At 36.5% G+C, this 72,089-nt stretch overlaps 2 protein-coding genes across 5 annotated transcripts; one reads left to right on the top strand and one right to left on the bottom strand.

Annotated features, from left to right (window-relative positions):
- The first annotated feature begins 4,489 nt into the window (after positions 1-4,489).
- Positions 4,490-25,154, top strand: LOC145774109 (neural cell adhesion molecule 1-like). Of its 2 annotated transcripts, XM_082585260.1 has the most exons (15): positions 4,490-4,593; positions 6,915-7,021; positions 9,560-9,651; positions 10,272-10,408; positions 13,550-13,676; positions 15,008-15,213; positions 16,495-16,530; positions 17,474-17,613; positions 18,180-18,309; positions 18,668-18,784; positions 19,010-19,201; positions 19,650-19,866; positions 20,921-21,027; positions 21,187-21,310; positions 21,778-25,154. In XM_082585260.1, exons 1-15 carry the CDS (start codon positions 4,539-4,541, stop codon positions 21,908-21,910), a joined length of 1,920 nt encoding a protein of 639 aa, XP_082441386.1. In that variant the 5' UTR covers positions 4,490-4,538; the 3' UTR covers positions 21,911-25,154. The 2 variants fall into 2 exon arrangements, with proteins under 2 accessions (XP_082441386.1, XP_082441387.1); XM_082585261.1 differs by lacking the exon at positions 16,495-16,530.
- Positions 25,155-26,609: 1,455 nt separating this feature from the next.
- On the bottom strand, positions 26,610-58,975 carry LOC145774746 (basal cell adhesion molecule-like). 3 transcript variants are annotated; one of them, XM_082586046.1, is made up of 21 exons: positions 58,805-58,975; positions 44,381-44,479; positions 43,592-43,731; positions 43,025-43,133; positions 42,400-42,528; positions 40,247-40,273; positions 39,447-39,473; positions 37,582-37,664; positions 37,061-37,129; positions 35,823-35,898; positions 34,842-34,947; positions 34,603-34,739; positions 34,202-34,342; positions 32,067-32,183; positions 31,664-31,795; positions 30,812-30,964; positions 29,738-29,776; positions 29,060-29,170; positions 28,426-28,524; positions 28,205-28,269; positions 26,610-27,936 (listed from the first exon to the last, which is right to left on the bottom strand). In XM_082586046.1, the coding sequence occupies exons 1-20, from the start codon at positions 58,842-58,844 to the stop codon at positions 28,205-28,207; spliced, it is 1,899 nt and encodes a 632-aa protein (XP_082442172.1). In that variant the 5' UTR covers positions 58,845-58,975; the 3' UTR covers positions 26,610-27,936. The 3 variants fall into 3 exon arrangements, with proteins under 3 accessions (XP_082442172.1, XP_082442173.1, XP_082442174.1); XM_082586047.1 differs by lacking the exon at positions 29,738-29,776; XM_082586048.1 differs by lacking the exons at positions 39,447-39,473; positions 40,247-40,273.
- Between the last annotated feature and the right edge of the window lie 13,114 nt (positions 58,976-72,089).

A 72,089-nucleotide genomic window follows, 5' to 3' on the forward strand; every position in this document is an offset into this window, starting at 1 on the left:
ACATAAAGAGTAAAGAAATGGAGTTAGATATTTTTGCCTCTCCTTTCAATGTGGTTGCAACTGATGTTCCTAGTAACTTCCAACATGAAACAGTAGAGCTCACAGAGTGACGGTACGTTGAAAGCGATGTACCAAAACATTCCACTGCTCAACTTTTATCAACGCTACATAAATGCTGATGATTTTCCAGTCATGCGGAAACATGCTTTGAAATATGTGTCTCTGTTTGGAAGCACCTACCGTTGCGAGCAGTTTTTTTCCAAATTGAATCTAACAAAAAGTCGGCTTCGCTCCAGAGTCTCCAGACTGACTGATAAAAACGTGGAGATGTAGTTAAGAGTTGCAACATCTTCCGTGTCAGCAGACATCACACGACTCACCAAAAATAAAAACTTTCAGCCATCCCACTAGCTGTGAAAGTGAAATAAATCATTGTCTACTTCGCTGCATTTTTTATCTGTAAATAAAATTTCGAAATTTTAGTGGCCCGCCTGTGTTATTTCTCATTTTATGTGGCCCGCATTACTAAAAAGGTTCCCCACCCCTGTTTTAATCTATTAAGCGCCCGATAAATCAAGAAGTTGCGCAATTTGGCCAGTGCAGTTCTCCAGTATATGTAAACAATCCAATTAAAGAGTTGCAATAGAATGCTGTAAAAGAAATCGTGGTGATTATTATTTTTTATCACTTTCAGGTAAGCTTTCAATTCTCATTCATCAATTCCAATTTCCAAGTAATAGATTGAGCTTCGCTTTTAGCAGCATGATGGTTGCTTCCTTCACTAATGTAGAAACAAAACGACCTGTTTTAGCCTGATGCTGCGAATTCGCTGCGGTGATAGCGGTTTGCACTAGCTCTCGGAACACCTGTGTTATGACGAATGGTGTTGGAGCCAGTGTGTCGTTGTTTAATGCATAAAACATAGTTCCCTCGTCATAGCACATGACGAATGGTGTTAGAATCAGTGTGTCGTTGTTTTATAACGACGCACTGACTCCAACACCATTTGTCATAGCACATGACCCTGGAACTGTGTTCTGAAAGCTAGTGCAAACCGCTGCTACCACAGCGAACTCGCAATATCAGGCTAAAACAGGTCGTTTTGTATTTCCATTTGTGAAATTCTAAGTAACTTTTAATGCAGCATTCGATTCAAAATAAAGTCTTTTATGAATGTCTAAATATTTAAAAAGAAAATTAGCATCCTCGACAAATTTTGATTATGCAAAACAAAGGTAGTCTGTCCCAAAAATATCTGTTGTAAAAAAAGTGTGATATACCATATTAGGAAACAGCAAATACTAAAAAATATGCAATGGGTTTTTAAAGTTAGCTTACTGAATTTTGCGTTGGGATGGCACAGCAGATAAGACGGTAGTTTTTCCAATAATGCCAACTTGGTTCGACTCTGGAGGTAAGCTGGTTGTTGATAAACACGGCTCATCTCTACCTACGGTGTACAGATTGGGTGGGCGCAGTTGCTAAAGGAAAGGCGGCCGAGACGTAGGAAAATTTGTGTAGCATTAAGAATAGACTTAAATTTTGCAACTGTTTCTAACACCGAATTAATGTTTTTAAGGTTTCGGCATTCTATCATTCAAAGTTTCAAAACAGACCCTTCACGTCAGCCTGTGCTACATTTTAGTTTATGTTTGGAAGATGTTTCAGCTTTCTCTCCGAGTAATAATACGGTAGATTGCATAAAATAGGCTTCAACTTAAGAGATGGGCAATCTATTCATATGCTTATCCCAACAGGCATGGAGGCTTAAACAGAAGAAGCATTTGTGCCTGTCGGTGTGACAAAAACAGGAACCAATAAAATTATTACTCAAAATATCAAAAATATGCCAAATTTTATATATTTCTCTATATCTCAAAATTACTTTTGTCCTTGAAACTAAGTTCCAGTGACAAGCAATAATCAATTTATTTTTTTAATTATTTAAAACTGCAGTATTTCATTACTCTTTCCTGACACATTGTATTGTAGGCTACAAGGGATTTGCTTTAAACGTTTTAAAAATAGGAAAGATCAATGCATTTGTAACAATAACATGTTTCAATATCCGCCAGGAGACGTGCATCTATAGACTGAATCAATGTAACAACGAAAGATATGCTATCTGAGTTTAGGTTTAGAATGATGAAAGCAAAGCATGAGAGGTGCACATAACAATAGCTAATGAAAGATGTCGCAAAGTACGTTTAAAGTATAAAAACTAATCGTTTTTTCAAGACGTCATCACTCTGTACTAGAAGAATATTTGGTCGCTGGCTGTTTTGAAAAGGTTGCAACATTGGTTTCTGTTGGGCGCAAATAGCTTTTGTGACTAATGTCTCTGCCAGTTTTGCTTTTGTTAAATCGACGTAAAGAGCAGTTCAATCGACGTAAAATGACGTGCTCTTTGAAACCACTGAAGGACCTGATGAGAGGCGGTGGTTCTGTCTCTAATTTGATCACGTGGCATAGAATGGCGGGCAAGAAATTTTGAAGTGGCTTGTCTCGAAAAAGGCAATAAACAACGACTACAGATGAGAAAAACAAGCCAAGCAACCACACTCGCGAATGCAGTTCGCATTATTTTGGGAAAGATGTCGACATCGCCTTGTTTTGAATCAGGAGATGCAGGTGATCCAAAAGTGGTAGTTAGGAAGTTTTGTAGGAGCACGCAGTGCCAGATGCTTGCGTGATAAAAGTTTTCACTGCAGCAAATTCAGTTTCTAAGGAAAGCTTCAGTTTTTCTAAAACTTACCTTGTGTCAGCACGAAGCCGAATGTATGTTATTTCTTACTAACTTGCCAATTGTGATGCACGTACCTTGTTGTATCATCGCCACCAATCTCTTGTTGAAAAGAGCGCATTGGATGTAGTGAGATGTTTTTTTTATCTGTCACAAGTTTACGATAAACTCTATGCTAGACTAAAAATGTTCGAAGCTATACTGTATTTAACAATACCTGACGTAGTTTAAATGTACTTTTCATCTTTCTTGATAGTTTAACGATAATAGTTGCAAGTTACTAAGTTTCTTAGCGACATTTATTTATGATAAAACCACTACGTCAAAACTATTTAAAATGATAATTAAGTTTAGTTATGATTCTAACGTGGCTGCAACCACGTGAGCATCTACGGCTGGTGAAAACACAAGCATCATCATTTTTTCAAGAAAATTTGTAAATGCAATGGTGAATTAATCTAACAGTAAAAACAAACTTTAAACGTACAGTAGTAAATTTTTCAACCTAAAGTTAGTTATTGACAGATCAACAATAGACGGCAGTTGAGTTACTTACAGAATAATCATTTTCTTGTATAAACAACACGATATTGAGTTCCAGAAAGTGAATTGAAATGCGAGAAAGCGTCAAAGTGGAATATTCTATTGGATCACGTTAATCGTAAACAAGACATCTCGTAGTTTCTTTACAATTTCAAGTGACTCCTGCTTAGATGTTAGTAAAGTTTTTTTTTAAAAAGTATCAAGTTTGGTTCCAGCAAATTTTATTACATTCTTCTGGTCAGCATACGATTAGAAACAAGCATTCGTAGAAGGTTTGTGCAAATAACGTATGTTTGACGTTACAAAAACGTGACATGTTAATTTCTTTCTCAGTTTTCTCAGTTTTCCTTGTTGGTGGTCTTCAATAAGAGTTTTGTTCCAGATGTCAATGTACAGTCCTAATTCAATTGTCTATTGATGACGCCTATTGTACAGTTTCAACAAATTGATCAAAGTAACATCAACCGACTTCATGATGGTTCACCAACTTATATAACAGTTTGGCAGTTTTTTTTTTGCTTTTTATTAATATCATGATATTTATTGATTTTATCAAAAGTTTTATTGAAGTAATGACTGATGACAACGACATAGGTAAGGAGGGTGGGTCAAATTTCAGTAAGATAATTGTGAAAATAAGCAATGTTAATAATTGGTTTCTGTTAGTGCAACAAATCTTCAACAGTAATTTTGACGACGAGTTCAGATTTGTTATCACTTTGATTAAAAGATGGACCTGCTGTGTACCAAATGAGATCAGTCTGTGCACAGTTCCTTGTGTCTGTGTAGAAAATTAGCTGCAATAAATCAAACTGAGCAGAAGTTTTATTTGTGCAAAAAACATGTGTGCCCCAGAGCCATTTTAGAACTATCCTTTAAAAAAGCATTCAGATTAAGATGACAAGAGTTTTATTGTCAATGCAAACGCACTGGCATTGCAAAAGGATGAGCACAGAGACACAGTGGGCAACGCAAGCTACAGTAGATGCTTTTGATATTTTGGACTCAAAGAAAAGCTTTTTTTTTTCAGATGGAGAGATTTCAATTCGATGAGGATATGACTAAAGATAACACGATGCTTAAAGTTTGAAATCCTTTCAATGCAGAAAAGTGTCGTACACTTAAGCCAGTCCATACGTAGATTTGCAAATAAACTTGCGTCACAATTGCAGCGACTGAGATGAAATACTTTTGATTTTTGACAGACTCTTGTTTTCTTGTCATAAAGTAATATATACAATAACTGATCAAGATGAATGCGATTTGCCTCTGCAAGTTTTTCATCCTATCACTTGTCATATTTGGAAGTAAGTGGATGTGTTGAATAGTTTATTCTAGATATATTCAATTAATATGAATATGAAAAACCTACACTAAATATGAAAAACATAGTGCAAAAAAGCAAACTTTCTTTACAAGCTACATGGCTATGATTGATACCGTACCAACGTAATTTCATCTGCACCTACCAGTCGTGCCTGGTAATGGGGTACTTAAGAACTTATCAGTTAGATTTTTGAATACTTTCAAGCTTTCTAATCAACCTCATTTACAACGGGAAACAGTCTCATGCGTTTTCAGAAGGCAGTAAAATTCTTACTGTGTTTATTTCCCAATATTTTGGTGTTCCGCCCTTGTTATTACCACAATAGAAGGGTTACTTTCCGATCTTGTTACATAATTTTTTCGTCCATGTTGGATGAATAAAATGCTTTTTAGGCGTTTTTATGTCTTGATGGATTTTCTTCTTTTATTTTTGTACAACGATACAACGATGGATTTATGTTCTTTAAAACTCGGTTATAGTAAAAGGCATTCACATTTTGTTGACACCACAAAGTGACAAAAAAATCGTCTCGTGCAATTTACTAAAATTGCCGATGCACTGCTGAAATTCAACTTTTTCCCATCCTATTGATTGATTGAAGACAATTGCACGAAAACTTCAGGCTTCTGAGTGATCTTTAACTTTTAAGAAATTGTTTCATATTGATTTAAAGCAAATGTTGCGTTAAGAGAGCTTTGCTATATTTTGTCCATTAGTATTTGCTTTGGGTTTGCTGCAAAGTGGGATAAAAACACGGACGATCCTGGATTCACCGCACGTGACTGATGTATCTTCATATAACAATTAGTAATGTTTTCTTTGTCTGTGTCAACTTAAGCGACAATAGAAATCAATCTTTCAAAATCTCTCAATACTCCGGTGAACTTAGTAAGTAAATTCAGAATATGGCGAAAACATCATTTTTGTTGGTTTGCAATGAGTTGATACTTGGCTCAGCAGCAAACAACCTCTGTTGAACTTTGTTGAAGCAAGTCCGCATTTGATTTTCGCCAGTCAAACTAAAAACATTTCGTTTTTGGAACGTCGTGGTCGTGGCGCTACTTTCTAGCAATTTGTTCCTTTAAAAAAAGAAAGAGTAAACAAGAAGACCTTTATGGTGTTTTAAAGTAATTGTGTATTTAAACAAACGTTTTCGTAGCTAACTCCCGCCCGACAGCTTCAGCAGCGGGTGGCGAGTGCTTAGAAAACTAATTTTCAAACTCCAGTTGATCCCCAGACGGCAAAATCCGTCATGGGTGTCGACTTGCTTGTCTGAAAACCTAAAACGCTGCTGGCATTCAAAATTTGGTACTCTTTGGAATCTAGTACATGTACGTTACATAATGCACATGGCACGTTTCAACGCAAAAAAGGATAAAATCGAAACATTAGATTTATTTACCGCGATTAAAACTGTTCTCACCAGACCATTCAACATTTTGATTTTCTGCTGCCTTTGACTAATATTGTTTAAAGAAGTTGGTTTTGTACTCAAATTGTAAAACAAAATAATCTTGCGCATTAGAATTGGTTCGGTAATTTCTGATTGTTGATGTAACAGTTGTAACACCCTGCAACTGCGTGTTGCACATTTACATTTGAAGAGTCCAGGTGCATAACGATCAAACTCCATTATTTGTGATTATTAGATTTTACCATTTCCCGTTGTGTTAACATTGAAAGTTTTATGTAGCAGCATTTTTTTCCGGCAAAACAATCAATATCTTTGAAAATAAGGCTTAAAAATAACAGGATTCAGCCACAGAACGATCAATCTCCATTTTTTTTTTTTTTTTTGTAAAATGTGGATACCCAACTTCATGTTATTGTTCAGAAATGCTTTGCAAATAAAATACTTTCCTCATAAACGCAACGATCCTACAATTGATGACCTAAAATTTAAACTTCTGAGGTTTCAAACTTTAATTTTCAGTTTACTCGAAAAGTTGGTTTTGGTAGTTTGATCGTTTTGCACCTGGACTCTTCATTTCTTAGATTTGGTCACAGTAGGCTACTTTGAAAACAGAAAAGTTTGGATACTCATCAGAACTGTTTCTTTTTTTATCAACGGCTGTAGTGTTTAATTGTTTATCACATGAATAAGAAAGTGAAAGCAAAACCATGTGTATCGTTTTATTGGTTTGCAAGCGTTTCACGGAATACGACAATACACTTCCTCTGAGAGAGTGAGATGCAAAATAACAAGTCGAAAATGCTACTGCAGTACTAGTGATGGAAAAATAGTTAATTTAAAGCACGGTTAGAGTTGTAAACAAAGAATGTATGTTGTTTGATTTTCAGCTGCTCGTGGACAGAATAATGAAACTTCTGAAGAACTTCCAAAGAAACCGATCAAGGCTGAACTAGGAAAGTCTGTAAAAATACCTTGCCTATACACACTGGCTGAGGTAAGTGTGATAGGTATTACATTTTAAAAAACTAGCCATAAGCCAAAATGGTTAACCCAAAGGTAATAACAATAACAGCATGGTATATTTCTAGTCACTAACTTGTCGGCTGTATAACCGAGAGGTGAGAGCATAGGCGCCGGGTTTTGAAAATTGCCGGGGGGGGCAAACTGTCTAGCGGACTGATTGCTTACATTCAAAATGCTGATGTTTGTATGTCAGCATTGATGTTTGTTTGCGTCTATCTGCCATTGTATATCGCCAAGCTTTATAATGTGGGCCCAGGCCTCGAAATTCACAGCGGACATGTCTGCCGTCACAGCATGTGATGTCCGCGGGAAGTACCACCTAGATCGGTCATATTTGTCCGCCGAGAAATAACACAGGAACTAGCGATACAAATCGTCATTGCATAGCACGAACAATTGTTGCGATAATATATTTTCCAGCGCATTCTAACGCGCATCTAGAAAATGTGAATACTGTATCCCTTAGATTCCATTCAAGGAGGAAAACTTTCGATTTTTACGTTGCTTCAACAATTGATGACATTAAATCAGCGTAACAAAGGTGAATTCTTCGCTAAGAATCGATAGGAGTACAGGTACTTCTACACTAATCACGCGCAATTTAGTTCAAGGTTTACGTCACAATGTCTGGCTTTGATCTCCGAGTAATAATGATACGGCAAGGTTGGTTACTAAATTAGATTATACGAGTAGGCTATTACAGCAAGATGCAACAAAATTTGTTAAGTTTTGGTATTACAGTAAGAAAGAAAAGACCCAAGGAAAATTCACTTTCGCTCGCATGACACGCAAAAATAAACCTCAAGAAAAAAGCCTGTGAAACTTTGCACAGCGGAAAATAGCAGCGTTGTGTAGAAATTTTCCGACTCCTGCCCAGTATTGTGACGCAATAAGCCACACGACCTCGTTCGGTGGAAATTAATCAGCTACACGGCGCTTTGACGCTTCAAGCGCAAGTCGTTGGTCTGATGAAAGCCTTTCAGAGTGACTTTACTGATTTTTTAAAAGGCCTTCTAAAACCGTAGTTAGAGTTCTGAAATTTATTACCAACATAAAGTGATTATAAGCATGACGATCGACGGCTAAAACTGGTGTGTCCGCCGTGAGACTTGATTTGTCCGCCGAGATAGCTGCTCAGACCGGACACGTTTGTCCGCCGTCAACAAAACCGAATTTCGAGGCCTGTAGGCTACTTCGAATTATGTGCTGGTCACTTTGAACTTTAGCTCTTAATACGCGTAGATACTAAACTGAGCAAACAGCACCTCGTTATTGACACTCCCAAGAAAAAACAAAGCGGAAGAAATCAAGAAAAACGTTTTTCAATCATTGTTACTATGCTTCAACGTCACCATGCTGGCGTTTATCAGCTACCGTACTTCTGTTTCTTTTGTTATCTTAGGAGCAGCGCTCTTGTTGCAACAAGCAGATCTTTTAAATGAGATCGATCCGCAATGAAGGTCAAACTAACGCAAATCTGAACTTAGAAACATTTGATTTAGGATTTTTTTTAAATAATCTGCGGGGGGGCAGCCACCCCGAGCTAAATACACGGGGGGGCGCCGCCCCTCCGCCCCCCCGGAGTCGGCGCCTATGGGTGAGAGCACTGGTACGGCACTCGAAAGGGCGCTGGTTCGATACCGCTCAAGAGCATGCGGTGTGTCCTTGGCTGGACACTTAAGAGAAAGCCTAAAGGTGGACACGAAGATTGGTTTCCTTACCTTCCCGTCCACTTAAACTAGACATGACAAACAAAACCTAGAACCTCCTAGGGTCAGTTCTCTTTTTCTGAGCGGCATTCATCTACCATCATGCACGTGTTTTTAAATCACGTATTTGAATGCCTTTGCTTTCAAATAAATAGAAATTTGAATCATGTGAAAGCGAGTTGTATCTCCACTTGCTGTAACATTTTTTAAATGGATACTTTGGATACAAATTTTGGATACATTTTTAAACGGATTATTTGGATACAAGTTTTGCAAGTTAATGTATCTCGCAGTAATTACACACTTTTTGAACCAACTTGTATGAACTGGAGCATGTTTATCAATTATATTTGTTCATTGTAATCTTCAACTGCTGTATGTATATATTTTATGAAATTGAATGAATAATACTACAAATTTGCTATGAAAAAAGGATGTTTAATTTTAATGTGTATTTTTTTAAAGTTAGAGAGCATTTTAGTGTCACAGAAGATTGTGGCTATTGAACAGGCCAAAGCCGCGTAGCAGCCCTTAAAATTTGTTCAGTGCTCATGAATATGCTCATTAATAAACGTTTTGCTCAGTATTACCCGAAGAACATTTCATAAGCACGGGATGGGCTGCGACAATAACTCGTTACAAAAGTTATACTTTTACACAACTTCACTTTGTTATAAATGTGCAAGTTGTTGGACCGATATTTCTGTTTATCATTAAGTTACTTTTACATTTCATTTTATTTGCATAGGCTGAGAGCCTTCCTGACGATACGATTCAGTCACTTCATTTTGTTGTTACAGAATGAGACATTGTATTTATTGGAATGGAAGTATGGAACCAAAGGCGTTGCCATTCTTGCAGGCGGCCAAGCGATGCCTAGAGATGATTACATGTAGGTAGTAATGCAAAAAATTAAACAAATGCAACAAAATATTTATTTCAGAGATATTTATGTTCTCAAGCTGACATCTCTGAATCAATAAAAAATGATGCATGAAAGAGTAAAAACATGCTTTTTAATAATTAAAAATAGTAAATGGACCAAATGCTAAGACATTTCTTACGATTGTTTCTACTGCACGCTGTCGTATGAGGTAGAAAAGATAAAAGTAATTAAGTGAGTTGAAAATTTAAACTACTAAGTGTTAATTCGTTTACTTTAATTTTTGTTTAAAGCATGATCTTGTAAGCAGCATAACTAGAATTTAATATGTAAAATGGAAATAAACAGTTGAATATATCTGGTTGTTTTTATTGAAATACAGCTCAAGGTTTGTCAGCTAAATGGTCGAGTGAAAAGATTCTTTGCGCGACGTTTAAAAGGACGTCAGCTCGACGCCCTTCATGAACACTCGTGTGTCTCGGCAAGACGGGAAGTAGCTGACTAGATGTCTTTTCGCTACTTTCAATCATCTGTTGTATTGCTTCTGTAATCGGAGTGCAGTCTATTGTACATTGTTGCATTTAGAGCAAGTTAAACATGATTGCTCATAAAACTGTGTATTTGTGTAGATCCAGAGCGGGGGTGAACAAAGATACGTACGACCTCACTCTGTCTGATGTCCAGCTTGATGACGCAGGAGATTATATTTGCAGTGTGATTACCTCCGAAACATCTAAACAATCCACTGAACGTGTGGAAGTCTTTGGTAATTTTGATCTTATTGTATTTTCATGTTGTTTTGTTGTGTTTTTTCTAAAGGCGAAAAACTGGGACCATTGTTGTTTGTCTTAACTAATTACTAAACACTTTCTCTTCCAGTCAATCATTTGTGTTTGTATATGTTTAGCTCATAATTTGCAAATATGCAAAACTAAGGAACGCCACAAAGTTTCACATTATCCAAACATAAAAAACCTTCGGGTATTCTCCATCCAACAAAATTGGACGTTTTCGGTACCCGCAAACCCCACATTAGGGTTAGTAAAAATCAATGAAAGTTATCTTTAAAGAACGTACGGTATGCTGCTTTACAAACTACCAACAATACTTTTGAAGTTAACCAGCGCACCTTAATATTGGACTACAGAAAAAAAACGTTACACTATTTGAAGAAAGGAATAAATGGGCATTGTGCAATTCAGTACCATCACTGATATTTTGAAAGAAAAAAATTGATCTTTTTTCATTTGAAATCAATTCTTTCCTTGATTTTCAGTGTTTATTTGAAGTTTTTCGTTCCAATATTGTGATTTACATGTGGTTTGCGCAAAATTAGTTCTATGTTTTGAGATATGCTGCTGTTGAGTGTTTAGGTAGATTCATTACGTGATTTAATTCTTTAAAAGTTCAAAGGCGTCGGATGTGTTTGCTGACAAAGCGTCACTGTTTATACTGGTACCTCAAAAGCATTTGATGCTTGAGCCTTTTGTTGAGATATTCTTTCACCACCTACTTTTGTTATGTCATTTATCAATAATATTCTCACCACCGGTGCTAAAGTGCTGTATACAGAATGCAGATCCTAAGTGCTAAAAAACTGTTGTTTTTTGCAAGACTTTTTAAGCGATGACACTGAACGGTTTAGCTGATACCTGAGATGTAGAAACTTGAAACCTTACAAAAAAGTTAACTAAAATCAATGCAAAGAGCACATAAACGGACCTTGATAGGTTTTACCAACTAAAACAAACAAAAAAAACTGCTGAATGGATTCGAAATCAAACAGAATTACGGATATTGCAATAACCATTACACAAACTGCTTCTTGCCCTTTAACGAGGAGGAAACATAAAACAAAGCTATAGAATAGACTCTATACAGTCTATAGGTCCATTTTCGTTCTCTCTTTGAGAGTTACATTAAATGGTCATGAGCAAGTCACATAGCAACATATCTGAACAACAGATGGACTGACAAATTAACAGGTTGAACACCCTAAAAAACAAGGAAAGACAAAAGTCAGATGGAGACAAAATTGACAAAGTAGTTGCAACAACCAAATAGCATAAAAAACACACGATTAACTACATTGCCAAGAAACGAGCAAGCCGTTTGCTCAGCAGTGAGCTACCCCAGTGCTTAAAATGATGATTATGATGATCTATTGACACTGTTCATTAATTCCCGCCGAGGACGCCACTCACCCCTATTGTTCACCTGTCGAGAACAATGATGAGTAACGAGGTCTTTTCTTTGAGAGCAATACACATGAAAGATAAATTATTACGTCAGGGTCCATTAAGTTGAACCTTATTATATTTCTGTAATTGTTATCGCGTTTTAGTGAATCCTCGGTATCTCAGAGTCATATATCGCCGAAAGCTTGAGAGAATGACGATTCCATAAACTGTGACAGTCCGACAGAGTAACATCTCAGTTTATTATGATTGTGTCTCGTAAAAGAAGCTTTTCTCGGCATGACAAAGTAAGTATGGTTCCGTTTCCCCAGCTAATCCGCGCATTTAGAAACACGTTGTATATAAAAGAAACACGCCAATATCCAGTTTTTGTTTTTTGTATTTTGTGGAAAGCAAATGGTATTTTGTCTCAATTACTATGTTCAGACACCAATATCCTGAACGGTGCCTCTTCACTTAACGTACTTCACGTACGTTGCATTAGGTGACCTGGTTTTAGGTTTTAGCTTCTGATTGTCAAAAAACGACAAATTAACATTTAAAATCAATCTTCTTCATGTCCGCGTAATGTTGTGTTACTGTCTCTGTTCACTATCTACACTGCACTTGTGAAAACGTGCAGTTTTCTTTATGTTTCGTACCAAACCTAAAATGATTCATAAACTCTACATGATTAAATGAAATAAAACACAATATTTCAAACTACGTGTACTGTTAAAAAGCAGAAGCGTGCGGGTATATTTAGCTCAGAAAGTAATTCTGACAATGCAGCGCGTTTGTTCAAATCTCAGCCCAATTTCCAATTGTTTTTAAGCTATGTTGAAACGATGTAAGAATAAACAACGTGTGCCGGCTTGGTTGCTCAACCACTATTCTTATTAGAATACCAGCTTGAGATTACACTTTTTTAATTTTAGAAGTATTTTTTTGCCAATACGCTTCTACGAATCGGTTTCCGAGCTAGGTTTTCTAGTGTTTTAAAACCGATTAAACTATAAGAAATCTTCTATGAAAACTTTTCTAAAATTGTCTGCTTTCGAAGTGTCGACATGGCACATATTCCGATTATTTTCCATTTTAGCTCACTTTTATTTTCTTTCATATCTTTTTGAGATGCAAGCAAATTAATTGGATGAAACAATAGTAGCCAAATATTCAGAAGCTCCATGTCACAACAAATCAGTGTATGTAATGACGTAGCAAATGCATTTAGTTTTTTACCATTTTCAAACCTATGTTGTTTATTTGGAACGTATTGCATGCACTGGGGATTGTAAGAAACAAAAGCAGACTGTATTGAAACGTTCTACAATTTTCAAACAACTTTTGAAATGGTTTTGGTCGATCAAGTTTTTTTTTTTTTTTTAATTCACCGAACTCTCTCAGATTGCAAATGTTTTTAAATTGTAGGCTAACTTTTGATTGGTTCAAATCAAACAGATTTGTTGATAATTGTTTTATTGCATTTTTAAGTTTTATCCAAAGCAACAGCTTTACATTAGATGCTGACCAGCTTAGTTATCCTATTGTGGAAAATATGTCGATTTTAATGATTTGTCAGTCAAAGGTTTTTCATATGCTTTTTTAATTTATTGTCAATTGATGCATTCATTATTTCCTGATTTTTTGTTGCATTATCATTTGTTTGTAAACAATGTTTCTGCAAAATTTGCAAACAACCGAGGAGATATTACTGTTGCAATTTTTAGTTGTTCCTGAAGTTTCCGTTCAATCCATTCCGCTAGTTCTTGAAGGCGACTACGAGGCTACCCGTGAAAAAAAGAACTTGGCTGAATGCAAAGCAGTTGGTGGTAGTTTGCCCTTGTCAATGAAATGGTAATGTCATATTTCATCATATTGTCATCTTTGATCTTATTGTCATCTTTCATCATATTTCTCATTTATTTTTTATTGTAAATTGAAGTTGACAGCATAACTTGTATAGTTATTTGACTGGAAGGGTGTTTGACTGCTGATCGAGGAAAATTTTTCTGAAATAACAGAATTAAATTGTACCGAAATAGGTCAGGCCACTAAGGCAGACGGTAGTCGGACAAATCAGCAAGTGCTTCAACTCAGCAATTAAATTTTAGCTATTGCCAAGTCAGCAAATGATATATACGTGCTCACGTCGGACTTGCTTGGTCATCGCTTGTCAAACTTATTTTGCTGACTTGTGACATTCCAAGTTCTGGCTTGCTCAGTTTCATCATTCCCAACTTCGGCCACTTGCTCAAATGTTTGCTAGTTCGGTTGTCACTGTCTTGCTCAGTGGTCACTTGCTAAGTTCAAAACTACTGGCTTGTAGAAAACTTGAGGCAGACAATATTATGTTCCTTTTTCGACTCACCTGAGGTAACTGATAAATGGTCCAGACTCTCAGTAACGTTACGCTTACACTTAGTGGTGTACGCAGGGGGAGGCTCACCCCTCCATGAGCTTAATATCCGAACTTTTGTATTGCTTACCATGGCATTGTTTAACGCGTTATCCTCTATTTTTCTTCACCAGCGCAATTTATTAATGTGTTTTTTGTGTAAATCGAGTTTATTAAAGACGTATTTTTGTTTTGACATTGCGATAGACAATAATAAATTGCTGTATTGTCGTTCTGAGCTGAACCGTTGAGTTGACACATTAACACAAAGCTATCTGAATTTTGACAGGGTGAAGTTTTCAATCGTTATTGAAGTTTTGTGGTTTGTCTTAACTGAAACTTCAGTTATTGTCAATTCCAGTTTACTTCGTGTGTTCAGTTCAATCAGTGGCTGATCCAAGGGGGAGGGCGTTTGGGGCGATCACCCCTCTATAACACAGAAAAACAACTTTATTCACGGTGTATTTGCAAGGCCGGATTAATGTTAACCTACACATCATTGTGTTTTGCTGAAACCGCCCCTCCCCCCTTCGACTGCTTTCTGGATTCTATCCGCTCAAAATTCAATTTTCAGGTTGCAGTACCTGTGTGCTGATGCAATCAAGCATAAGATCTTTCTTTAGGGACAGAGTTTTGTGGTCAGTAGCCTAAGTCATTCCTTGTACTATGAAAAAAGGTGCACTTTAAGAGCTATTTGAACTGTCAGTTATTCTGTTTATACAGTATGTTAAGCTTCAAATAGTTTAAGTTTTCATTTCATAAACTTGTTGTGTTTTTATCTGTTTTTAAGGGTTACGTTTCCTGAAAAAGATTTGGTGATTGGCGATAGCTTTCGCATGGACAATGTTAACCAAGACAACGAAAACCTCACCGACTCTTCTTTGTCTCTTCTCCTGCAGCCCGATCCTAGTCGAAACAACGGAAGAATGTTTGCTTGTGTAATAGAGGATGCCATCGGTAGAGAAACTTATCGTATTGTCACTACAGCGGTTACAAGTAAGTAGATAAGTTTACAGCTTTAATTAATAGTCCTAACACTCATTTAGATGTTACTCAATTAACCATTAAGTCAGCAAAGCTCTTGGCCAAGAAGTCAAGAACACAGTGGTGATACTGCACGCTACAAAAAGAGAACAAAAAAGCGAAAGGGTAAAAGGCCTGACTTACTTTTTTAGACATGTAGAATTCATGACGACAGAAACTCGACAGAATTCATGCTCTGAGCTACACAAAAGTGGAAGAATAAAATCTTAAGTACAAAGAGCATTACGTGACATAATCCTAGGTGTGCACGAAGGATGGTAGATTGTTTATTTATAAGCTATGACTAGTAACCATTAGCTTAGTAAAGTCATGATAGGTTAATAGATGTTCTTCACTGTTCAGTATTGTGAGCTTTTAAACCATTTTGATGTCATCTGAATAACTTTGCAAAAACATATATGCTTTTTGTTGCTATGGTAATGCTTGCGTGGTTGTTTAATGTTGTTTCGTGTGGGCTTTAGTGTGGTGCTACTGCTATTGCAACATCACTTCAGTTAACGTAGCTTTTCTTAACTAAAATAGCAATCTTCACGCATTATCAAACTTTTCAACAACAAAAAATATGGTTGAATAGTCCACCAGCATAGATTAGGTTTTGGGGATATTTAATCACTTTGTCATGAAGTATGCCACAGTCAACCACAAATGCGTTATACATCCCATGACTTCCTTGCCACGTGGACACTTATTAATTGTTTTGGCATATCTTTAGCCTTTATTTGTCCGCTGCATAGCCGAGTGGTGAGAGCACTGGAACGGCAATTGAAAGGGCGCCGGTTTGACACCGCTTAAGAGCATGCAGCTGTGCCTTTGGCAAGACACTTAAAGGCATGCCTGAAGGTGGTCACTAAGATTGGTTTCCTTGCCTTCCCGTCCACTTAATCTAAATCTTCAACCACCAGGTGTAAGCCTGGATTACAACCAAAAAAAACTTCAATACCAACCGTGACCCTAACCTCCAGCTTAAACCCCACGCTTACAATGTAACTATGTTTTATTTTGGAAGTAAGAAGATTAAGACTTATTCAAGTGATAAAGGGTCCGATGACGATGCGTGATTAAACATCTCTGCATCCAATAGTGTATTTGTCGGCATTTTGCTTGTTGGGTTTGTCTTAAGCTAAACGTAGAATTAGCAACACACTCAGACTTGAAGTATGCCTTGTAGTGCTCACACTAACCTTCATAGGGTTAAAATACTTGCATCATGTTTTCAAAATTCATCCATTTCAGTTTTCACGACCACCCCGCCTACAACAACAATGCAGGGTGAGGGCATGTTTGTTGCTATTGACAACGCATGGTGTCATCCACGAGTCGTCTTATTTATTTAATTTTTTTTTTGTATTATTTCAAACAGAAACTCTTGACATTTTGGCTTACAATAACTTATACCAGAAATATGCTTGTCCTGCTGATTAATTCAATATAAAAATCTCAACTCCTGCAAAAAAAATCTGCAAAGAAAGAGTTACTTTACCTTGCCGAATTCATACTGTAAATAACTTTAGAAAATGGTGATGATGTTGTAGTAGCTTTTACTCTTTGGAATGTTTGCATGCATAGAAACATCAATTTCTGAATTGCGTTAACTTTGCATTGCTGTTTAATTAAAAAATGATCATACCAGAACAATTAAGGGAATCTTTAAAGCTAGCATGAAATTATATAACTAATGTAAAGAGGGCTCTATTGCAGCACTCGAAAGGGTGCAGGTTCGACACCGCTCAAGAGCATGTGGCTATGTTTTTAACAGAACACTTAAAGGCAACCTGGAGTAGACACGAAGATTGACTTCCTTGCCTTCCCGTCCATTTAATCCAAACCTTCAACCACCGGGCGTAAGCCTGAGTACAAGGAAAAAAAACTTAGATTCGCAAACTCTTTATGTGCCAAGTTAACTTCACAATAACGCAATTGTGATGTTTGAAGCAGAAATGAACCCAAATCGAGAAATAAATCTTTGCCAGAATGAAAATTTGTATTTGTGCAAACTACCGGCTCTTGTTAAGCGAGAACTATTGCAGATTTAAGAAAAAGAAAGGGGCATTGTAATTAGCACAAGTCAGACGAATTAACCTTCTCTGATGCATGTAATTTAAATTGAGTGGGCTACCATCTTTACAATCAGTCAACACCTGCACTATCTTATACCTCTGTGTTTTTTCTGTTCATGGTACGCAACAGTCATTTTGATTTTTCTTTTGTTTAGCATTTCCCAAGGTCGTTTCGTTTTCACCGGGTGACGGTGGTTCTACCAAAATTTCGCTTGGAAAAACACGAAGTTTCGACTGTGAGATGACAGGTGTCCCTTCTCCCTACGTTGTGTGGTACAAGGATGACACGACCAAGGTATGTCTCGTTCATCTACACTACAGTTAAAATAACTTTTTTTACATGTGCTGTTTCCAGCTCAGTGTAGTGTTGCGTTTGTACAAAGTTTGAAGTATAATTTTATTCCTATTAATATGGTTTCTTAGTGGTTGCTCTCCTACTAAGAAGGGCTTTCAACGATTGTATTTTATTTTAATTTAGTATCATAGCCTACGTTTGATGTAAACTCACTTTCACCCAGACTCATCTTCAATCTTCATTTAAGCACGAAATAACACATTCGGCATCATTTCTCTTCGTAAAGTAGTTGCTAAAACACAAACTAGTCTGCCTTTGAGCCGATTTTTTAAGCTGCTAAAAGGAAGCTAAAAAGACGAAGAAAATCTTTTTACAAAAACCTTCTAAGACAACGGCACACTGACTCCAACACCATGTGTTATTGCACATGACTAGAGAACTGTGTTCTGAAAGCTAGTGCGCTACCGCTACTACCACAACGAACTCACAGCATTAGACTAAGAAGTCGTTTGTATCTACAGATGTGATGGAAGCTAAAAGTTTAAAGCCTTCCTATTGCATTTCAGCTCACTGAAGGCGTTGGAGGAGCAGTGCTGACATTAACCGTGGAATCGTATGATGATGCTGGAAAGTATACTTGCGAAGGAACCAACAAAGAGGGAGCAATGTCTAATAGTTTCAAATTGTTGGTACAAGGTAAGACCTCCCCTGGTTTATTCTTACAATTATCTATATATTCTAAAATTGAGAGGTGGTTTAGAAAATCTCTATTGTTTGGTAACGGAGTAGGCTGCACTTGCAGTATATAACGTAAGGTTTTAGTAAACAAATAGCCCATTGAGCTATTTCAACCATTTACACTGTAGTTTCAAAAATTATAGCCTAATAATGTATAATTTCATGCATTTAACAATATAGCAAACAACAAATCTTGCAGTATCAATTGTGAAGCTGAATGCCGTAGTCCGAGACTCCTAGAGTGTTTAAAATCACGTAGGTCTGTTCGCTAATTTAATGTGTTCCGCTTTTCAAAAAAACTACTAATTTTTTTTAGGCCCTCCGGTAGTTTTTATTGAAGACAAAGGGTCCAATGACACCGAAGAAATCGTGATAAAGCCAGATGAGCAAATCGTGAGCCTATCATGTGAAGCGAGTGCTTTTCCACTGCCTGGTAAGTGTTGAGGTCTACCGACTTTTTTTTCTTCGATTTAGTTATGAAATGAATACGTGTATTTTTTGATCCCTCAGCAACTGCACCATCTCTTATCTTTTCATCTCAACAGTGCTTTGTTGTTTTGTTTGCATATGTTCAGTTGTGAAAAGCCGGTCAGGCGACTATTGATAATTTCGAAGAAAATAAAAGCAAAGTAATTTTACTGATAACTTCCTTTTGTAGAAATCACATGGGAGGTAGAAACAGTGAACATGTCAGAGGCACTTGTCGAAGAGAATCATTCTGTTGATGAAAACGTAGTGATCAGCACTGTCAACCTTTCGCTCTTCCATGCAAACGGTGACACAAAGCGAGTGAAATGTGTCGCTATCAACACTCTGGGCACGTCAACAAAAGATTTCATAATTAATCGCGGTAAGTAGTTTTGATAGCAGTCGCTAGTAATCTTGCAGACACATGGATTCAGATTGTGGGAAGGTGTTTGTGCTAAAACTTGAGATTGCTTACCCAAGGCGGATTTACTCACGTTGAACTTTAGGTTTTTGTGGTTAGAAAATTCAGTTATTAATTTGAACTAATTTCAGTTGTTAAAGAATTTTGTCGCGTAAAACATTAAGTTCTATAAAAAAAAAAAGTAATATAATGTTATTTACTGCTATGTAACGGTTCCGACAAGTTTCATGCAAAGTCAGCTGCTTGTGCAAGATATATCTTGCTAAACTTTACATGTACCGTAGCACAAGCTACAGTAACAACATATGTTCTTGTGTATTCTATTTTTATTGTATTATATTTTTATTGTATGTTCTTGTGTATAAATAATGTAAAGTTCTGATTTAAAACTTACAGTTTTTCTTTTTAGAAGCTATCGAGGTATCGAACGCTGGTCTTGTTGTCGGAGTCGTCATCGCCGTCATAGTTGTTGTAGTTTTGATCTTCATCATTGTATTTTTCACCTTGCAATCACAAAGACAAGGGAAAGGAGAGGTGACTACTCCAGAAACTGCTGAGAAAGGCTGCTTGAGCTGCAGCCCATTATCTGGGCTTTGTGGTAAAAAAGAAACGACAAAAAAAGAAATGTAAGTAAACTTTCGAGTACTGACTTTGCATACCAATGAAGAGTTTCGTTACACGTTTCCTCAGTTCTGACCTAAACAGGCACTTTATCTGGCACAGATCTTCGATTTGGCCCTAGCTGATGAAAATCTGGACCAGATAAAATGGCTGTCTAGGGGAATCTTCATATTTTCACAAAGGTGAAAACAAAGTTAATCGACAACTTATTATTCAGATATTTGAAAACAACGTTATGATATCTCAGCGTAATTTTTAAAGATACAATTTATCCATAAAAAATAACCTACTATACGTTCAGTAAGATAGCTTGCCCTTAACTGTTTCAATCGATTTATTCTTTTCGTCCTTTCAAACCGTATGAATTGTTTAGCACAAAAACTGTCCATAAGCACCACTTGAGACAACAGAACGATTATTATCCGTTTTAATGATCCCACCGACAGTTGGTGAAGTCTTCTCTTATCGATCTTCTCAATGTGTGTTTGAGATGGAGTGTATTGTATTGCCTGTTTCATAACTTTCATTCACTAGGCGTAGAATGAGAGACTAACATCTAAGGGTTATCTCTGCAATCTGGTATATTTATTCTCTCCTGGTCTAGACAAAAAACATGCTTCAGACCTTTTCAAATTGAATAAATGGCAACAGATACATTTTATTAAGAAAGCTTTGCTTAGCGAAGTAAAGTAAAAAGCATGTCATCAGAGTTATTCGTTGAAATTGGGTGTGACCTGGTAGGTATCTTCGTATTGCCTTTTATCTTGGTACAACACCGTCATGAGGTACCTACGTTGTATGCATCATAGCCGATGACGTCTGCTAAACTCAATGCTGAGCTCAGGATTTTTACCAACGTTCTCGGTGTCATGCAATGTCCCGAAGTCTTCTTGGTTGGTTAATTGATTTATCTTATGGCAAATTTGATATCAATCACCTTCAGTATCACGCTTGCTCTACCATTAGCTATTTTTTATAAAAACTGCCAAGACAAAAACTCATCAAATCTAATTTTATTGAACCATTTTGAAAGTGAGTATATGTATGTTTATCCCCTAGTTCGGACAGTGATAACAAAGATGAGGTGAAGGAAGTTCGAGAAGAGGGAACGAAAGAGGAGAAACAGAAATTGACTGAAGCTGAAGAACAACCTGCCGAGAAAGAAAGTAAGGCTTATAAGCAACAAATATTTTAAACTTTACTAAGACACAGGCTATATCAAACGTTTGATAGATGATTGTGTGCATTCTTTTGCTTCACTGGCGACTGTTAGTAATTTCCTGCAGAATTATCTTGGTCTTACTTTGTTACATTGGGCATATCAGGTAACTCTGGAGATGACAATCCTAAAGATGATGCACCAGTGGAATCCAAGCAAAAGAAGAAAATGCAAGTTTCCTTTCCTTTGAAATGCTGCTCAGGAAATAAAAAGCAACTTAAAGAAGAAGAGTAAGTTTGCAGTCGAAATAAAAATTAAAGTGGCTGATGATTTAAATAGACATAGCTTCTAATGGCGTTGCAATTCTGTCGTACGTGTAAATCTTATAGTGTAGGTCATTTAGGTAAAGTTGATCTACTGTAAAACTCCAGAAAATTTGATTGACTGCAAATGGTTGCACTAGTAGATGCTGGTTGGCTATGCTTTGAGTTTAAAACTAGATAACCCCTTACGTGTAGCCTACTAGATTGATGTTGTTATTTGTAATAACATGCATAACTAGACATAAAGTTACTAAAGTTGATAATTCAATCTGTTTCCCAAAAACACTAAAAGATGTAGGCGATGATGTACATATTTAGAAATCACATGTGCATCCAGACATCGCAATGCATTTGTAAAAAATTACATGCCTAGAGTTTAAATAATTTACTTCAAATGCGTTTGGATAAAAACAAAAACTTTGACTCTTTTCCAGGAGCGTCAATGATGATGCGGATGCGACGGCTGTAAAGGAAGGAAAGGACAACCCAAGTGAAGAGAAAATAAAAGATAAAGCTACTGATTCTGACTCTGGCAAGGGAGATACTTTAGAAAAAGTTGTTGATTAAGTCCACTAAATTCACCTCCAGCGCAATCTACTGTTTGGACTTACAATTGCAAGACACTGATGTGCTAAGAAAAACGTTACTGAAACGAAGTGAGGACTTGCTACAAACTAGAGTAAACTTCAAACGCTGTGATTAGCAGCAAGCGCTGGCGAACATCATGTCCGCTGTTGGATTTACGGCATACTACAAGAGGATGCAATTGGTGCTAGTTTTCATTCTAAGATGCTTTTAAACATGATCACTATTTGACATCTTAAAGTTGTTTGGTAAAGTAAGCTGCTATTGCAAAATGTAATTTAGGTCATTGGAGCTGCATTTTCAGCAAATCCCCTTTATTGAAAGAGAAAGTTATTTTGACCCATTTTATGACATGTACGGGGTGATTATCCATTCTGTAATTCCTCAACTACACATAATTCACCACGCTGTTGCTTTCAGTAATCTGAGAGCAACAGTGTGGTGTATTATTACCGTGTAGAAATCATCACAAACAGTGGCGTACGCAGGATTTTCTCAAGGGGGGCATTCAATTATTTTTCGAACCGAAAAAACACTGAATTGAAAAACGCCCATTTGCTAATAACAACCAGTAAGTAATATTGCGTAAGATTAGCTTATACCATACTCAGCTTGCAGTGCAAGGGCTTTGGAGCAAGCCTTGCACTGAGGAAAATTTTTTAGATCGCAAGAACTAGTTTATTCGTTTAGATATTTTTAAAAAATGTGATATTACTCGACGTCACATATAATGTTTTTCGTAGGCGACGTAGTTAGCTTACTCAACTCAATGAACCACGCGTATTGAGGGTACGTTCAGTGGCGTAGGCAAGATTTTCTTATTGGGTGAGGGGAGCGTTCGATATAACTTGACATTTGCTTTTACCAAAAGTAGCCTAATAGTCTGACCAGACTCTGACCAAGGTTTAAGGTAGCCGAGGCTATCTGTTGGTGAAATATAAACTCTCACGGTCTTTGCGTATGTCACTGTACTTTTGGATTGAATTATTAGATATGTGAAAATGAAAAGCATGATAGTAGGCCTAAACAGATCAGCAAAAACTGTAATAGTTTGATTAACAGGCATTGTCTTCGGATCAAAGCATAAGTCGAACCTCTCTGTGAAAGTATAAATATCGCATGCAATTTATTGCGGTACTTTGAACAAAACTATCGTACAAGGCTTAGCCTAACCTACAGGGCCGTGTGAGTACCATCTTCCTCTCTCTCTGAAATTCACTAGTGGGTCTCTACTTTTTAGTAAAGGTGCCTAAAATATTTTTAAACTACAGGTTGTGAATTCAGATCTAAAACATGTGACTGACTCCACAACCTGTTGGGACTCTATTTTTGACTACATAACAATGCAAACGGCTATGCAGTTTAACTAAAATAACTAAAAGATTTTCATAAAGATTTTCAGCCAGTGGCAACGTAGTTTCCTTCCGCATGCAAGCCCCCTCCTCTCCTAAAAAGGCTTTTAATTAAAAAAAATCATCTCGAATGCAAAAGTATACGCTGGATAATCCTTGTCAACGCTTCCTGGTGCCATTATTGTACATCTTCGTCGTTTCACGAGCATTTAATTTTGGTCTTGTGCTATCAACCATTGAAACACACTTCCAACAAAGCGAGAGGCTAATATTGTTTCTTCTGTAAACTCCAATAAAATAGGATAGATTTACTGATTTAAAATACTGTAGTCATTCCAAATGATAATTACCAATACAAAACCAATGGATGAACACTAAGCTATAAAATGTCAAGTTTTTGTAGCAGTATTGTTTTTTATTTAAACTTGCCGAATAACGCTGCATCAACAAAATATGAATATGGGTGGGCCCCTAAACAGAGATCTGGGCCCACTAACCGGGGTTTTGGACGCTAAGGAATATTGAGCTACTGCAGCAATATTAAAACATTTTTTCATTTTAAATAGCCAAAAAATTAAACAACCTGAAGTGAGTGGGCCTTAAACAGCCGAGCCCCCCTATGGGGGAAACGAGGGGCGACTAATACTGCCCTGATACCCAAGGCCACTCTTGAACAATAACATGTTTGTACTACACAATCACAAAAACGCTAAAAAAAATTAACGTTTTTTGAAGGGAGGAGAGGGCCGATGCCCCCCCCTGCGTACGCTACTGATCACAAATAATGTAGTCGTTTGTAGATTTAAATAATTTGATAGGTTAATTTTTCACCAAGCTTATTTTTAAGCTAGCTTTTCGTGTGCTTACTATAAAAAAAAAATGTAAGTTTCTTCACTAAGTGCTTTGTGCTCTGCATGTAGACTGCCTTTCACTCACGAGAAGTTTGATCAGTGTTTTTCACAAATTACTATGGCTATTTTCACAAGGCTATGAAATTTAATGCGTAGGCTAATTTATGTTGGTAATGCAAGCTCAAAACAAAATAAAACGTATTGCTTTGACTTGTTTGAATGGAAGGGTATGTTTGCTTTCTTGTTTTCATTTACAAAAAGCTGTGGTTACTACTTAGAAAATATAGCATCTAGCTGGTAACAATTCAGTGGACGGCGTTTCATTTTAACAAACTGTTACAGTCGTCATGTTATTTTCATTAGTGCTGTAGCCTACAATTAAAGAAAATGAACAAAGTTAAGGTCTGTTTAAATGCCATATGACGCCATTTTCTTGTACATTTCCTACGTAGGCTATGGTTTTTTGCCCATCTACACAACGCAACATGACGGTTATTGTGACCGCTCTCTCTCTCCAAGAAGGCGTGAAATGATTTTTGAACAGCTTTTAACGTTTCAGTGTAGCCTCAATACAGTTGCTTGTTTTCTCGTCCTGCAACTTTGCAATGGTTAGTTTGTCATCGATACAATGCATTTTAGCCAAGTTTTTGTTTTGTTGGATTTGCAACGTTTTTCAGTCAAACATGTAAAATGATAACCGTCGTTGGCTGAAAACTTCTGAGCAATACCAACATTTTATATCTGCAACATCTAACAACTTGATTTCTTCGAAATTCGAAAACTAAACCTCTGAAGAGTTCCAGACTAGTTTTCAGCTAAAATAAAGTCATGCTCAACACACTTTTGTGCTTTTCTGTTTCAAAGTCGACTCCAAACATTTATACCGATGAATGATCATTTTGCTTGTGCATTGCAATGTAGCTTAGTTTTTAGACTTGCCGATATGCTGTCATTCAGTAAACGTAGTTGTAAATACTAATTTGTAAATCCTTTGCATCGTAAAATACACCGAAATTTTGTTTCCAGAGTCTCCGTTACGCCCCGGGTTTCGCCGCCAACAAACATCGTGAAACAAACCTTTCCAGTTTCTATTCATGCAGCTTGCAGTTTTGAAGATAGAAGATACACGTTGTTTAACACGTGGTCTTAGTTAGGGTAACTTTATATCCATAAACTAGCAGCCTAGGTAGAGGAGAGTAAGTTTGAACATGTGCTCAAGAGCGATTTAACCCCCTTACCCACTACCAATCCACTTGTAGGAAAGATGTGAACTGTTTTACTCAACAAAACAGTAATATTGCTTTTCATTTAGGTTGTAACTTACGATATTAGCTTTTCTGAACATCTCTGTACACATTTAAAGTTTTAGGAATAATCAAACATCATGTGGTGCCCTTCCTTCGGGTTATCACCATTCGAGGATGCTATATGACATTGAGGAGCTCTTAGCCAAAAGGAAACAAGGCCAGTTTTTTTTCAGACACAGGATTTTACAAAATGTGCGTGTTTTCTTTAAAATTGGTATGACTTCATCTTCAACAAAAAAATCTTGTCCTCTGTAGCGCCCTGCGTTTCACCTTAGGTCTTTTCAACTTTCCTTAACGTTTGTTACCGTCGTGAAATCTACACTTGTGCTTCGGGATTTTCACCTTAGGTCTTTTCAACTTTTCTTAAACGCCTGTTACCGCTTTGAAATTATCGTTCTGTTGCATATATGTAATATTACCCAGTAAGTCAAGCAATTCATGTAGTTTGGCAAGTGTGCTTTGGGCTTCCTGAAGTATGATTAGGAATTTGCTTGCCTCGAAATCGTATGCCAATCAGCTAAACGCATTCTTGCAACCGGCACCTTTCAATCACATATGCGTAATTTTTCGTCTTTTTAACGTTCTGGCTTACAGATGCTTCATTCCTCAGCGACTATGTATATCGCGTTTTGGCCGACCATTCGACCGACAGAGAATTTTACTTTTGGTGTGAGGAGTACGTCAGAGTACTGTATAATTTTTGGTGCAGCTCACTATAATATGATTTTGGTACAGTAGTGATATTAATTCTGGCTCCGTCAGTCAACGTTCAGTGTGCAGTTTCCTGGGTTGGACTTATGATTTGGATTACGTTCTGTTGTGGAAAGACGATGGCAATCTTTTAAGTTATGTGGTGACAATAAAATCATACTTGTAGTAATGAAGTACAGACTTCGTTCTCGGATTATTTCTGCCACATTGTTGTGCCCGAAATGTCGCTGTAGACTAGTATTACAGCTAGGTATGGGCGGATAAGTTAAGTTACCCGTTGTCCGCTACATCCTCCGTTCATTGCAAACCCTTTGTCTAAAACAGCACAGTATCGCCACCGTAAAATAAACATGCTTTTTTTTGGTTAGAATAATGATCACAAACCTCATAATTTCAAAGCGTTGTTCACGCTTGTTTTCATATGAAGAAAATAAGAAAATTTGTCATCATCACACAGTAGTTATGTCACTCACTTTTATTGAATTTTGCAAAACGGTCACTGGTTAACTTATCAAGCGTTCACCAAATAAAAAAATTAGACGTGACATGCGGTAATACAAAACGCATATCGCAAATAAGAAAACAAAATTGTTTACGGCGTTTCTATCGTAACACAACTCTTCACAATAAATCCAAAGTGTTTATAAAGTCTAATTTATTTAAATAAGCCTAACGAAGGCTAACTGTTTTTTTTTTTTCTGGTCAACAAATCGAATCATAACTCTAGGAAGTGAACAAGAATTGCTTATACAACAGAAGCATTCTCCTGTCTGTACAATACTTTAAGAATGTAAAATGGCAATATGAAAAGGTCACAATAAGCTTAATAACCTACACGTCAGTATATGAAAACTTTAAAATATCATCAAGTTATTGCAGGTCTTGTTAATTTGTTGGAACACAAAGCGTATCTGGTTAAATAACAAAAACTTTATTTTTTGTGACTGATTTAAACTTCAGGGGAAGCTGAAGCGCCGATTGGTAAGAAAAATCAAAGACATCTGGTTAGAAGAGGGATAAAATTGTTTACAGTCTTAAATGACCTACAGTACTTGATCCATTTGATTTTTGTACACATACAGTAGTCAGTTAGCGGCAGCATACGCAAGCACCCGCGAACAAAATCATTGTCTTATTTTTAAACAAAAAACTGTAACAGCTGAAAACCATAAATGTGTAAAAAAGTTGTTTTTTTTTTAAAAGATGTTTGTCACGCTTTTGCATTCACAACATCATAATCCCGCAAACGCTGACGTCATCACCAAAAAATGCAATTAAACACAATATACTCAATAACGTCAAAATAACAGCAATGTTCAGCGAGAAACCAATAAAATGTTCGGAAAGTGATTTTACCGAAAGAAAAACGCAAGTAACAAAAATCGAAGGGCTATTTTATTGTCAAATTCACTTTATTGAAAACAAGTCGCATCACAATACGCAAGTGTGATTATTTCAACAACAAAAAAAACAAGAAAAAGCAACAAAATGTGATATAAAACAAGCAAATTCGTAAATGTCTTATGACGTCACAATTGCTTTCGGTTAATAAAATGCAACAAATACACGATTTCCGTACAGAGTCTCTGCTTATAGGCGTAAGGCAAAGTCACATATGAACACTTAGTAGAGAATGATAAGTCGAAACCTGCGATACATTTGTGTATCAACTGAATTGTAGGAAAATCCAGAAAGTGTGTTGGCGTTCGTTGTGTGCAGGCTTGTGGTACCTTGTAAGCTGATTTGCTTGTATTCCTTCACACCACGAAGTAGCTGTAGCTAAGCCACTAAAAAATGACCTGATTTTAAATTTGTTTTTGCCACTAAAGGTTGATAATAATTAATAATCTTTTAAAAATATAAAGGAAATTCGATGTTTTTTTTTTCATTTGGGCTGTAACAACCATTTTACTGTTTTAAAATATAACAAAGCCGGTTGTCCAGTATTAAATTATTACCAATCTTCAATTTCAACTTCGAGGATTCACAATCACATGAAGGCATCTTTAAATAAATTAACTTTTAATTAATCCGAGACTAAATAAAATGCTATACCTAATCTTCGGCTCCGTTGATTAACTGCGTCCCTTCTTGTTGTTCAATAGTAGTCTTCTCATATCCTGCAACAAGCATCATTCGTAAAACAAAAAAGCTACTGTGGCGCATTGGCATCGTCTACTCTAACTTGCATCATTTCAAAGAACGTTTGTAAAAAACAGTTTTCACGAATTAACTTTTTCAAAGTTGAATATGGCGGGATGGTCACGTGATCACACCTGCTTCGATGTCATTGCGATTGGAAGTTCCGTTGTCAGTTTTCATCTTGACATGCTCAATGTCTACCGCATCTTCTTCGCCTTTTCCCTCACTCTTGCCTGTTACAAAAACACACTTTTATGTCATTTCATTGATTGATAACTCGATTGCAGAGATGGTTATGGCACTGTAGAACTGTTCTCTTCTTTCTCTCGGCCGCCTTTCCTTCAGCAACTATGCCAACCCAATTTATTACACTCAGAGCAGAGGTGAGCGGTGTTCTTCAACAACCAGCTTAAGCCGGGAGTCGGACCAGCATTACGTGATTGGAAAGTAAGCGCTTTATTTGCGGCACCATCCCACAGCAAACGAGTGGTAGGCCTACTGAATCTTATTCCAGCTTGGCACTCAGCAATGGAATGGAATCGGTTAATAACGTACTGAGTTGCACCATGAACCATGGCTGGTACTGCTACTGAGTTGGTACTGAGTTGCATCATGGTTGCACCTACTATTAAGAAGTCCATGGTTGCACCTCTACACGGCTGCACTGTCTGCTTTGTAAAGCGCTGAGGAGCAACGCATATCTGCGATGGATACAGCGCTATATAAAAACACACCTTATTATGATTCGTGAAAGTAATTCCAACTTACAGATCATTCCTTTTTTGTAGAGAACTGCAAGCAAAATTCCAATGATGAGCGCAACCACAAGAATTCCGATGACTATCCCCGCCGTTGGTGAAGCTGTTTCTGGGAGGACCTCTGTTTAAGGTGAAGCAATACCTTGTTAAATGACTATTACACTGTTACAATAAAGTGAGAAAAAAGTATTTTATTTTGGTTATTGAACTAGTTTTGCTAAACATTTCTTTAAAAAAAAAATGATGCAAATTAGCAACTACAGTGCGTTATGTAATCATGACTATGGATAAAAATCAAAGAATTTTAGTGAAGAGAACTTCTACGACTGAAGATGCTATCGAAGTCCATTGGCGTGCTGATTTGTCGCACATCGCAACAGGGAACTTTCGTCTGCGTAAGAATGAGAAAAAAATATCTACAGATAGGCTACTAAGTCAATGCAAAGAACTGTCGATTTGCTGGCTAGGCTGCAACCGCAATTGGGATTTGACATATAACTACGTTTGATAAAATAAATAAACATAAAATAATTTTAAGTTAGCTATTACTAAAAGAAGCATGCACTTGCATTAGCTGTATGATAGGCAAAGTCGTGTTAGCAGATGACAACTCTAAAGTAACGTCTAACAGACATTAAAAAAACTATATTATGTATTCTGTAGCCAAATATGATGACAAAATTAATACCTTCTTTTGGAGTCGGTTTTTCTGCTGGGTCGTTTAAGCCTTCAGGTTAAGAAAATAACAAACGTGTTAGTCCAGTGCAAAATCATAAACCCTTTTTCAAGTTAAACTCAAAGTTATTTTGTTATTTCACAAACAATTGCAAGTGCTGTGGTTAAAAAACAGGGGTTCCCATCGGGGTTAATTTCCACTTGTGGAAGTAGCGTAGCCAGACGGAGATTGGGGATTCCCCTTCCTTTAAATTCCAACATTCCTTCATGGCAATTGAATCAATAATAATATTAATTATTAAAAACATCATTATTGATCCATTTGCTGCAGCGTCACGTACGTTTTAAAAGGGAGTCATGAACGCCATTTCTGGCTACGCTACTGCTTTGGAGAATAAGTTACATTACTACACTGTCCAATGAAAAATAAATCTCGTGTCTCTGAGAGTTTTTCAACTGTTTTTAGGTAATTTTGGGGCGATAATTTCGAATCTGTACAATAATAAGGGGGCTGTTCGAAATGCAGGACAGACATATTGCGTGGTAAACACATAGATCTTAATTCAAAAATAGCGAGTCGGGGCAAACTGAACTTCATAAATCGAGAAAGGTAAACAAACACACTGAATTGAGAACCCCTGAGCCTGAGTAATCACAGCACGAACGGCGTTAAATGATGTAAAGAAATTTGTTAATATTTCCTTGAACTTGAAAAAGGTTAATTCAGAGCAGAAAATCAACGCACGTAAATCAAATTTGTTAAATATTGTAAGGAAACAATCAAAGCAAAAAGTAGAAAAAAACAAAAGTTTAAATAGTAAACTACTGAAATTCAATAACACAGAAAATGCATAAAGTGTCGTCTTCTGAAAAATGCAAACGGGGTAACAGAAGTATTGCTGTTTTTAAAATACCCTGTCTGCATTTACCATTAAAACCACTTGTTACTTCACGCTTGAGTACAGCAAACAGTGTTAAACGTTTTTAAATCTACTTTTGTTATTTAAATTTTGAAATTCGATTCTTATCAAAGTGTTTAGTCACTAGTCGATGCAAGCGCTTAGTTAGCTTGGTTAGACGTTGTCACCTGGTAAAGCATATGTTCTGGACAACTTGGGACTTTCTCCATTTTCGATTACGCACTCAAACTTTTCATTTGACATGGAAGATTCCAATGGACCGATTTCAATGCTGCTGGTGTAAGTGCTGCCCTCGTTGGTAACTTTGTCATCCTCAGTCACTGAAATCGACAAAATACTTTTGTGACTGATCGAAAATGAGTTCCCGTATTGCTTACAAATCTCCGTAGAAACTATTGCTTGAGGATATTTGAATCAAGATTACTTTGAAAATACTTATAATTAAACATTGTGTGGTGTCATCTCAAAAATAGTTCTTCTAGTTTCGCTTTTAAAATCCAGATAATTTTGTTTTAGTCATCTTGGAGCCCGTGAGGTCGAGGGTATCTTCTACCCTCTTACTCCCAAGTCCCTACACGAATAGCGATGTATCCCCAACTACCCAGTCAAACACCACTTGAGAGCAGTCACGCTTTCATATTATCCTCAACGATATGGAGAAGACCTTCTGCGCCATTTGGTGAAGAGGAAAATACAATCGTTGATGATATGATTTGCGGTCTCTTCTTCAGTACCACACAGGAAGTGTTCATGAATTCAGGAAAATAAATTGCAAGAGAAATTGTGGATATGAAAACCACTGTAAAACTCAAACTGATGGTCCAAGCAACACTCTTCGAATATTTATGTTGGCACTGCATACATTTTCGTTCAGGAATGTTTAAAACAAAATACCAGCCAAAAAATCGTTTTAGGACAAAAATTGACCGCCTTGGTTTAATTCTGCGTTAAGTTTATTTAGGCTACATTGTTTAGGCCTTAGTACACAACGTGACAAAACAATCCTTTTCAATACACACCCGTGGTTCCGTCTGATAGCTTCCTCCATGTAAAGGTGGGCTCTGGGAAGGATGTGACGGAGCACGACAGTTTGACTACATCGTTAATTTTTCCTTGAACTTGTTTTTCTTTCGGATTCTTAAGCATCAACCCTGTAGAAAGCCATGATTATACCACAAGCCGAAACAAATTTGACAAAAATCCAGGACATGCATGTGAAACAGAGTAAGCAAGAAAGGTCTTCAATCTTTTGTCGCCATAAACTGAAACAACCTCTACGAAAGTGCAGCCTATGGCACAACAGCAACAGTGAACTAGGTTTATTCAAACTTCATCTTAAAAAAAAATTGCCAACCTTTTAAATTTGACGCGTGAATTGCATGAGCAAAAAGTTTCTTAGTCTTTCTGAGTTGAAAAACTTACCATTGACGGTGAGTGGTTTTGAATTAACTGTCCTTTCGAGTCTTTCATAACCATTTTCAACTACGCAAGTGTATGTTCCAGCGTCATCAAACATTGCCTTCGCGATATTTAGCTGAGCTGAAATTGAAAACTTAAGTTCAATTTCCAGTTAACAAAAGTTGGAAATAACGTCTGTCAGTCAAAAACTTTAACCTAACAAGTGTATCTGTTATTTTTCACAATATAAAAAATGACTGATTTGCAGACTTGGAAGGCTTGACGGTATCGATATGAATGTTTCTGTTTGTAAATGAGCTTTGAGTAGCTGCAAAGTAGTTTTTTCTAAAAAAGAGTTTTGCTCAAAGACAGTTTAAAACAAGGGTCTCAAATACGCGCGCCGCGATGCATTTATAAACTTTAAAATAATTAACAATTACAGTAGCCTAGATATTTTTGCTATGGATTTTGAAAGGTAAAATTTTCCCTAAAATTCCTCGAAAAGTCTGAAAATGCTCATCAAACTTTACACGGCTTTTTAGCACAAACCGTCGCGCCATTTTATTGCTAACGAGAAACTCGTATTGTTACTTCACAATCACATTGCCTATTCACTTATCTTGTGGTTATCGCCATAATAACTGGATATTTGTTGAAGTCAGTTTTTCAAGGGTTTAGTTTTTCCGCTCTGTTTGAAAGTTAATTGCAATATTTTTACTCTCCAGGCCCGTCGTTTCATTTGCGTTCTTTATTGTTTTTCTGTTTTGCGTTTTTTGTGTTCGTACAGTGTTTTTTCATCTCTTTGTTCTAAGACTAGCACTTTTTCTTGTGATCTGACGTGCATGGTGCGTTCGTACCACCTTTTTACTGCGTGTTTACTGCCTTATTTTGTTTATTGACTTTATTGTGTATTACGGCCTTCCGGTTAATTTACAAGTGTTCATTTGGCCCTCAAAGCAATTTGAGTTGAGACTTTTGGTTCACTGTAGAACAACTTTTAGATAATTTAGCACAGGGGTTCTTAACCAGGGGTACGTGTACCCCTTGGGGGTACGAAGCACCAAAGCAGAGGGTACGACATGCAGTGTGGAATTATACGCTATTTAGGCATATGTGTCAAGAATGCGTAACAAGTCACTTTTGTATATGTCTATATACTGGAGAGGTTTCTACTTCTCAGGGATGGATGCAAGACCCATTTACTTTCAGCCTACATTCTATGGATGATAATGACCAAATGAAAGACTATCTTATTGAAATGAAAGCTAGTAGTAAAAGCAAAATGGAGTTTGATCCAATGCAGTTGGATGCCTTTTGGTGTGCACAACTCAACACATTTCCCCAGTTAGAAAAAAAGCTTTAGAAATCCTTGTGCTTTTTGCGACAACCTACCCATGTGAAACTGGGTTAACTCTTGTAAACATCAAAACTAAGTCGGGCAATCGTTTGGATCCAAGAGATAATATGCGTGTGTCTATCTCAAAGAAAGTACCTCGTTTCAACATATAATCATTGACGAAAAGCAGCAACAAAAAAGCCATTCGTAGATTGACTGATAAATCTTGTTGAACTTACAAGACTGTTTTTATATACATTCAACACGTAAGTTATAAATACACTGAGTTTAATTTATATTATTACAATTTTATTTGCTTCCGTCGGCCATTGTAGACAGGGGGTAATTTCATGACAGCTCAAAGGGTACGAGCGCTAAAAAGGTTAAGAAACACTGATCTAGCACGAACGACATTTTTTTTCAAACTTGTTGACTGACTGCAGGGTAGAATAAAACACTTAACAAAATACCCATTGCTTACAATTTGCATGTCAAACCTAACCAAACGAGAGCCTAAACCTAAACCATGTCAAACCAAACGAGAGCTACTACGACATTTTACAGACTAAATTGCGAATTTCTAACATTTAATACCTGAAACGAATTTGTTCTTAATGTATGTGTGACGTTTCACAACATAGCTTAGAATAAATTAACTGGTCTACAAGGTTACAGATAACAATTAAATGTTGATTAATCAAATTAAAGTTAAAGTGGTTAAATCTAGCCTAGTCTTGCTCTATGAAAAATATACCTGATTAATTAAGCTTGATTTGATTTCTAATATAACCGACGGTCATATAACGTCTAAGTTTAGTATTACCGGTTTCAGCAAGTATGACGTCGCCTTTTCTCCAGGATATTTTAGTCATCTTGGGGACAGACATCCCTGGGGAACAAGTCAGAGATGCAGTCTCTCCATATGTCACCGTGGTGTTTCCCGTGATAGAAGGTTCTTCAGCATCTAAATACCAATACTTTTAGATTTAGTGATTAATCAATTTGAAAAACGTATGCATAAAATACACGTAGTGACTTAGTATAACTGAATTGATCTCTAGCAGGTGCAAATTGAAAATGATATAGCAGGTGAGAGTTAAAGCTGCAGCAGGTAAAAGTTGAAAAGATACAGGAGGTGAAAGTTGGAGAGGTTACAGCAGGTGAAAGTAAAAGAAGGCATCTCTAGCAACCAGGAGGGTGCAAATCTTTTTTTCTTATACTTACATAAAGCTTCTATAGTGTAGGAGGCTTCCAACACATTAGCGTCAGCGTCGTAGCGAGCCTTACAGATAATTTGGCGGCCATGGTCATCTTTCTGAAGAACGTCAATTTTAAAATTCGAGCTAGTTTGTTCTTCGAATCTGAAAAAATATTTCCAAAAACGTTAGTTCTAATCGTGGAAATTTTTAGCAGTCATAATTTGGTGCCACTTGCGCGTTGGTGCACATATGTTGTTGACTTACTCGATCTTTGGTGTTGGGTAGCCATTTGTTTCACACGTAAATGTCACTTCATCTCCAACGAACAGCATGTCTTTATCGGCCATAACTTTAACTGAATCGGTAGGATCTGGGTCAAAAATAAAATAACATCAGCTTAGAAACGATTGAAAGCTCTGAACTGCAGTGGTAATGCAAACAATTTAGCTTTCAAATCAGTTGGAAGCAATACAAAAACTCATGGTTCAAAAAGTATAATCTTTTAAAAATATTTGGCTCTTGAGTACCAAATTAAACATGGAACTCTTCTGGGAATATAAAAAAGAAGAGATTCTTGTCGCATTGTCATGGTGCTCGACCAGGCCACGTGCTCGACGAGTCAGTGAAGTAAGTTATCAAAATAAGCTATATTGCTGTGCCATATGAAAACAAACGAACTAAAAAAAATTGAACGTTTTCGGCAGACGATAATCAGAAGATAAAAATCAACTACAGAATGGTGCATAAAAATTATGAGAGAGGTTGTATATTATATTTAAATCAAGTCCTCAAGCTGAAAAAAAGTGTTTGGTCTGCACAGGAAGTAGCAGCAGTAAGCTACGCAAGAATGGGAAAGAAACCAAGGCTATAACTGCTGTATGTTTTTTACAGAAGTAGTTGATCATTATTTTCTTGAGTTGGGTATAGCGATGCACCGAAAACATTCTTTGTTCAGTTTTGTTGATTTCATTGGTAAACTTGACGACGTTTCAAAATTTTCAGTACCATAAGCTTTCAAATCCGTATTAATCAGCAAACTGCTTTAAAAAGTTTGGTTTCCCTAACAGCGTTATATTAATCGACGTAGCAGTGAAAACAGACTTAAGAATTTTGTTCTGAAATACTAAAAATCGTTTGCAATGATTCAAAATCAAACTTTTTAACATAATTGCAACACATTCTTTGGAGTGATGACATTTTTTGAAGTAAATATGGTGTGTTTGATTCAAACTTGACTGAACTTACATCTCACTCGAAACTTAGGAAAAGTGGCATTCTGAATTCGCATTGTATCAGATGAATCTCCACCTCCACTGATGACCTGAAAAGAGGATCGAAATCATAAAGCTTTGCCTTATTTTAGGGACATTACATAACGGAATGCGTAGCTCCGCTTTTCCGGCCGCACTAGAATGGCCAATTTTCAATTTGTTATATTTTTAACACTTCGCTCCAAGCTTTACTTTCAACAATAAAAACCTCAAATTATTTTAAAAACCAACTTCAGCACTCTTATATAACCTACAAAAGTACAATATTTTGTAAATCAGATAAAAATAACATTTTCTAGTATGGCAGGTAAGTCAAAAGCGAATGTAAGCTCGCATCCCCTTGATCTAAAATCCGAATCTTATTTCAGTTAGTTAATTCTACGTCTTTAACTGTAAACACGCGTGCGTGGGCACTTGGGTACACAGTTATAATTGCAGAGTACATAATGTCTGAATTTTTCTGCATCAATGAAAAGGACAAACCGTATGCACAACGGCAATCGCCTATGAAAAGCCACAGTGGCAGCAAACAACAGCATCAGCCTTGTGGGGAATGGTAGGCTAATCCTGTTGTTGGTTTAATACTATCAACGAGTCGAGCCTTGTCAGTACATTTAACGAAAAGGTATCCTTGCCTGGAGGACAGTAAGCTAGAAAAATTTTAGTAAGCTCACATTCGATTTTTACAAGTTGAATTGGAAGTCGGAATCGGGTGTCTTCACACATGCCTTGCTACTTCGCATTCATTGAAAGCAATTAAAGGCCTACAGTTCAGCGTGAAATAGAAATGCTCAGATCTGAATTTCTCGTACAAAAACAAAACATTCGGTACAATTTAGCTTTGATAAATACAACCGATATTTTAAAAAGCGGCCATACCAATGGTTCTCAACTCTTTTCATGAACTAGCCGCACGATGTATTTTTAAATATACCGTATGCATATGCCTACCCAGCAGAAGTATACAATAGTATCTAGACTAGATTCTAGAAGCAATGAAATATCTGACCACAATCTTTTTTTTACTGTGTCAGAAACACTTAGCATTTTGTAGAGTAAGGCTTTTGCAGTCATTGTAGCCTATACCTTGAAACTTTAGTGTCATAATTAACTATTGCTCAGCATGTGGGGATTTTATGCCTCCATACTGAACTCCTATGATTGATTTACATTTGCACTATGAAACGAAATTATCAACAAAACATAACGAACCACGCAGAAAAAAGCAGCGTTATCATCTTCCTTTGATACCGGACGGACAAGCGATCTTGAAACTGATTCCTGAAACAAAAAACTGGTGTGAAATATTTCTTGTTACCACGGCTGTGACCTGGAAAGTTTTTTGCTCCTGTTTCATGCAAACCGGTCCAACGTTCGGCCTTTTGCTGAACTTGATTAAAACTTAAAATCCATCAAATCCATACAAGTCAAGCAAATAAGTCAACGATTATTGTTCTTATTTTGTTAAATTATAGAGTGCTATTGGTTAATGATACGCAATGTGATACTTTTGGAGGTAAGAAAATTTTTCAGGTGAATAATTTTGGAAAAAGATTTTGTTGCAAGTATACAAGAAAAACGATTGGATTTATAAAGAACGTAAACCACAAATGCATTGAATTGCGATTGCAAAAACATTAGTCAAGTATAAACACTAAACAGTCTAAAAATATCTAACAAACTAAAAATAGAAAAATATATCCGTAGAACCTGCTTCAGAAACACAAACATACTTTGTCGCCTTCTGATGAAATAATATTGTCATTCAAGAAGTCACTGAGAAAATCGTCGGTCTCCTCTTCGACAACTTCATCTCCTGTAAGAAAAAGAGGAAGGTGTAATGATTACATCACAAGAAGTATCGTAAAATGAAATAAATTTCATTCCTTAAATAACCGGTATCTACACCACAATTCTACCATTTCCTGATTATTATGTATTCATGTATTACATGTATTACAATGTAATACAAGTGCATTCGGTATCGATACCCAGACAGCAAAATCCGTCATATTTGCATTGATTCAACGTATGCAAACGTTGAATCAAAGTATGAAAGAACTGATTTGCTGTTTGGGTTTACCCTTCCAAAAGTTGCTACATAAAACCGGATTTACTCAGTTCTAGAAACAGAAGCTATAAATTCTATAAACACTTGAACAGTTAGACTGAGACATCACATTAAGAATCTTCTGATGATTCCAATAGAGAAAACAGGCTGCAAAGATTTTTAAGTTGAAGTTGTAGCAACTATACTTATTGATTTATTAAGTGTGAGAAATATGTATTGTGATACTAATCCCTAAATCAGTGGTTCTTAACCTTTTTGTCTTGGCGGACCCCTTTTGGACCCTCGAAGCGGTCGCGGACTCCTAAAAAATTTATAGCATATTGAACTCGCGACGCACTTATGACGATTGATGACATTGACGAAGTTATGTTCTGAGCTATATGTTGGCACACAGGATCAAAAATCTGTATTCTATATGCTGATTTAATGCTTTTCTGCAAATTTTATCGCAACTGAGTAGAGTTTTTGCGACCTTTACAAATAATTTCTCTCTTTTTTCATTTGTAACCAATATTTAGTTGTAATCACAGCCATGGGAAAACCGTGAGTGCTAATAGGCTACAGACTAACGTTTCCATTTCTAAATTAAGCATTGATCAACAACCTGCTGTCTCAAAAGAATTAAGTTGAACATACACAGCCTTATGAAATGATTTTAGTTTTTTGTATGAAATTTTTTAGTTAGGAAGCCGAACCTTTGTGCGACGCCTTTTGAAAGTTCAAACGACGCACCACGGCGTTGCGTGGTACAGTTTGAAAATCATTGTAAATACACAAAGCACAACTAATTTTTTAATGTCGTAATTTATCAATAATGCTGCAAATTCGGAAACTTTCGCGGGCCCCCTGAAAACGCCTCGCGAACCCCTAAGGGGCTCATGGACTCCAGGTTAAGAACCCCTGCTCTAAATGAAGCAATTTGATTTAAAGATGTTACATTCACGTTAATTCAGCATAGATAATTACATATAGATGCGCTGAGTTAACATAATTGCAACAACCTTTTTGTATTTACAGCAAATTGTTTCATTCAAGGAAGACCTGGTACAAACCCTTTTTTTCAATTGAAAATGCAACTAACATAGTCGTTTTGTTGAAGAAAAAAATCAATTTTCAAAAGTAAAAAAGAATAAAACTATAGCAAGCGTGTCTGTGTTTAGATTAAGCGCTAAGCCAAAAGCATTCAAGATCAAATTGTAAAAAACATCTTCCCAACTGATGTGGTTGTAAAACAATGTTCTAATTAATGCAAAGCAAGTGCAAACATTACGCAAAAAAAACCCTGTTATTCGTAAATTTTGGGTACAAAATATGAAAGCATTTTAGAAGGAAAAGATATTCTTACGTTAGTATAAAAATAAAAACAATCAGATGTTCAGCATTCATTAATTCGACAATTGGTGGTTTGAATTCGAATTCAGCCTCACTTTAATGAAGTTCATGTTTGAGTTAAAGTTGTCGTTTTTACGTTGTTTCAACGTTGCGAGACCCAAAACAAACGTGTGTTTAGGTGGTGACTTCACTTACCATTTTCGCTTTGGATTTCTTCGCTCCCTGGTTAGTGTTAGCATGACGATCATAAAAAAGAAGATAAAACAAATGCTTGTTAGTGGGGAATTGACTTTTGTTGTTACTATAAGTTTAAAACACATTGTCAACAAAGAGTAGTTAAGGGTTAAGTTTAGAAAAACATTAGTCTTTTCCAAAGGGTGCTTCAAAACGTTGCCTAGCTTTGTAACAGATTCCAAACCCTGCTTTTACCTGAGATTTACGCGTTTTTGTATTTAGGCATGAGCAACTGACGACAAACAGTTATAGGTGACTTGCAACTATCTTCGAGATATTTAAGTGTGATTGTACGGTATATTGAGATGCCTGAGCCATCTTCAAAAGAAGCAATTATTGAGTGTTACATTTAAGTCAATTCAGCATCTTTCAATTCAAAAGTATTCACGATCAAATTGGAAAAGCATCTTCCACCTGATGTGGTTGTAAGACAATGTTCTAATTAATGCAAAACAAATGCAAATATTACGCAAAAAAATTCGCAATTTTTGATTACAAAACATTAAACCATTTTAGAAGAATAAGATATTGTTACGTTAGCAAACAAATGAAAACAGGTGAAAGTAATCAGATAATCAATTTTCTTGTTATGCATTCATTGATTCAAATATTGTTGGTTTGAACTCGAATTTAGTCAACGCGATTTAGTTCGCTCAAGTGTAGTTCATGTTTGAAACAATACGGATAAAATTGTCTTTTTGTGTTGTTTCAACGTTGCAAGATCCAAAATAAAAGTGTGTCTAGCTGGGAGCTTCACTTACCACTGTCGCTTTCGATTTCTTCGCTCCCTGGTTAGTGATGGCAACACGATCATAAAAAAGAACAAATGCTTGTTAGTGGGGAATTGATTTTCGTTGTTAGAACCAGTCAAAAAGAGTAGTTGAGTTAAATTTGGAAAAACGTTATTCTCTTCCAATGGGCACTCCACAACATCGCAACAGATTTCAGACCATATTTTCAACTGAGATTTACGCATTTTTACATTGAGCCATGAGCAAGTTGTATTAAATTTTTTCTTAAACAAAATTCTTAAGAGTGAGTCCGTAACTAATGTGTTTCTCGGCAGTCGAGTGTAGCAAGATTCGACAGCGATAAACACGTGCTTCGCCCATGAGGCTGGGCATACCAGTATCGCACTACTAATTCATGCCACAGAGCTCTCGACTGGTGCTTCTGCCAGTCAAATGATTGTGAAAGATCGCTTCTTCTATGCAAACGCCATTGGGAGTGACTTACTTCTAAGACCAGCCCTGACAACTCATAGCCCAACTAAGCTTTTTCTGCTGCCCAATGCAAGTACATGACAAATGCTGTGAAGCTATAAAATGAGTATTCATAGGATATTTCGACAAAACCAATATAAATCAAGGTTTTCTTCAATTTATGAATGTTGTTAAATTCACAAAGTATTAAAATTCAAATATTTTCGAAACCTGATAAGAAACATCGAGCGAACGCAGAATCGGAACTAGTGCAAAAAAATCGGTTGTATCTTACATTCAAAAATTATTTAGCAAAAATTTGTTGACAGGTGTAGCTTATCATCAATGAGCATTAGACAACACGTAATTATACCGTTCTTGCATTTTTTATTGCCTGAAAGTCAACCCTATAAGCAGGTCCGTACTCTGCAGTTCAGAATTTTCACGCAGATTGGCATGTCTCTATTTTAACACATTTGTTTGATTGTTTTTTGAACTCGTCGTTATTGGAACTCATCACGATTGACATTTATCTCAATAGAAATCCTTGGACGTTTTTTAAAGACATCGATAACTTCTTATCGGTTTGTTTGAAAATTTTGACTGCGTTCGCCATTTGTCCTAATTAGTTTAAACAAAATTTCATTTTGAAAAATGCCTGGACATGCATTGACCGTACGGCAACTTCGCCAAATATCTGTGCAAAAAATGGCATTATTAACCAAGTTAAATGATATGAGATGTTCTACTGGTGCAAATTAAGCTAAACTATCACAAGATGTATACAGTGACAATCTGCTTTTATTCCGACGTTTCGTCAATTCAAACTTTGCGCGCGATAAGTTTTTGTCCAGAAGTTGAATTTTCATTTTGCATGTTTAGTTGTTTTCAGCAATATGTCCTGTGTTTTGCCATGCTAGACAGGTAGTCACTACCTGGTCTAGCCCCCTGAAGAAGTCAGTCGTGTCTGATTGACGAAACGTCGGAATAAAAGCAGATTGTCACTGTATACATCTTGTGATAGTTTAGCTTAATTTGCACCAGTAGAACATCTCATATCATTTAATTTAATGCCTGGTGAACAGCCTCATTCAATTTTCAGCATTAACCAAGTTAGTAATTTTTTCCAAATATGAGCAACAAATCAAGCCAAACCTAAGAATACAAGTTAATTTAAAAGTTGATTACTTTTGTTAATAAGTTAAAGAGTCTCCTACAAGTCAGCAGTGGTAAACTGAGCAAGCCACAACTGAGCAAGTGACAACTGAGCTAGCAACATTTCAGCAAGTGGCTGAAGTTGGTAAATGATAAAACTAAGCAAGTAACAACTGAGCAAGCCGAAACTTGGAATGTCACAAGTCAGCAAAATTGAGTTTGACAAGCGATGGCCAATCAAGTCCGACGTGAGCACGTAAATCTCATTTGCTGACTTGGCAGTAGCTGAAATGAACTTGCTGAGTTGAAGCACTTGCTGAGTTGTCACATGCCGAGTGGTCCGACGACTCAAGTTAAATGTAAAGAGATCAAACAAACAGTTAATTTTCTAAGCTCTATTGTTGTAAAACCTTCAACCAAAGTTACCCGTTAAATCAAGCACCCCTTCATAATAATACCACCGCTAAATTTAAAAATAACAGTTAATCTTTAAAACCACAAGTGTTATGTAAACGTTCTTACGTATTTACATGGATCACATCAAAACAAAAGCTCACCTTTGTAGAACATGACTTTGGGAGTAGGATAGGCATTTCCAGTTTCGCATTTTCCTATTGTTACAGGTGATGTGCCAGCGGTAAAAACATTTTCCTGAAGTGTCGCTTTTGGGTCTTTGTCAGCCAGGGCTGGAATGGGTTAATTTAAGACAGCAATCATAATAAACTGAGAAACTGTTAACCGTTTTATAGTTGCATAATTTTTCGTTCATATTAACTCAGTGGCAGATCCAGGGGGGATCGTCCCCTTAAAACACAAAAAAGTAACTTTATTTCTGGTACATTTGCAAGGTCGGATTAATGCAGACCTACACACCATTGCATTTTGTTGAAATCGTTCCCTCTAAAGCTACTTACAGGATCCACCCTTCATATATCAGGTTTATTGCTAATACTATAGACTCCAGGCACGGCACTGTTGTGTGTCACAGGAGCTGTGATACTTTTGTCGGATATCAGGCAAAACTCATGAATTCAATTTTATTACAGCTTTTGCTACACAAATGCAGCTTGGTCAGTAAATTTCTCATTTTAATAAAGTTAATCGGTGGTTGTTTAAAAATGACAACTTAAGCCAAAGTAAAAAGTTAGTTATAAAATGACTGGAAATGCTTTTACTTCTCACCCACTACTGCAAAGTTAAGCTGTCCTTCTTTCTTCATTTCTTGACTAAAAGAAACTTCACATACTAAAGTGGATAGAATTTTATTGTCACCAATAGTTGCATCCGGAATCTGAAATAAATAAAATGTGCAGGATTTGTTTGATATTACAATTACTGTATCGATGATTCTAGAGCTCCTAAAACTAAAAAAAAATCAGCAAGAGAACTTTTATTTTTCAAAAGCTTAACATGATGTTCATTGTTCAATCACATTCGCATTACAGAAAACGAAAAACGTGAATCATACACATATGGCACCATCACCATTTATACTTTAAATCTTATCATCAAACCGACCCACTTCTCCTTGAAGAAGTCAGTCGTGTCTGGTATAAGAAAAATCGAATAAATGCGAATATTACCTGAAACAAAGTATCCCCTTTTTGCAGCTAAATTTGATGTTGATGAAGTAATTACAAGTCAGTTTTTAATAACGATTCAACATCTAAACGTAACCTTAATGCAAAAAAAGCCTGAAAACTAGTGCATAGGCATAGCTGATTGAGCACTGCTAATAAACCAGTTTACCAATAATTCTCCGTCATCGCCAGGAGAGAATTCACGGTCCACTTCTTTTGACTTGTTAGAAAAGACTCCTTTTTGGAAAGATAACAGCTTTGTTCTGTCACCGTTTTTATCGACGGTATGCCATGTTATTGTAGGAGAACCTGCAGCAGCATATTGTTTAATTTTCAATTTGTTAGCGAGTGACATGTTTGAAGACAGAGTTTGATTTGAGCTTCAAACTCACAAAGTATCAAGAAATGCATTTACTAGTTTTCTCCTGGATTCCTATTTAATGAATGAACGTTGAAAATTCTGCAAGACGTTTCATTGCAAAGTCAATCTAGTTCAGACTTTTATCACTGGCACTACTATGAAAAGTGCGCACATCTTATTCTGAAAGAAGACAAGTTATTTCTCATGGCTAAATGGACTCACTTTTGTACATTGATTTAACGTCTGCAAACGTTGAATAAACAGCAAAGGGGGTCAATTGCAGCATGGTATGAAACAGGTGGCATATTTCTACTTCAAAATCGCGTGTTCACTCATCTCTTTCGGTAGAAGTGGAACACCCTAACTAGTGAACCACTCAGAACCAGTCAATCGCTGGCTAGGAAGTAGTAAGTAACATTTTAAAAAAGTTAAAATATGCTTCATATTGAAAAACGCGAATAAATTGCCCAACAATGACTTGCACCCACTATAGCGTTTGCGTGTCTTTGTTACGCAATGATTTTACTTGCAGAGGAGAACAGGATGCAAAATTACCGTGGTTACTAAGGCAAAACAGAAAACACTCATCAGACATACCTTCGGCATCAGTTGCAGTGTATGAACACGGGATGACGGCGTTAGCTCCTTCAAGCACCGTCACATTTTTCAACATCAACGAGATTTCTGCGTTGCATACTGGAAAAAAAAAATGTTAAGAGATTTTCAACAAACTAAAAATGATGATAGTTAAGTTTATGTTTTTTATAATTCAACACATCTTCAATGCCTGTAAAAAGAACCTGCCTGTAAACAGTGCTTGCGAAACAAACTTTGCAAAAGTTTAAAATCGAGGTAATAATCCACGAAACAAATGAACAACATAATGCTATTTGCCGCTCATAAGTACCACATACTCAACGATCCTAAATTTGTATTTATTATTTAGAATAAGCAATGAGGAATAAAGTTTGTAGACATTTGTTGGTAATAAATTATGCAAGCATCATTTGCGAGAACTAGTGTTTTATGCATGCATATGCGTTTTATGCATTTGCGTGATAGATTTCATGCAACTGAATCACATGTTAAGCACTTAACGCAAACGCACAGTACCTAACACAGCAGAGAGCAGTGTTTTTTTAAAGGTGTTTTGGGGGACCGAAACGATCCCCCAAATTTTTTCAGCGGTTTCCCAAAATTTGGACTTGCAACTACAGTAGAAAAGTAATGGTTGTTTCTCGCTATGTCTTGTCGATAATACGAATATAGCCTACGATCAATAGTTAACGTCCGGAAAAAAGAATAAGTGGAGATACAGCTAACAGCTGAATCAAAGAGTTATTCACAAAAGAAGTACACCTTCGATACTCGTCAATGTTTATTTCTGATTTATGGCGCATAATCATCAGTTTTCACGTGTGGAAACATAACAAGCAGAAGCCAACAAGCACACTTTGTTTGATTGTGCAGCAAACTTGTTTGGTGGCCGTGTTGGGCAGGCTGTTTGGTCGCTGTCACAATCATTTAAGCTGTGCCTTGTCGAATAATTCATTTTATGTTGCGTTGATTGTATGTAGTTATGGCTATTTTTTGGTATTTAAATGAAACACTTGCGGTCTCTTAAAACTACTTAGCGGTCACCCAAACCAAACGTTAAAAAAAAACTGGCAGAGAGGATGAGGAAATCTGTGTTTGTCAAAAGGTATTCCGCTTACATTTATTGTTGATAATGCTGTTGCTAATTTTGCCTGATATACTACAAGTGATAAAGTACACAGGCAGCAAATCAGTCGTTTTCAACATTGGTGCAAACGAAATTGGTAAAAATGACTGATTTGCTGCCTGAGTATAGGAAACTGCTTGGATAGTTCTGAAATATCTTCCTCTATAAGAAAAAACGCCCTCAATTTGACGTTAAAATGCTAAAACGTAAGAAGCAATAGTGAACTAAACAAGCAAATCGTAAAAAGTAGGAATGGTTGGATCGGTTTGGCAATTTCACTTCAAGAATTTTCTTTGCAAAATAAAGCATTGCTTATTGCCTGCCCACATACAAAGGAAAATGAAAAACCTTAAAAACACAACACCCTTGAACAAGCATAACAAAAACAATTCTTTGAAGGAACAGTATTTGCACGGTTGACTGCCTGGCTTCAAAAACAAGAAGATTCACATGAATACATAATTTCAGCGTAAAAAATACTGTAAAATTATATAACTGCGATACAAAAACTAAGAAACGAAAATGCACTTCGGTTTTCTCATGACGTCAAAGTCATAAGAACCGACTTTTTCCAGCCAAAATAATTTGTCATTTTTTCCAGCGTCTGTAGACGTTAAATCAATGTTAAAAAAGAATTTTGCTTCATTTACGCAACACCGTTAAAGAATGTGCGGTAGTCTGCTCGGATGCGGTTTTTTGGTTCATTGACCGTCGAACCATTCCATCAAATCCAATTCGCAAAGGTTTTGCAGGCAAAATGAGACAAAGGAATTACAAAGCGTTGATCAAAACAAATTCTATAATTTTACACGATGCGGTGAAAGTGGGACAACTTGCTTCAAAATTTTCAATACGGTCAAACATCTCAATACGCCCACTTGCAATATTTCGACAGTATTGCGTAGCCTTTTGGCATAAAAAAAGTTAATTTAAAAGTAAAAAAAATCTGATAAACAACTTTATATTACGATAGCTTGACCTGCGTGCGTACCAGTATTCGCGTGTAGTGCACAAGCTAAAACGTTGTACACGCAACCAAGCTGGCGTAAGCTGCGATCACTCCATCGTTTCTACGACTAGCATTGGAATGCTGTGAGAAACATAAGACTGGGGCAATGCGTCATAGTTACAGTACCTTGGCGGTTGTGAGTTGAAATGTTTACTTTACAAAGAAGGATGTAGTGCGTAAACAGTAAATCGTGTTTTCCACTGATAGGGGAGGCAAATTAGAAAGATACTTGATTTAGCATTGATTTCGTGAAAGTGCAAATTAAATAGCTCATAATTATACTATCTTTAAGTCAGTAATGATTCTTTCATCGTTTTCTGGTTTTTTAATAACTAAATCTCCGCAGTCCATGTACAGGTAGTGTCGCAATTGGGTGGTCTCCACAAGACAGCATTTATTAAATTGTCATCCCCCCAGGCAAAATTTATTGTCTGACTGCAGCTGAAACCAAATCTGTACATTTGCGTCAAAACAACGGTTTTAATTGGTCTGGAGATTCGCGTTCATTCACCAAAGCCTTGAATCGATATTCTTCAGAAAAACAAACCCACAAAAGAGAACTGGATTGAATCCCAGTTTTAACAATGTATTCATTCCCAGGTAGAGTCGAAGCGGTCGATATCTTGATTTCGGTTACGATATCAATGGACTTTAAATGCGGCGGTTCTCTTTTTTATGTTGCTCTTCTCCAAATTAAACAGCCACACTAGTAAAATTCGCTTTTTTGCCTTTCGGGCTATTGTTTGTTAAAGAAAACGTGGAAGTGGATTTTAGCGAGCAAAGCCGTTTTCTTTACATTGATTAAATGTCTGAAAACGTTAAATCATTATCTGATATATGCAGCACAAAATTTCTCACACTAACGACCAAACCTTGTATGAAATGCTTGCTCACAAAAAGGATATCTTTATTGTTTCAGTTGAAACATGAGTCTCAAAACTCAAAAACGTTATCCTTTTCATATCGCATCAACATCGCCAGATGTTGAAGAAATGCAAATGGAAAATTTTTGTTGATAGATGGGCAACGAAACCGCAGTGTGTTATTCGCACTTGCTGAGTGACTGGCTCAATCAGGTTATGGTTGGCTACAGACCATACATACGCTAATACGCTATGCGTGTATTTCAAGATAAGGCCTATGGCTAATCTCGCATGTGTTTTCACAACACGAATCATTTATGGATGTAGAAAAGCACACGTTGAAATAGGCTACATGGTACGCTGTGTAAGCTATTACACTTTTTAAACCAAAAGTTTTGACAACGCATGACTGATATCCTACATTTTGACAAACTTCTCGAGTAAACACTTTTTTCTCCGTTGCTTAAACTTTTCGAAGTGTGATTTTACCACTGTATCACCAAAGGCCGATTTTTACACATCTTTTCGACTCCCACGAAAAGGTTTCCAGAATTTTGTGAAATCATTACTCCACTACACAACTCAATGCAATACGTCATAAGCCATTTATACTTTGGTTGAATGGTTGTTTGGAATTTAAAAGAGATGATAATGAAGAGGAAGAAATACAAAATCAAATGAGCAGTTGGTAAGTCACAGCCAAATGCATCAATTACAATTGAATCATGAAGAGAAAAGAAATATAACTGGTCTACTGGTCTTGCATAGTATGAGTCTGCGCAAGGCAAAAGCTATCGTGAGTCGTGACCCATTGACCAAATTACAAACTTACATTATTTCGACATTCCGTAACAGTGAGTAGGCGTACAAACAAACCGATTGAGTTGTAAGACTGGCCCACTATCTTTTCTGTTGACTCACACGTACTTTGATGATAAATTAGTTTAACCATCATACGCAACCGAAACATGGCTAATATCGCAGCCTCGAAGGACGACTTCAAGGCCATACTTGACTACACAGCATGCAAACGACTCATTTTTTACACTAATGCAACGTTAAATTGATGCAAGAAAACTAATGATTGTTAACTTGGTAAGACAAATCATAGCTTGAACGTATTTTGTACAAGCAGCTGCACTATTTTAAGTTGGCTCATAAAAACAAAGTATGAAAATGCTTTAAAATCTGGTGTTGCCTCTAACAATCGTAAAAGATCGAATTTTAACATTTGGAAAAACGTCACCAATTTCTTTAATCAGTTTATCTTGTTCTGCGCACGCAAACGCAGTCAAATGTCTAAAATGTCGCAATCTGTTCAAGGCACAATATTGATCATTGTTGCCACATAGACGCGTAAACCTATTACCAGATCGTGGTCAGCCCTCAAGAGAATACCATTTAGTATGGCTCCCAGTCGTATTCTTTATATTCGATATCTACCGTAAGTTGATTATTGTTTGGTCAAGTCAATTACGATTACAATAATATCAATTCTGTACCTTTGTGTTATATTTTGTCACATTGCAAGCTGTGGTGAAATATGCCGTTGAGAACACAGTTTGCCATAATAAGAAATTATTAGAAAAAAAATAAGGAAAGATTGATCACTTATCATAAACAGACTGTCAATCGCTTTTGGTCAAGCAGGACGATGCTAATACTGTAGTAATTTAGCTGGTAAAATCCATTTTTACTGTGATTTGATATCCGCAGACGTTGATTCAACGTAAAAAGGAGAAATTTTGATAGCTCAATCTCACCGCGCTTTGCAATAACACAAACGCTGAATATCAAACCTAAATATCAGTTATGTCATTTCAATTATTTCAATGTGTTTTTTTTTTCGAAAAAAAGCACATTTTTCATTTTTAAATGATGAAACAACAAAGTAAAACGAGTGCTTTGAATGACGCCCCAATGGCTACAGACAAGTGGAAATCAAACCGAATTAATCGTCATCAGCTTTAAAAATAGCTTATTTCAGAATCAACTGTTTTGATTTTCTCATCAGTTGTTATCAAAGTATTAAAACACGGTGAATTCCCTTTTGAGTTGCTTGTTTTATTCATAAGTGATTGGATTCAGAAGATTGAAAACCGGTTTAAAGTGGAGTATTTTATTCCCAAGACAACAAAATATAAAAATAGTTTTTAAATTCATTTTATCATTCAGTTTTAGACGCTTTGCTGGGCTTATTGAATTGATAATACAGACAATTCATAGTAGTCCAGTGTTATAAAAGTCGCCACATTTTTTTCAACTTTCTAACTCCCACGAAAAACGGGCACCTGGCAAACAAAGACAAACTTATCTGAAACAATTTAATGACAAGGCAGAAACAATTATTCACAAATCATACAAAAGGAATATTTGGACTAAATGTTCATCCAAGGCCGTCAATGTCTGGTTCAGGCAAGGCAATTGAAAAAGAACCCCAGTTAGCTCTGTAATCCGGATGGCATCAGGAAAGCCGCTTTTACTCTCAAAAGTAAATTTCGCTATCAACGTAAAAGTAGCATTTTTTTAATTTTGTGGTACAACCATTTCCAAGCAAGTTTCGTCGCCTTAGGTATCATAGCCAATGCGACCTGTGATAAACTAGATGCTGAACTCAAAAATGATTTTAACGTTCCCGCTGTCTTCCAATGTTACAAAATGTTCTTGACAAGCTAAGTGATTCGCTTGAGGAAAATTTGATAACAAAGTAGTTCATTGTTTTCCACAGACAAGATATCCAAGAGAGCAATGAAATAACTCCCCTGCTTCTGATCTCAAAATCAGTGACTGTCCACTTTAATTGGTGCGAATACTACCTAGTAAAGAGAATGAGTCAAATTGAGATTGATTTATATTTTTCTGTCAAATTTGCTTCTCACGTTACACAGAGCATCCACCCAGCAAATTAGGCCTTTTAACATTGATTTAAAGTTCACAAACATTGAATCAATGTAAAAAAGGTGTTTTGCTCACAAGAGCGTCACCTACACTCGTGGGTTTATCGATCAGTTAGGGTTACATTGAAGAAACCCATTGCGAGGTTGTGTTGCAAAACATCCACAATTTTTTGAAAAACACGTATTTCGTTGCACGATTGTTTATTTTGCCAGCAATTCCAACAGGACAAATTTTAGGCAAACCATGCAAGACCATGCGCTACTTCTGACTTATCAAACCAATTATCGAAAGAAAAATAACTTTTCACAACATTATTACCCAAGCAAGACTGCCAGAATAAAATATTATGTGCTGACAATAGAAAATAGTTTGCATCAATTAAAAGCAAATAGTGATTCGATCATTCAAATTTGAAAGTCAAAACCAGAATGTTATTGCCCATGGGTAGCTGGTGACTAAAATAACAAAACAAATGTAAAGGAATAAAAAATGTGTAAAAATAAACTCAAAATAATAATTGTGACTTTCGTCCAAGGCTGTTTCATAACTGACGAAGTCTTCAAAGTCACATTCGATGTCGAAAAATTAAGAATTGCCGATAGTATTGTTTTCAGAAAAGATGTACCCAACGTTCCTCTACACCAGCTGCAGAAGTCGACGTGATAAATTAATCGACGACTTCCTACCAACGCTGCACTTGAAACGAATTTTTACATTTTTATTAAGCGCATTTGAGGGAACACATGTCACAAACCTTATAAAAGCAGTGCTGCTTCTCACTTCAAACAGCAGCTATTTTTCTTTGCATTCCTCTTTTTTGTTAGTTTTAAACTTTACTTGAATAATGTAATAACCAATTACGTTGCTGTCGATTGCATGTTCTTGCTTTATGGTATATAGAAAATGAATTCTCCAAAACCAAGTTTGATTGTATAAATTTTGGCCTTATCTTCCAGGCATACCGTAATCAATAAACAGAGTGAAATGATCAATATTTTACTTTAAGAAAGAAAAATAGATTTCACAAAGCTCTGAGTTTTAAAAGCAATATGCGTTTTGTGTTTTGTTGAGAAATTCCTTTTTTTATCAAGCAGGTTTACATTCGGAATTCCAAAACAATTTTTAAGCATGCTTATGCTTCAACATAATGCATTTAAGAAAATCGAAACAACGGTCAGTCATAAGAATTGATCATGTACGCTCTTGCAATCCATAGCGTTTGTGGAATCCACTCAAAACTGCAGTTGCATTTTCAACCCTTACATGCCAAACTAAATCAATAATTTATGAACGTCCTGCTTCCACGACCACCAAGGCAGAGCATTTTCTTTCCTTATCAACCTTAGTGTTTCCAAAGAAGACAAATATTTGACTGGTCATTCAAATAACTTTCACAAATTAAAAATTGCTATGCTTCATTCATTCATTCATAGCTTGTCACGCCAGTGTCGGAGCCAGGTAAGAGCATTGTTTGTGATGTTTTTGAGGTCGTTGTCATTACATGAAGGGCTAAGGGGGCAGTTGGTGAGGATGTGTGACTTTTGTGTGCTATGCTGTTTAATAACAATGATTTACTTACATAATTTATCGGGAAAGGGCTAGCTCTTCTTTGGTATACAATGCAAGGTCTCTTGTTTTAAAAATAAAAAAAAGCTTTGTACAAAACCGTTTTACAACAAAAAGCAATTTGCATATTAATACAATTCTTTTATATTTACAATTTTACCAAAGGTCTTAATTTAACCATGAATTCAAAAGTCCAGCTGCCAAAACATCAAGTCTTACACGATCGACCCCGTCGATTAGAATCAATATACTCCTTTATGTCAATTTAGTAGCTAAACTTCCACTCAATGGATTTACCAAATAAGAACAGCCTTTGCAAATAATTGGGCAAACTATAAGTAAAAAGCACAATGGAGACCAAATACAGCCAGGCTGCACAGCTTTGTTTCTGCCAACAAGACAGGCTGAGCGCGTTTCAACTGTCGCCGGGGCATTGGGTTTTACTATTCAACCACAACCGTACACCAATAGAAAGTATCACATTTTTTTCTTGCTATAATTGTGATGCTGAGAATGTGACCGCATATCAACGACGACAACATCATCTTTCGTTCATTCAGTTTCAAAAATCCTCTTTTACGATATATACGAGATATTAACTTGAATTGCAACCACATGGAAACCGCGCATACCACACGACACAGCAGATGTATGCTAATTTTAAGGTGAAACAATTTTCAAGGCACCTCATGTGATGTTTGCATGGATATGCAATTATGCATATGTTTATAAGGCAAGAAATAGAAGTTTTTAGCTTTTATTTGACATTGGCAACGAACTAAACTGGCTGTGTCACCGCAAAATTAGCAAACATGGCCAAACCACTTGCGAAATTATCAAATTCAATTTGAATAAGATACCGAAGTAGCCGCTTTCACGCCGACAAAAGCTTTATCAATAAATTAGTTACACAAATTTCACAGGCTGACAGATTTTGTTTATTCATCATCTAGCTTTTCCATTAAATCGTCAACTTGATACAATTTTGCTAAAGATTTTCCAGTCAATTTGTTATGAAAAATTTCCAGGCTCAGTGAAATTGAAAAGCCTTTGTGAAGACCAAAACATTTCAGTTCGAAGCAGCTTCTTTCTGCAGGAACAAAAGTGACAATCTTGTTCTGTATCTCCGGTTCACTGACTTCGATATTTGTGGCATTTTTATTTGACCCCGGGCAAGGCAAGTGTTTGAGATTCGTTATTGTTTCTTTGATACAACGTATTGAGACGTTGAAAACAACAAAATTGTCTGTTAAATCAATGGGTTCAGGTCACAGCAAGGTTATTCAGCAGCACTTTGATGTTCCTTTCCTTTGAAAACCATCGTTTGCTCAAGGAATTAAACAAGAATTGATTTGGCTTTCCATCTGCTTGTTCAGTGTTATCAGGAATCACCCCGTTTGGACGTCATGTTTTTAGCTTGCCCAAGCTCCAACGAGCGGAGACATTGAGTCGATGTGAAAACGACTACTTTGACTTTTTTTTCCAATTACAAAAAATGGTGTTTCTAGCCAATCAATCCTTGCTACAGTGATTCAAAGTCAGCAGGCGTTGAATCAATGTAAAATTAACAGGTTGTTGCCAAATTGATGTTAAAATGACTCTAGCTTTCGCACCATTACATAGATTTATAGAAAACACGCTGCTGTTGAGCATTGTTGTTGGCTGAAAAACACACTTTGAAAGCACGATGATGTTTGGTTTGTTTCTGATGAAAAACCAAATTTCTCATTACGATGTTTTTGCGTTTTCACATCTGAGAGAATTGTATGAAAGTCGCCTATTACGGTGAGTTTTTCCCGAGACTATTTACTAATACTAGAAATCGTTGTAAAAAAACAAATTTTCATCATAAATGCGCTTCACATTGAAAATTAGGCTTGAATTTTGACTTCTTTCCTCATTCAAACAAATATTTCCATTTCCTCAAGAAAAACGACTTTGTCAGTATGCATGACTAATTGCTGGTGTTTTGTTAGTGATGAGTGATTATTGTGTTGGTGTTGTGTCCCAGTCAGCAAACCATCCCTTTTTATGTTAATTCATTGTCTACAGTGGTTGAATCAATGTACTGTAAAATGGGATGGTTTGCTTGCTGGATTTCTGTGTTGTGGTGTCTCAACGAAGCAATGCCTGTAATGCTTCTTGTATCGCAACGATGCTTTTACGTCTCTGTGATGAATAATGTCCTGGAGATTATGCCGATGATAGAAAACGGTTCCGTGGTGTCGCGAAAGCAGCAACGCTCCACTTCATCGGAATGATGTGCATTGTGGTGCAATATGCATGTAAAATGTGACCATGGCCACCTAAAGATACGGCCTGATTTGTCACATTTTGCAGAAATTTCCAGGTTTTTCTAACTTTTAGCGAACGTTTAAATAATTTTTTTTTTTAATTTGATTTTTACGCTTTCTTTATTCTTTTCCCCAGATGACACAATAGGTTTTAACATCCTCACATGTAGAAAAACAAAGAAAATTTGATTTTGTAAATTTTAGTCAGACTGTTAATTTTCAATAACAGTCTGATTTTGCGTTTTTCAACTTACTTTTTCTCATTTGCTACTGCTTCCCCAAGGCAACAAAAACGTTTTTTGTCATTAGGAAACCGCAAAAAGTAAAAACATCTCAAAACATGTCAGTCAAGCACTAGCAGTAGCTGTAATCAAAATCTGCAAAATGTGACAAATCAGGCCGCATCTCCAGGTGGCCATAAATGTGACCAAACAATTTCAGATTTGCGACTACTCATTTCAAAAGGAACACGATTAAATGACTCCGAAGGTCTGACAGATAAAGTAATATTGTTTCGGAACAAAGGCTGATTTAGGTAATTGGACTGGACATAACATATATTTTCCAACTGTGGAGGCAATGCTACTTCTTTAATAAAAGATTTGCTAATGGTAAGAAATGTCTCAAACAAACTTGGACGACTTCTGCAAGAGAAACAATGGGTCGCTTTTTGCAAATGTAAAGATTGTATTGTGGACGTGGTTATATAAAGCTATTCAGAAACTGCTGTCAATAGAAATAGCAGCTTTAAATTGCCCGTTTTCGTAGCAATAACGAACTAGGATCCAATAAGAGAAAAATCATCAAAATTTGACTTAATACACTGACCACGAACACCTGTGCTTTCTAAATCGAGTCCAGGCCTGAGAATTCAAAGAAAAGTCAACAATGTTATATCTTTGCAGCCTCTCTGACGTTGTATTGTCAACGGAAACCAGTTTGGCTGGTTTTATAGAAAGTGAGATGAACCTCTTGTAAAAACAAAAATGAACGCAGGATCGAAATTTATCAAATCGTGCAATTGCAGTCAGGGCCGTGTAAGCACTATCTCGCCCTCCTCCTCCCCCACCGAAATCTACTAGTGGGCCCTTATTTCTACTGATGGCGCTTAAAAATAAGACAAGAAAGCATTTAGAGCTATAAACTCTTTCAGTGTGGGAAAAAATTTAAACAAACTAATATGAGTGAGCCCCTAATCAGCCCCTCCCAGCTGGGGGTACGAGGAGCGGTTAACACGCCCTGATTGTTATACACAATCGCATGAATGTATCCGGTAAGCCACCTTACCACACTTTTTATGTCTTTTGGATGTGCGTTTAGGTACTTTCAACGTAAATCTATGCAAAAAACACCATTATTGTGTTGTGCTTCAAGACACAAAAAACAGTAGCCTAGACATTTCCCAATACAGAAAAGAAAACGCGGGGTTTATTCATGGTGCTATTGCAGAAATTAAGTCAATTCAAAAGTGTGAGAAAATTACTCCGATGCAGATGACTTATATATTGATGACATATAATTTTTAATTTGATGATAAGATCTTCGTCGACAACACAAGGTAAAGTTTTTAAAAAATCACTGTGAAAGCGGATTGTGACTTACGGACACGGTTCTCTGCATGTAGTCCTCCATTTATATACAACGTTTTAAGCAACTCACTATCTTCTCTTATCGTAATATCCAGCTTTCAGCAACCAGCCAACCAACCTTTCTAAACGAGACATCCCAACTAAGACATACTGTAGTTATCACTGGGCTGCTAAGTGGATGCAAATACGCAGCCAGCCGGTTTTGTGTACAAGCAAAGTAGCACGAAGGGTTAAAAAACAACAACCTTAACCGGTGACAGTGACCATGTGAAGTACTTGCAAGCTTGGGGTTAAATTTTAAGAATAACAGGTTTATCTTAATCAACATTTAATATTTGAATACTGAAAAGTTTGGGTGTTCATCTGAAAGACAATTATCATGAACGTTGCAACCAGTGCTAGAAACGATTTAATATTTGATTGGTTTTAAACATCATATCCAGACGGAGAAAGACATTTCCGAAGCTGACTCCCTCCAAACAGTTCCGTATATTTCAAAAAAACATATTTGCTGTGATATTACAAGCCAGCTGTTTCATTTTATTGCTGAAGTCTAAAGTACATCAAGCATGGGTTAATTGGGTTATCCTCACACCGTACAAAAATTTTATACGCAGTTAATCAACCGAAACGAAAAGAGCCTCAGTTGAACCGGCGACTCATGGCGATGCCAGTTGCTGACTTCAATTATGAGAGGGAAAAACGTGAGCTGGCAAGCTTTAAAAAAAATTCTCTTTTATTGCTTGGCTAAAATACAAGAAGATTGGCATAACGTATTTACGAAAGAACACTTTTACTAGATTGTTTATAAAGCAAATAAAGGTTGAACGTTGAATAAAGTCAAAGTTATTCAAAAATATGACCAAGAGTGTTGAAAAATTAACTTTGTTAAAGTGGATCTGAATTTTGAAAAGACAATTCTTTGCTGTGACAATATGCTTTTTTCAAAAACAACTTTCGTACCATAGTAAGCTAAAGGCACTCGAACAATCGATTACTTACAAAGTGTCTGAACTACAAACAAAAAAACTTCCGTTTTTGTCTGGCCCGTTAGAGTTAGACCATGGTTAGACCTACGAATGCGGACAACAAAGCTGGTGGTTAGCCTACGATAGTGGAAGAACTTATGACCAATGACGTAATAGTACTAGAATATGTTTCAGAATTTTAACCATATTTGGGAAAATGTTGATTATGACTTATCCAGCGACAAGCTTTTCTCCTTACTCACAGACATAAGTAAGCGAAGAAACAGCATTTGAACTGCTTTTACGGATCAGCATATAACTGGATAATCCAATCCCACCGCGTGCTAACAACCTTTACTGATCAATACAATGAGGTGGATTTTCTGTTGAGTGTTCTGAAATAAACCAGATGTCCACTTCGTAACAAGTTGGGTAATTGCTCAAAGAAAATAGCAATTTAATGGTTTTCATGACGTACAGAATTTCTGAGATTAGGCATGACTGATATGTGTTACAAAAGTAAATATCGAGCTTTGTTTATGACAAAGACATTGTCCAGTATGTTCAAAACATTACTGGAATTAAAAATCAATCCAGTTGTAGGCTTGTAGCCTACACAGTTGCGTTCTTTGATGTTGACATTTTTTTACCTCGAGCTATCAAAAGATTAAAAAAAAAAGAATGCTGCTACTTACTAGCCACCAAGCCATTAGATAGCATTTCTCACGCTAAGCAAGTCTCATGAGGACAGCAGTTTTCACTGTGATGAAACTTCAGTTTTTGTCACAGTTTGCTTAATGCTTACGCCACGTTTCGCTTTTAATAATAGCGGTACTCAGCTGCGTAAACTAGATCTTGTATATAAAGTTGTGGGTAGTCAGAAAACATAAAATCGCAAATCCGTAATACTACATTTATCCATTTCAATTTCCATTTTTCTTTGTTACATAATGTGATGGACAGGACACCTCAGACAAGAATATTTTTTATGAAAAGGGATTTCTTGTAGTGCTGAATTATGCATGTGTAAAACCGTTTCCAACCGCATATACACAATTCATCAGTCGGCCAAGCAAGAAATTGAGTATTGTTCATTGATATATTGTCAATTGACGTGGAAGCAATGTAAAAATATTAACTGTTATTTTTGTAGGGCGAGATTTCATTTCAAATCCCTTTTGTTGCAGGAAAGAAACTGCCCAGAAAGAAAAAGTATTTGTTCTTTTGGAAGGACATTAGATGGTTTATTTAAACCTCTCCATTGACGAAATACTTCTATTGATTTGGTATTGTGCGTGATGCTCAATGAAAAGAATTGTGCCCTTAATTCAAATGTGGACTGGAATTGCAAGAAATTTGTAAAGCTCAGCATGACTGCAGAGCAGCTGCCAAGAAAAATCGAGATTTCATCATGCTCCGCCTAAAACGCATACTTGCTTGTATGTATGTTTTAATGCTTAACATTGAATACCTAAATTACATCGTTGGCAGAAAACAGGCTAGAGTTTAGTGCCTTCAAACTGTAATCGAAAAACAACATACATAATACCGCAGCGTTACGCTTACTAACAACATACAAGCACAAGAAACTCTACTGTTTTTTGTGCTCAAGAACCCCCATCAAAGTGTATTTTGATTACGAAGGCTTTTTGTAAAAAAAAACGTTGTGATTTTTTCCAATTAGTGAAGAATTATGTTGCACATACCAATGTAAAACCACCACCTATGTTACTATGTATATCTCAAAACAGCGCATATTTTCATAAACAACATCGAGAAGCAGGAACAAACGTACATATGCATCAATGTCTTCTTTATTACTCAGGTCATACTAACCATTTAAACTTTAAAGTGTTTAATTATCTTCTATTGTAATCAAAAAGACACTGAAAACAGAAATCAATGCAATTCACTTTTAGAAGGAAATAGGTTTTCATGAGCAAACAGCTTTCAAAATGTAAAGAAATACTATAAGTACAGACGTTTGCTCAAATCTTCCATTGAAAATTCATCATGGCCAACTCAGTTTTTTAAAACACAAACGCGAATTAGATTCGGAGTGATTAATTTGATTTAGATTCTTAAATATAGTGTCAATTGTCATCACTCACCTGACACAAGCAGCAAGCCAATGACTGCTATGAATTTCATTCTTCCGAGTCCTTCGCAATAAGTCCCACAGAATCAAATGGAAAGACAAGGTTTAAAACTGATGCAGCTAATGTAAACACAAGATCAACTATGCCAAACACACCAATACTAGACCCATACAACCAAGTGAAAACTCTGCAGTAATACACAATATTGTTTAAACCCTTTGTTGTTCATTTCCCTTCGTATATTTGTAACCTATGCTAGAGCTTCTCAAGAAACATCAAAATATTTCTTATCTTCGTTTCAAAATAAGAGCAATTTCGTTTCGTTGACAATTCTCAACAAAACCCGAGCGAAACAGTAAAAACACCTTACAACTAAAGTTTCAAATGAGTACCCTTTTACCAATATACCATGCTCTTTCGATCGATTATTTCGGCTTACAAATATTCTAAGCAAACTCATTTCAAAAACTTCTCGAAACCAAATTTCGTGTCAGGTTATAACGAATGTCAGTGTTTGTAACGAATTGCATTGCTTTTACTTTTAATTCGCTTTTCATAAAGTAAAATGTGGTTCATTTCACGAAAAAAAAAACTTTCAAATGACTCTCCTGTGGTGATGCAGGCTGCAATCGAAAGCGATGATTAATCTCAGCAAGTTCACTTCATGCTTCAGCGGAAACTAAACTGTTATGAATTATCATCACGTCAATGACCAAGTTTTTATCAATTGAGTAAAAAGGGCTTGTCTTTTGCTTGGTTAAGTCTTTTATGTTCTTGGTCTAAATTGAAAATCTGTCTGCTTTGTTTGCCCAAGTATTACACCATTAAACATTTTGGCACAGCTTAGGCTTAGGTGTAATTTGCCTTTTTTATGCCTTCCGCACAGCATGTCGGTCGTGAAATCGACTGCTCACAATAGAATCTAATAAAATTTTATTGCATATTGGCAAACTGAAAGTTGGTAAAGCAAATGTTTAAATTGCACATCATAAGAATTCTTTTCTGTGTCTGTCATCGCTTTATAGCAGTCAGTACCGTACTTTGACAAGCACGTGCTTTTGATTTTGGGCAACCACGCTGCCTCATGTTTAATGAGTCACACCGAGCTACAAACCACGGTTCATTCTAGTCTCATGATTTTTTTATCTTTGCTGTTATTGCTTCATTTGCTCGTATCTTTGAAATTGAATTCCTAAAGTATTTTGAGCACACACAGCAGACTGAACTAGGCCGAAAGAAACACGTATGTTTATGGTACAGCGCTGAAGGCTATGGTTGTTTCTTTCTACAACGCGTGTAAGCACACAATCATGTAACTTCACTACTCTTTCTACCAATACGATTGCAATGTCCAACATGAAATGTTGTTATGAAGGCCTTCACTGGACCGCTTGAAAAGTACAAATCAGACTGACTACTAGCCTAACATAAAATATTCGGCACAAGTTTAAAAAGCTTGCAGTAGAATTGAAAAAAAAGAAGAAAAAAAACGAAAATACCTTGCCTTCAATTAAACATAGTTTTTATGCCTTAGGCAAAATTTGGTATAAACATTTCATCGTTCGTAAATGATACAGTATTTGCACACAAACATTTGTTTAATAAAATTATAGGTAATAATCAGCCAAATTTCGTAACAAAATCTTTTTAGCTTTATTTTTATAATTTTAGATGAAAACATGTCCAGTACGTTATTACTGGCGTCTCAGGGTATAAGATATTGTACAAGCTACAAAGTGATTGCAATATCATGCATTTGAGGTACTCATGAGACAAAGATAAGATTTGAAATCACGACTATTTTTGAACATTTAGATTAGAAGCGCACAGCAACTGAACAAAAGCCAAAGCGCAAGACAGAAGAACCTTCAATTTTTAGTGATCGTGTGCTTTTCCACGAGTTACCGTCTGCAATACTCGAATCCAAGACAGAAAGTATAAGTAGCATTTACTGTTTGCTTTATCAACGTATTTCTTCTCATAACAATGTTATGGATTTTTGAGAATTCTAAAAGCCAATTATGAGCAGTTTTAGAACCAGTAAGAAAAACATTTTTAAAGTAGGAAAAACTCACATGTCTTTGTTTTAATATTCTATTTACTTCATTGGTTGAACAAGCTAAAACAAGTTTAAAGTATTAAGTTACCTACACTAAACACAAACACTTTAAAAAGTGGTATTCATAAAATTTATTTTAATACAGTACGAATGATACCATGAACGGCTAAATAGACAGGTCAAGAACAATTAAATATAACAATATATTTTACATAATTATAAACAGTCAAATGTTTTCGGCTTAACTTAAGCCTTCATCAGGAATCAGAAAACATTTATAAAAATGCAATGAAATTCAACTTCTTGATAAAAAAAAATTGTTGTAATGCTCAACCCTGTTGTATTGTTGTATCTTGCCTGTCTTTGGTGCAAGAAAGCAAACTCTCTCCCGAAACTAAATTAAATATAAACTGATAAAAAAAGACATAAATTAAAAATGAACCTTGCAATGCGCTATTTTCACAACCCGTGTTTACCAAATCTTGTCTATCGTACTATCAAGATTTATTACGAAATATTAACAACAACCATCACATATAAATTATAGCATTGAGTACAGAAAGTAAGTTGATTTAAAATGCTTTCCCGTTTCCTCCTACATCTCTACTATTCTAAACCAAAGTCACGTCGATCTTCTTCTATAGCCCATACTGTCTTTCAGCAACAAACATAATAAAAATTTGCCTACCGAAACAAACCAACTAAACTGGAAACGATGTTGTTCGAAAAAACATGTTTTATGAAACTGGTTTAATGTCTTCGGAGTTCAAGAAAAAAAAAACATGTTTTAACACAAGCAAGTGATCGTCAGAGATAAAGTTTCAAACAAGCTATTATTGTTAAAGACACCTGATAATGTATAACGTTACAACCACAAACACGATAGCAGACATTAACAAAGTTTAGAAATAGTGATCCCTTTATTCAACAACAAAGCATTCAAGGACCTGTAAAGAGCTTTTGACTGTGTCAAAAGACCGCCGCAAAAGTTGAATTGAATATGTGAAGCATGTATAACCAAAATCGTACAGTACATCACGGAGTGACAAAGATTAAGTTATCAACACATGCTACAGTAAAAGGAGTCACGTTGGTGTAAAAGACACTTGGAACATCAATTTAGTATCAATTTTCAAAAGTACTGCACCTATTTCATGCAGGCCCGGATTTAGGGGGGGGCAGAGGGGGCAGTTGCCCCGGGCCCCCCGACTTTTGAAGGGCCCCCCTACGTGGAAAAAATGTGATTTTGTGTTATTTTTTCCTGTTGGCCTTTAAAGTTTCTGCAAAATGCTGTGCAGTACTGGACTGATGCTACTGTAGACGTAGTAGAGATGGTTTTTCGCGCCGTAGGCGCAAAATTTTTTTTGCACGGGGGCCCCCCGATCTAAAAGTGCCCCGGGCCCCCCATCAGTTAAATCCGGCCCTGATTTCATGAACTGGTCAAGAGCACAAAATTACTGAAGTTCTTCGCTCTAGGAAATGTAGTATACCTAAAGTGATTGCACGGCATGCAACGTGGTCTTGCCTGTAGCTGCTAGCCGATTGTTGCACTGTTGCAACAAACTGTACGTGCTCAAACAGTAGCTTGGTAGTCAACCTAACGTCAGGTTGTCTGTTTTGTTAGTATACGTATCTCCTGTTGAATGGAGGTTTAATGCATGTTTTTGTTTTCTGGACACTTTCGTTGTAAGTTAGTTTAAGCTTTAATAAAGCAAATACGATGTAGGCTACAGAATAGTTTCATTTCAGTAAACCAACCAAAAATAACGTGTTATGATAATAGTGAGTGCACCCATAATGCTGCAAAAGTAAGTCTAGCGACTTCAACGCTGCCTAGAGATGTTTCAGTCATATTGCACTTATTTACTATTTCAGCAGCACGTAGGCTATTCACGCGAAAACAACACAAACTGAGAAAGTCATATGAAGCAAATTCTATCTCGTTGGAGTGACACGAATATTTTTCTGGAAAAGGGAATATGAAATAAAACGAAATAGGATTTTTGCGTCGAAACAAAATCGTGTGGCGTGTGAAAATAATCTTGTATGAAACACTCTTATTAACTGTGCTAGGTAAACATGATTTTTCTGCCTAAACCTAAGCATCGAGAGGAGAGGGTGAAACGATAAGATTACTAAGCCATGAGAATAGGATGGTCAGTTCTTTTCATTTCTCGACCGCCTGTCCTCCAGAAACTACGCCCACCCAATCCATTACACCCTGGGTAGAGGTGGGTTATGGTTTTCAACAGTGTGAGCTGAGAGTCGAATCAGCATTGCATGAGTTGAAAGTAACCGCCTTATCCGCTGCTCTTTTTTCATATCTAGGCGTGCACCAGGTAGTTGAACATTTAGATTAAGTGACCGGAAGAGAAAGAAGTTAATCTTCGAGTCCATCTTTAGCCATGTCCTGTCAAAAACACGGCCACATGCTCTTGAGTGGTGTCGAACCGGTGCCCTCTTGAACGTTGTACCAGGGCTGTCAACACTCGGCTATGCAGTCAAGTAAAGACTGATGCGATTACAAACCAATTTTTGATAAAATATCAGTTAAGTTAATTTTGAGTGGCGTATATTTTACATCACCACCTTATTAACGCTTTTTATCACAATAATTTAACAGTATTATACTGTATTACCTCTTCAAATCACAAAAGTGGCAGATAGGGAACGTTCAAATATTACGTAACGCCTTCGAGGGGGAGGGGGGGGTTTATGCAAAGCGTTACGTTAGCGTCACATCGGGGGGGAGGGGGTTCAAGCAAAACGTTACGTAACGCTTTCGAGTACGGAATGGTAGTTTTTTGTGCTGAATTCGTAGTGAAAAAGCGTTACATGGGGGAGGGGGGGATTGAAAAAAGCGTTACGTTGGCGTTACATGAGGGAGGGGGGGGGTCAAAAATTTGGAAAAAAAGCGTTACGTAATATTTGAACGTTCCCATAACCAAAAACGTGCTTTACAAAATACAGGTCGAACACACGACTGATTGGACTAATTTCGAACTAAGGTGAACTTGGTTTGAATTTAAACTAGCATTTAATATCTCATACGCCCTTCATCAATAAAACTTTTGTTTTTCGATAAACCAGTATTGAAAAACACAATCATCTGACACCTAACACTGCCACAGTATTTTAGATTTTCTGTATCGCTCGGTGCTCAGCGCCAACCTTTAATCTAAATGTACATACCTACTACCTACTACACACGACTGCACTTTCCATTTTCAAGCTATCCGTTTAAAATGGGCGCATTTTCAATTACAACGACACCTTAACGGCATATATTTAAACCTCCTAAAAAACCTGTAATTTGTTAAATTAAATGATGAAAGAGGTTCCGTTTGAGAAACCAAGACTCGTTTAATTTGTTAGGTGGAGCTACTGCTTTGTATTGCGCAAGCTGAAAGCATTTTGTTGCACAATGACCAGGACAGCGGGTGTTAAATTAAATAGCTTTTGAATCTACATTGGGATGTCTGTGAAAGACATTTGCAAATGCTTTTCTGTTGCCGTTAGGAGAAATAGCTTACGTCTGACAATGCTTAGCCTACGCAATCCGACACTAAAAGTCGTCATTCCTGTCTGGAAACTAACTGGACCACTGTAAAGGTTACGTCATGTAGTCAAACTAAGCTAGCATCTTTTACCACAACTATCGTTAATGACAAAGTTCTGGAATTGGCAAAAACAGAAAAGAGATGAATAAGAACACTCGGAAAGCGCTATATAGAATTTAGGTCATATTCACAGACATGGAGATTGGAGATATGGGAAAAAAAGCACTATTGGGCATGATAGGCTACAAGGAAAAAGAAGCAGAGGTCGGCAAAGATTAACTTTTTAAAACAGCTTGAATGAACCAATGGGCTACAAACACAACAATCAAAACTACCGATTTTATGAGGATGTCAAATGAAACAAAAGTTTGGAAGACAATGGTCGCCAACGTCTGCATCAGATCAGGCACATAATCATCATCGTTGATTTGCCAGTTCAGAGTAGCTCATTAGAATTATCCGATTGTTATCAACAAAATAAGCAATGTTTGTCGTTACAAGTTTAGAATGACATTCAAACCTAAACTAGGCTTTCTTCTGTTTCAATCGCCAAATGTTTCAGTGCTTCAATGCATCATCTTTTCTTGGATTTAAACTAGCTCAAAATTTTCCTATTTTTGCATGGCAGCATAAAATGATAGTATTGGACTTGCAATTCTGAATAGTTTTTTCTTAAAGGCATTGAAGTGGTAGAGAATGCGCTTGCTAGCAATTGTTGGGAATGCTTTGAGTGCGCAGTTCCGCATTCTTTTGAAGTTTTCAGGCTTCATTTGTTTTGCGAGGTTGTTGAAAGAATTTTGAGATAAATGAAGTTTGAAAAACAAAGTTATTTTTACTGCATTCCACTTTTCTGCTGAGACGAATGGCAAGATAGACCACAACACAGCACAGTACCCTGCAATAGGTCTTGAAGCATATTTCTAACAATTTTAATAAAAACAGAGAGAGACTGTTCACCAGGCATTTTATAATAAAAGTAATTTGCGTTCTTCTGGTGACTATTTACTAGGTTACCTCCTGATGTTAAAGATGATAACTAGCTTTTGTATTTCCGACGTTTCGTCAGTCAGCACGACTGACTTTATCAAGGTGGCTAAAACAGGTTAACACAACCTGTTCAGCAACGATGGCACAACACAAAAACGTACTGATAAAATGAATAAAGTAAGCAGCAAGAATCAGAATCAATTCTGATTCTTGCTGCTTACTTTATTCATTTTATCAGTACGTTTTTGTGTTGTGCCATCGTTGCTGAACAGGTTGTGTTAACCTGTTTTAGCCACCTTGATAAAGTCAGTCGTGCTGACTGACGAAACGTCGGAAATACAAAAGCTAGTTATCATCTTTAACATCAGGAGGTAACCTAGTAAATAGTCACCGGAAATTACTTTTATTATAATTTTAATAAAGTTTGTTTTTGATAATTATCCTTATATGAAACTTTTAGAGTACACTTCAAGACAACATTTCTTTATCTCCTACACTCAACATTAACATAATGTATCCCAGCCAAATTACTCAGCTAACAAAGCTAGTGCTTGACCAAAACCTGAATAAATATTGACTGTCGAAGACAACGTCCGCTTCTAAATAACTGTAGACGGGATACCTTTTTTCAGGCAATAACTTTTCGGTAGTGTACTTGTTTTGTAGTGCTTAATTGAATAGCTACTCTCTTTACGAAGTCAACGTAAAAATGAAGTTCGTTCAATGGCTGTAAACTGATCTTAAACAAAGGTGCTAATGGAAAAAACAAATCACATTACTTCACAAAAGTAAATTTCCTAAGCTCTCGCTGCTAGTATATTTCACTTTAAATCAATACCTCAATTTATTTGCTTCAACACGAAAGCACGCCGTGCAGAAGCTCTGCTTTCTTACATCATACCAAATCACAATATCATATCAATACTTTGTAATAATGACTTAATGTTACTGTATAATGCCGCATTACTGTGAGGCTTCGGCACTAACGAGAGTAGGGTGACTTTTCTTCAACAACTAAGCCCACCCACTTTATTTATGCGACTCGTTAGCTACCTCTAAATATCTAGTTCTCAAATTCACAAATATCAAGCGACATCGGTCTAGCTAACTAGTGGATTATGCAGCTAAGCAATGCACTTTAAGGACAGTTCTTTATCGGTGCCTAATCAATGAAATAAGGCAACAAAACTTTAGCTACACGTTGAAAACTTTACATTATTTACCTCGTTGACCGTATCTGCGTCAGTGATGCAAAGCTTTAGCAGTATGGTAAACTGCCATAAGCTTCAGAGAAAAATTTCTCAGTCAGAAAATAAATGTACGGTTGAGGGCGCTTATGCAAGAAAAAGAATACCGGTAGTTAATGTTTTCATTGCGTTTATAAAGTTTCCACACTGCAGCCACCGCCATAGATTTAATGGACCTTAGTGTTCGTTTTGTTTCTTTGAAGTTCATTTGGGTTCCTCTGTGGCGCAGATTCATATTTACCTTCATCCTGAAGCAGAATTGCAAGAAACAAGACTAGTGCCAAGCAGAAAGTTTATAACTTATATCAATTGTACAATACGCGGAAACTGTAAGCTATAATTTAGTGTTTGTTTCGGCATTTGGCTTTCCGTAAAGTATACTTTATCCCACCAAACAAAAACTAACTGGTCCAATTGAACCTGCATAGGAGACGGATTCTACACCAGTTAAAAAGACCGATTAAACAGATGTGTCGATTAAGCGAGACGATTAATGCGAAACTATTGTTATGAAAGCATATATTATACATATAGGCCTACCTGGATTTAAACTAAGTGTTTGTATACCTGGTTTTAAACTGAGTATGGGTAATTTATTGCAATTAGTGTCTGATGGAAAAAACTTGCAATACTACCATGAATGCAAGTATGCTACCTTTCCCTACCTGCCTGGTTTCAATACTTTCTTGTCACTTTTAGACTAATAGCTAAGAAGTTCTAATCTCAATACATTGATGCAACTTCTCACTCTAAACTAAAGGTAAGCAGACGTGTTTGTAGACATTGAAGACGTCTACCCACGTTAAATCAATGCAAAAATAATCATTTTATTAGCTGGTCTATGAAGCTTTTTGTCATATCAGACCAAACATGTCCTTCGACTTCGAGTTACCACGCGCCATGCTTGATGACTATTAATGAAAAAGAAGCAAACTCGCGGAACCAACACGCTTTTTCTCAGATCAAAGCATTGCTCTTTTTTTGTTATCTCTCGTTCCGTTTGCTCTTATCATGACCACGCTAATTGTAAAGCAAAGATTATCTTGAATCTGCAAAAACGCACTAATTAACAATTACCAAGCCATCACTTTAATAATTTAATTGTTTTGAGCCACGCCCAAGGCTAGATCATATCCACTTACAAACTAGCGCCATCAAGTTGTCCCAGGAAAGCATCTAAAATAGCTGTTCAGTTGTCTATTTTTAAAGGCCTATTAAATGAAATTTTCCAACGGGAATTAAACATTAAAATGCGTAAACTGAACATTCAAGAATACACTTCGAAAAAAATTTGTTTTCAATGGCGCTGGCAAGGCCCAAACTCCAAAATCAAAGACCAAGAGTAGCCACTTAAATTATGGTACCCGGCCATTTGGTCGACAGACATTTAGTTGACAGTCATTTAATCGACAGACGTTTAATCGACAGGACGTTTGGTCGACAGACATTTGGTCGAAAAGACGTTTGGTCGACAGGACGTTTGGTCGACAGACATTTGGTCGACAGGACGTTAGGTCGACAGAACGATTCATTTTAGGGTTAGGGTTAGTTAACTAACCCCAACCCTAACTCTAACCCTAACCCTAAAATAAATTGTTCTGTCGACCTAACGTCCTGTCGACCAAATGTCCTGTCGACCAAATGTCCTGTCGACCAAATGTCCTGTCGACCAAATGTCCTGTCGACCAAATGTCTTGTCGACCAAACGACCGTACACCTAAATTATACGTTAAAGAACTGAAACATTTTTAAATAAAACCAGTTTAAGGGATATTTCAATTATTATCATAGCTAAAATTAGGTTTTAAGTAATGAAACCAATATCGATTTTGTGTTGTGCTAATATTGAATTATTGCTTAACAACTTGTTCGAAATAAATCAAGTTGGGTCAATTACATTGTTTTAGTTTAATTGCAATTACACAATCAAAATTTTTAATTACGTTGCAATTAGGCTGCTTTGTTTGGAAATTTTCAGATTACAATTACTTCCAAATATGATTAATTACACCTTTCAAGCATAAAAATTAAATGTTTGCGCATGTTTATCAATGATTTTTTACAGTTTGATTTTACCAAGGGTAAGAATTGCATTTGATAAAGATTAGGTTGCTATGCAGATTGCAGAAGTCCATTTTAAACTCCAACTAGCAGCTCCACAAAAGTACTGTATATCATGCGTGCATGGCTACCTAAAGATACGGCCTGATTTGTCACATTTTGCAGAAATTTCCAAATTTTGCTAGCTTTGGGCGAATGGTCAAATAAATTTGTCTAAAAGTTATATTTCTACGCTTTCTTTACTGTTTTCCCCAGATGACACAATAGGTTTTAACATCCTCACATGTTGAAAAACAAAGAAAATTTGATTTCGAAGATTTTAGTCAGACTGTTATTTTTTCAATAACAGTCTGATTCAGCGTTTTTCAACTTACTTTTTCTTATTTGCTATTGCTTATCCAAGGCCACAAAAAGCTTTTATGTCATTAGGAGACAGCAAAAAGCAAAAAAATCTTAGAAAATGTCTGTCAAACACTAGTAGAAACTGTAATCAAAATCTGCAAAATGTGACAAATCAGGCCTGACCTCAAATGTACAGTAGGCAAATTGTAATTTAGACCGATTTATTGAAATTACATTTACAAAAAAAAAAAATATTTAATTTAATGCTTAGTGAACAGCCTCATTCAATTTTCAATTCCAATTAGAATTAAAAAAACATGGAAATGTGTATTTGATCACATTCAATTACAAATTTGAATTGCTGCTAGCTAATTCAAACTCTGCAAGTGCTTATACATGTAATAGCGAGAACAATCGTATTTGCAATCAGTGATGAGTTTGAAAAATTAAAGACTTCTTCTTCTTTCGAATAAGGTAATTTATTTAAAGTTCAGGATAGGTAACGAAAAGTCAGGTCAGGGGAGCTTCGACCAACAAACTCTTGCTATGTCATGCATCTCCTTTCTTGAAATTTTACGGACTGATGTGCCCTGCCCCTTGGTGATGTGCAAGTTACGAAATTTTAAAGGATATTGACTTGAGGCATTTGAAATGTGGATTTACAGAAGAATGCTTAAAATGACCTTGGAAAGATAAAATCACAAAAAAAAGATGTACAATTCAGAAATCAAACCAGCACGGAAATTCTACAAACAATTAACACAAGAAAATTGAAATATTTAGGCCATGTGATGCGCAATAAGTCTATTCAAAGATAACTTCCAGAAGAAAGAATGAATGGAAACGAAACAGGGGCAGACCATCAAGGATTTGGACTAACGATATTTAGACTGGTCAGAACTTTATTGCAAAACTGCAACAGAAAGATTTCACAACAAAGAAAGTGGGCGCTTCATTGCCTCGTCTTCAACGAGAGAAAGGGACATGATGATGATGATGATGACTGGAAATGAAGAACGGGTTTTAGTTAGTATCGACCAGTAGCCTATCTATGTACGCACATGATCACATGTAATTTCGAGTACAATCAAGTAGAATACTCGGCTACATATTTCTGGTCTCCAAGTTCCTCGGCAGCTTCAGTTGCAATATGTTGTAGTGCCACTGCTGCCACCTAGAGACAATGAATTAATGCTAGTTTATGGTTCAAACACAAATACAAAACCTGGGTCGTAAACTGCAACATCATCATTACACATAGACTGAAAATTTTAATTTTTACCTTCAGTTTTAATACGTAAAACTAAAACTACCGCATTAGTTGTAGTATCAGTCTCAAATCAAACAACTTGAAAATGCTTTAGCAATTGCAATATAACAACCTCACTATTTCTTTATTTGCGTAGGCTACAGTATGACTCAAGACGGTCCATATTAGGCTACAATCAAACATAAAAAGTAGAAACAAAGCAGATACTCAACTCCGAAGAGCTGAGTCGTGATGTACCAAATACAAAGATTGATAGTAGCAGTCTGTTCGCATTAGTTCATAAATCCATTAATTGGAAGACAATGGTAGGCTTCTGTTATGGTACCTGTGCCCAGGGGCGGATATATCTATCTCGCCCCCTAAAATTCCAATTTACTTTTTATGTCTGCATGCAAATTTCCTTTTTATGCTATACTTTAACTTGTAAATTTCCATTTCACTAGCGTAAAACAATGCGTGATGTTTAGTCGCGGGTGGATCTGGTCTTAAACACATCTCTGCTAAATTTATTACGTAGCCTATTTTATTCAAAACATGTTTGTGATCGAATTACTTGTTTGAGGAAACCTAATGCCATTTTTATACGTTGTTACAAATTACAATTACGTATTGAGACGTTTTTGCAACATTATCAGCATGAGTAGTTTAATCTTATTGTTCTTTTGCTCAATTGCATCATTGTCAGTTCACAATATTTTGCTTTGCTGGTAGGGCATAGGCCCGATTTTGCTTATTCTACAAAATAGAAATAATAGACTCTTATTGCTGCAAGCGCTTTGTTCATATTTGAATTATTTTTTTATTCGCAATATCTTAACTGAGTACCACTCACTTGTACTAAGTAGGCTACACCTAGGCCTCATCGTTTGAATGTTTTTTATAATGCATTTTTTGGGCTATGCACCAGTGAGCTTCAGGCACTTTAGGGTGGTGATTTATTGAAATGGATTTTGGTAGTTACCCCTTTTCATTCACTTGGAGCAATCACTGTTGTATAGCCTAAAGTTTTAGTGGAAAATACCTAAAATTATCATTTCACGTTCGTTATTGCTTTTAATTGCCACGAGCGGCATTATGGCATTGCTTCAACTTTACAACTGATTGTGGTGTTGATTTGTGATGTGGGAATGACTGGTAGCCTACCTGACTTAGATAGGCAATTTTATTGATAAAAACGCAAACAATTTTCCCAAGCCATTTGCGGCGAGGTTGTTCCATACTTCTTTGGCGCCCTCTAAAATGCTGCCCTAAATCCGCCACTGCCTGTGCCAATGAGATTCTTGGGCTCCAAATCAAGACATTTTTAGGAAAAACGCATTATAGCCTATCCCATGAGCAGTGCCGGTCTTAGGGTTTTTGGGGCCCTGTGCGGAATATGCTTTTGCGGGCCCCAATGACAATAATCCAATTCAGTGGCGTAGCTAGGTACTTTGAAAAGGGAGGGGCGGCGTGATCGCCAAAGACGACAACCAGCGGCGGGGGGTCTGGGGGGCTTCCCCCAGAAAATTTTGAAAAATTACTTTGAATTTGGGACATTCTGAGAGCATGTTCAACAAAAATTTAGGTATGAATATTACTGTGAAATGGTGCTGTCCGGTGGCATAGCAAAAGGATAAGATCATGCTTTCTTTGGCATTTTTCGGAAATAAAGCTATGTCTCTACAGTATGTTGAGTCTGGATGCAACCTATTTCGTCCCCTGAAATCGTGTAACAAAATTAAATTTCGACTTATTTCGTCCCCTGAAAAGATCGAGAAATTTTGAAATGTTT

Source organism: Aplidium turbinatum, chromosome 7 (assembly GCF_918807975.1).
Source record: "Aplidium turbinatum chromosome 7, kaAplTurb1.1, whole genome shotgun sequence".
NCBI lineage: Eukaryota > Metazoa > Chordata > Ascidiacea > Aplousobranchia > Polyclinidae > Aplidium > Aplidium turbinatum.

Excerpts from the sequence above, each read along its gene's own strand:
- LOC145774109 (XM_082585260.1), top strand. The coding sequence starts at position 4,539 with ATGAATGCGATTTGCCTCTGCAAGTTTTTCATCCTATCACTTGTCATA. Across the intron at positions 16,531-17,473 it reads GCCTACAACAACAATGCAGG|CATTTCCCAAGGTCGTTTCG; the intron begins GTGAGGGCATGT and ends TCTTTTGTTTAG. Across the intron at positions 18,310-18,667 it reads TTTCAAATTGTTGGTACAAG|GCCCTCCGGTAGTTTTTATT; the intron begins GTAAGACCTCCC and ends AATTTTTTTTAG.
- LOC145774746 (XM_082586046.1), bottom strand. The coding sequence starts at position 58,844 with ATGAAATTCATAGCAGTCATTGGCTTGCTGCTTGTGTCAG. Across the intron at positions 37,665-39,446 it reads AGAAATCCAAAGCGAAAATG|GAGATGAAGTTGTCGAAGAG; the intron begins GTAAGTGAAGTC and ends TTTTTCTTACAG. Across the intron at positions 37,130-37,581 it reads TTTCATCAGAAGGCGACAAA|GAATCAGTTTCAAGATCGCT; the intron begins GTATGTTTGTGT and ends TTTTTGTTTCAG.